The following is a 72,089-nucleotide window of genomic DNA, read 5'->3' on the forward strand; positions in this document are numbered from 1 at the left end:
ATTTTGCGCGTTTGTCGCAATAATCAGGGAGTACGTTAGTTAAGAGTTACGCTCCGCGTTCACAGGCACAGTGTCCTGAAAATGAACCCTAATTTGTGTTCTGTGCAGAAAAAATAATAAAAAACACGTTTTTATTTTCGGGGAAATACGGTATTAAGTCTTCAACCCGATGGTAATTAAATATTAATGATAATTTATTGTTGTTGCAGTATAATTGTGCAATCATAGAGAAAAGTTGATTTCTGAAAGTTAGTTTCTTTCTTCTTTAATATTACTGGCTCTCACTTAAACATCTCGGGTAACAAATACACATTTTTTTTATTATTATTATTTCTGCTATGAATAACACATTTATTTATTTATTTAAACAATTAATTAGGCAGTTAGAAAAGTAGGTAAAATATATAGGATATCAAATTGTTTTGCTCATTTTAACCAACCTTATAAAAAGGTTCTCAATTCAGTCTCTCTCTCTGTCAGACGCACTCGCCAATCCAAAAGTGATGGTCGCCAGTACGTATCTCGCAACTTATGAGCCCCCTTCAGCGCCTTCGGTTTGACAAAGAAAGAGATTACATCAGGATTTCCTCCCACTGTCTTCATTCCACAATTTCATTCATTCTCATCATTACCGTCTCCTTTAGCCTACCCGGAATAACCACGAGACCTAAAACTGAAATATTTTATTTTTGAGAAGAAACGCTACTCTAAACTTAAAAACTACTAACCAAATAAAATCCCTCAGCTTTTAGAAATTTTGCAGCCGTAAAGTATACTAAAAATTGGAACCTGAGTATAACAAGTACTTGAAGTTTTGCATTCTAAATATATCACCATTTCTCCGGCAGTTGATTAACACACACATATATAATTAGCATCTTTTAGATTTTGCTTTTTGTGTAACAAATTAAGAAATTATATATACACTATATATATATATATATATATATATATATATATATATATATATATATATATATATATATATACTGTATATAATATATTGTAATATAGTCCTTTTGTATCGGTTTCGGTAGGAAAGAATTATTATTCCGGGTAGTATATGTATCACTGCTAGGAGAAATCAAACTATAATAGACACAATCGTACTAAACGGTTCATATTTTTATACAATGTATAAATTAATAATAATAAAAAAGGTATTCAAGCAAAATAAAAAACTATCAACTGCATCAGATTGGCAACGAACGACACTTTGACGTTGTAGAAGTTCATTTCACATTTTCTCGAAAACTACACATGAGAATTAATCTTCAAGAATGTTATTATCGATTGCTATAGATATTTTATCTTTGGACAATATCACAGTTACAGAAAAACTAAAGTTGATGATAATTTTGGGCTATATCTCATTAACTATACTGTCATCTTCCTAGTGTCGTAATTTCAGGATCAGTTTCACACCTTAATAGGTGGTGTGATTATAGTACTGCATACATTTTCAACTTGACAGAAAAGAAATCTATTTTTATCGATTTCTCGAAAATTAAACATGATCTACACTCACACATATTTGGTTCGGCTCAATGGAATCTTATCTAATTGTTTTTAATGCAAATAATACTGTTGAATATCCAGTACTTTACTTTGCGATGATTTCTTGAATACGGAATATCAGATTTTCTTTCGCTTTTCAACATTAAAAAGAACAGTCTTACGCTCCCCCGTATTGCCATTATCCAGAAAATATACTTGCTTCGTAGAACCCCGTTGCATCATTAACGTGAATCAGAATCTAAAATTAACATTATATTTCTACAATATAATTAATCAATTAGAATGCAGTAACTGGAAAAAAGTACACTCTAAAGCATCTAATATCTTACATTTACACAAAACTGTAGTATTTTTTGTAATTGGTTCACTAGATAATAATAATAATAATAATAATAATAATAATAATAATAAACCTTTTTCTTTCCTGGATGGAAGTACCTGACTTCTATAGATTTTCACCTCCTGAAACTGAAATCCGTTTGTTTGTATCAGGTCTAGTTGTTGAGAAAGTGTTAAATAAAATTACGGGGCTTATTGTAGTGTGTCGAAAGTGTATATATGGAATATGGAAAATAGCATTGCCTGCAAGATAGAACTACAAATGCATAGAAAAATAAAATAACGTTTGTCATATTATTATTTGATGTCAATTTTCATCCACCAGTAAAGTATACGTAGTACCAATGAAAAAAAAACTGAAAAAGAAAATTTTAAAGAAAAAACAAATTCACATATGGGTATTCATTGTACACTGAAATTAACTATGTGGAATTGCACTGTGTTTCTATGTTCATCGTTCAGTCTTACTCTATGGAACACAATGTTCATTAACACAAGAAGGAAGGTACTCTTACAATGTCGTCCTTCTTTTGAGTTTTGGTGTGTGAAGCAATGTGTCGCGCATAATACTCCAACAGTAGTCTGCAAGCATTGTTTCTCCACCGTTACCTTTCTATCGTTGCTCAAATATGTGAATTGTCTGGCGAAATCTTCTACCGAGCTCATCTGAAACTGCTCCTTGGCTAACAGGAGAAAAATCAAGATGGCTAAGAAGGAAGTGTGCTTTAAGAAACATGTTACATCCCATCGTTTGGTAATTCCTCCATTACTTGTACGTAGTTGTCACTTTTGTGGTTGTCAAGAAAATTACTACATATTTTCCTGATCGTTCACCAACGTACATGGCCCAATGAACATCCCTTCTTTCCAACTTGGCATTAAGTATGTTTCCACACTTCCTCCTCAAATATTGAAATCCTGGATCCAATCCTTTCACGTATATCTTCATCAGCCCTACTTGTGGAAGGATGGTAAGTACACTTTCTGGGGATCCACAAGTGGTTCTCGTTGCACATTTTTTTTCACTTAGAAAGGTGAGGGATGAGTCAGACTCTTTGTCAAACTCAGGGTCTTGCTACGTGCAGTTAAAGATGATTTAGGACTTACGACACCGGGAGTGTATCGTATTCCATGTAAATGTGAGAAGGCCTGTATTGAACAGATTACACGTACAATTGAAATTCGACAAAAAAAATATTCCGATTACATCGAACGATAACAAGCAGAAAAATCAGGATTGGCAGAGCATAGCATCGCTGAGAACACAACTTGTCTTTCTCTGAAACAACTTTGATACAAAGTGTTAGGCTACTGGGAAAGAAAAGTGAAGGAAGCAATAGCAATACTAGAAAAAGGCTGCAACCTCTATAGGGACACTAGGGATACCGGTCTTCAACTCAGCCAAACATGTCTTCCCTTCATAGGAATAATACATACTCAAAATAACCAATCAGGGTTTACCAACCAACCAGCCAATTACAATTGAAGCTATAGATTGACACTGATTGGACGTTGCCATTGACCAATCAAACTCTGCCCCCTTCTTGCCAGCACCTATATAATAAAGGCTACTCTTGGTCTGACATTCTTTAAGACGAGAACAATGTTGTCAGTTCTCGAAACGTTGGACGACGTAGAGTTCACCTGACTGACTGCCCGAGAACAACTATATTCATTACAACACCAGGAAAGCTTCAGTTATTTCACTTTCTCGGCATGTTTTACGTTGATGAATTGCTTAGCATGGATGAAAAAGCCACACGCTACCACTTGTATTGTTCTGAAATGTTCACGTGTCTCCAATCGGCATGTATGTATGATGTTTCAATCTTTCTGCATACTTTAAAATGACTTAAGGCACACTGATAAAAGCAATACAAGCGCATCATATAAACAAGGTTGTAAAGAACCAGCCGTGGTTCTCTATTCTACAGTCATTTGTTTCACAATGTTGTCAACTGCAACTCAATTACAAGAGCAAGTAAAGAAGTATGCTCTTGTATTAAAGACGTAAAGTACTGGTAGCAATGAAAAACACACGTAAGATGTTGATGTTAACTAAAATGATTATAAACACAACATAACATATTCCTGTTACAGTAAACGGCTTGAAATCAAATTTTCGTGATCTTTTTTTAAAAATGATTTTTTTTTCAAGAAATCATGAATTTCTTTAAATTGAGACCTGATCCGTAAAAACTGTATGCATTTGCGAATTCAGCAAGGAAAAATCTTTTCAAAAACACACATCAGTTTACAAGCAAGAGAAACTGTTGTGCAGTGTTCTCAGAAGAAATAAAATTTCAATATTTCCTGTGTAGCGGCCCGTATCGTTACAGAAGTTTTCTTCCTAAAATGCAACCTCTCAGGTGATATCATTTAAAGTTTACACATTTTATGTCAAATATTTATTTGTTTACAATTCTGTTGTCCAAGGAGAACACAACATGGCGGCCAGTTCAGTACCAAGGTTTACCTTCTTATTTCATACAATTATTAGATTTCTTAACTTATATGTCTTGGCGTCTTCGCCTTCAGTTTTATCAATGCCCATATTTTACAATACCTACCTCTATAAATTTCCGCTTTGTGCACACGCCTTACCGTTTAATACAATTTGTGATTTTATAATAAATTTAGTAGTTAATATAGTCGATCTGGTTGCTAAGCTGCGACTTTTGATGATAAATACCTCAATAGAGGTTAATAACGCAATTCTGTTGTTCTGCAGATATTTCGGTACAAATACAGTTTACTGCTTATGGACTCATACATAAATTAAGGAATATATTTATTTTTCTTCACGAAATATACTCTTAGTGCCTTTAAACATTGTTTCTTACAAGAGCTGCATTTCTGAGTGCGGATTCACTTTAGGATGGTTCAACCGTTGTTGATATAAATGCAATGTTTTTCAGTATGCCATACAAATGACAGGTAAAAATCACAAACCAACCTGTGTGTGTGCTATGTGGCTACTAAAATCAAGAAATGTATCTAATCCAGTGGAGTGACGCAAGTGAGCCCAGGCGGGGGCGCGTCCGTACGGAGCAGACACGTTAGGGACTATGGGTATGCACGTAAGTGAAGATAGTGCAAAAAATAACATTACGTATATCGCATATAACAAACACCGACATCATAGACCAGAATGGGTGAAGTAGTGATTCCACAATTTCCGCATAGAAAGCACTGTTAAAGGTACCGATACTTCCGTTACTTCTTTTTTTTGCAAAACCATTTTTTCACAGAAAGTAAAAAAAAATGCATTGTAGTGTTAACACATTGCCTTGACTTCACTTCACTTCGTAATAACTTCCTTATACATAAATGCGTGTATAAAACATTGGACTTCTGTTTATGTATTCCTACGTTATTACAAATATCAGAGGTACAGATGGTGATCAGAAAAATGGAAACACCTGTAGTTGGCAACACGTCAGATGTATGGGTTGGCAGTGGTGTCGTGGCGCCCGCAGCGCCGGACCGCTGGTGGTGGTGTGTTACGTCGGTCTCCATACTACGTCAGGCGCAGTGGAACACCAGTGTCCAGTGGCTGCAGCAGACGGAGGTAGTGTAAAATGGGAGACCTCTCAGATTTTCAAAGAGGGCAAATTGTTGGTGCGCGGTTATGTGGAGTAAGTGTGACGGCAGTGGCTACTGTGTTAGGTGTGTCGCGTGGGACAGTGTCGAAGATGATGACGGCCTACACAACACACGGGAAAACCACATCGGGGAAGCGGAACAGTGGGCGGAAGAAAATCATGAGTGACAGGTCACGCCGGGTATTAAAGCGCATTGTCACGCAGAACCGTCGTGCCACTGCGGAGCAAGTGACGGAGGAACTCAATCAACACCTCCCCCACCCTGTTTCGACAATCACAGTCCGCCGCGAATTACATGACATGAACTTACGGGGTCGTGTTGCACGGGCCAAACCGCTCGTCAGGGACCATAACGCATTCGCACGCCGCAAATGGTGCCGCAACCATGCAACTTGGACCGTTGAGGACTGGAAACGTGTGTTATGGTCGGATGAGTCATCCTTCACCCTATTCCCAACCACGGACCGTGTTTATGTGTGGAGAACGCCCAAAGAAGCTTATGATCTGCAGTGTCTCCGCCCAACTGTGAAACATGGCGGCGGCTCGGTGATGCTGTGGGCCGCCATATCATGGTTTTCATTGGGTTCTGTGGTCACACTTAGCGGACGAATCACTGCCAACGATTATGTCGCAATTTTAGGAGACCACTTGCATCTTATGGTCCGGATGTTGTTCCCGGACGATGACGCCATCTTCCAGGATGATAATGCATCCATTCACACAGCTGGCGTTGTTTCAGCGTGGTTTGAGGAACATCGGGATGAAGTTCAACACCTCCCCTCGCCCGCCCAATCCCAAGAACTCAACATAATTTAACATCTGTGGTCCGTCTTGGAAACACGACTCCGGCGACGATTTCCACCTCCATTCTCTCTCACAGAACTGGCCGTGCCCTGCACGAGGAATGGTGTAAAATTCCACTTTCTACCATTCACGACCTCTATGCTTCCATCCCACGTCGCATCAAGGCTGTTCTGAAGGCGAAAGGTGGCCCGACACCATATTAATCTGGGACGTTGCAATTTCGTTCAGGTGTTTCCATTTTTCTGATCACCATCTGTAGGATTCCCACATATTTTGATCATATTGTTTTTTTTCTTTCTTTCTTTTTTAATACCCACATATTTCTTCTGTAAATTTAAATATCCAAGAAGCAATTATATGTACTGCCACCGATAGTTATAATAATTTATTACTTCTATTTCTTTATGCCGTCATATATATTTTTAATTTACACATATACTGCATTTTAAACTATGTAGTTTTAAACTAACAAAATGGTGGATATTTTGGAATTCTAATTACTTACATTACGAAATTTTGTTCACTCAGTAAATTTTTATGTATGGTTTCCAGTTTTAGAAAATACACATGAACATTGGTGAAAAGAATGTAACAAAATGTTACAAGATATTAAAGTAGTGCGTTCGTAACTATTAGGGAGTATATGTGCCACTGCCAAGAGTGACCGTATCTCTGTTAGAAGACATGATCTGATATTTTAACAGAGTATTATAAATATAGCAACAAATAATCTGTTCCAACAGAGCTATCAGTTATTATTAGCAACGAACGACAGTATTTGCCCCACCTTAATAAGTAGAGTCATTTTCGTTCAATACCAATTTTAGGTTTACAAAATTTTTATTTTCTTGAAAACTACACATGTGCTTCTACACTGACGCATATCTTTTCTACTGAGTGAGATCTATAAATTGGTATATGTCTGATATTTGGATTTTTATTTTCGGTAATAATATTGTAAAATTTACAGCTTTTCGTCAGAATTATTTCATGCATTATCAAGGCAGTAAAAAAAAGAATGATGTAGAGATTAATGACCACATAATCTTGTATCAACCACTGCTTGACAACAACTAACCGAATATACTCGTTACTATGCGATAGGGTTGACAGATTTTTCAGAGAGAATCATTTTTGCGATACGTGATATTCAAAATTTATATATACGGTTTCACACAGTAGAATTAACTTTAACTGGAAACTGCGGCATTTTTAAAAGACTGCAATATGTAGACCATAAAAAATACATTGCACAAATCTTTGTTGCCTTTTAATTTTAATGTAGACTGAGTCTCTTAACAATCCTACATCCTATTTAAACGTTCAAAATTACTCCTTGCCGGACATATTGAAATTATAAGTGTGTCCGGAACTATCACTTATTTATTAAAAAACTGAAGACACAGATTTACGAGGAAAATAAAAACGTAAAATGTGCCATAAAAACTTAAAACTTACGGGAAAAACGTAAGCTCTGGTAACTATTGTGGGTTAATGAGCCGGAGTACAGCAGCTAATAGTCTATACTGATATCTTTACTAGATTCATCAGAAGCGTGGTAGACAGTACTTCGCTTCTTCCAAAATGAATTTTGAAGTTCCTCTTAAGAGATATCTCTGAAGTCAGAATGTAACAGGTCATTTACTTTAAAAAAAATAATATAAAAACTATGATACAAAGGGACATATGAAATACCGAGAAATATGTAATATATACAATTAAAGATTAACTTTATTAACTTTCTCAACACTCGATGTTATAAATACTTCCAATTCAAGATGCTATGTTTTTAAAATATTAAATCATTAGAAAATGATCTTAAATCAGTTTTCTGATTAAACAAACAAAAAAAAAAAAAAAATAACAATAATCACTGTTGAAATTCACCAATTGTTTCTTTTTTAAATTAAAGATATAGTCCTTCCGGAGTTCCTTCTTTCTTCCTATATAGAACGCTTTCTTTAGATTTGCGGAAATCTTCATTTGTTACTTTCATTCTTCTCTCGCGTAGAGCCATTAAGCCAGCCTCCGTACATATTGCCTGTTACAAAGAAAATTATTACTAACATATCTTTTGACACAGAAAAGGATACAAAAAAGAAAGATTATAAATAATATTTTGTTTGTGATATCACATTCTACATATGATCAGATAGGTGTTAATGTGTGTTTTCTTTCTTAAAATAATTACAGTCACTTTTTTTTCCTTGGCTCTTTAGGACAATTCTAGCATCGGCGTGAAGCCTCGACAGATACTCCGGGCCTCACTCCATACCAAGTTTTCGCAATATTTGAGAGCTGCAATGCAATGCAAAAGATGCAACAACTAATTGTAAATGCTATGCCGATTTTCGCAAACTAAAACGCAAATTCTGCGTTGCGTAGACGCAAACCGCTACGAAATGAGGCCCTCTATCTACCTACTTCGTACTCGGAAAGGCTGGAGGGTCAGCTACTTTATTATTATTTTTAAACATTCCTTTAAGACCTTACTTAAGCGACCGCTTTAGCGGGGGGCGGGGGGGAGAGATTTACCGAGATCTTGTTGGAATCAGACATGGTTGGCGCAATGTCATCCCAAGTTTAGAGAAAGATAAAATCTTTGAAGAGCCGGAATATTGTTATTGAGACTACTAGATTTGGGAGCACTCTGATTAGGAGTATTCGGGGAAACAGACCATCATTCTCTTTCTGTTATCTAAGTGATTGAGATATGAAGGTTTGTATAACAAATACAGTTGTCGAAGTTAGTTGTATTTCTACCAACCCATGACCATACAATAATCGGAGGAATGGCGCCACATGATTCTCCATACCAAAAGAGACCAGAGAACAGTGGTTTGCTGCAAATGTATTGATCACAGTCTTCTGACTTTGTAACAGTATCTGAATTGAAGACTACATCCACTACATAAAAGAAAAGCTAAGCATCTCATAAAAGATTCTTTTTTCTCTCTGGGATAATGCGCCAATACACATAAGTCATATAATGAATTTAAGAAGCTACGGCTACGAATACAGGAACACATTCTTTATTTCATATACTTGATTCCATCTGACTTATTGCTTCTCCCCCAAACTGAAAAACTGTACTGAAGGGGTGCAAACGCCATTCTGCTCACATCAAGGCCTAGTTTGTAAAGCATTCTGACTTTTGTTGAATTAAACCACCATACATCATTACATACTTGCCTATTTTCTTGGTGAGGCTAAGAATTTATAAACCCACCGGGATGGAATCAAGTACCAAGACAAAATGAGTGTATCCAATTAAAACCGCACACTCTGATAGATCATCATCAAAATGTTACTTGTAAATACTAACTCTAAACTGTTTCCGACACTACAATACCTTTCAAAATTTGTTACATTTTTAGGAAGAAACCTTGGATTTGTCGTGACTGTAACATAACCCTGACTTGTAAAGTTTGATTGGAAGAGAAATTTCAGTAATACACATTGACACATATCTATGAAGAAATGTGTTTCTCTGAATTCAGTTTTAAAAAAATGAAACAAAAATTAATTCTTCAGTTACGCAGAGGCGGAATCATATATGTATATCCGACAACCCTCAAAGCCTTGTGAATTTTACATACTAATATGTTCATTTGTTATACTGCAAACATAGTAGTTCAGAAGTTAGTTTTGGCTACAAATGATGGGAAAGAGAATCATACCAAATGATGGATGAGGAAAAATACAGAAAAGCAAATTCCTCCCTTTAATATATACATAACATCTCCACTTCTTGTGTGTTCACATTTATCAATTTCCATGTAGAACATACGTTGTGTATTAAAGTACATTGTCTATTACCACAAGTAAATTCTGATTAGTCTGCTTAATTGCCTGAGGTTTAAAAAAAATCCGATATGAGACCGAAGAAGAGTTCGAGATACAGAAGCTTCTTACGGTAACACCTTCTAGTTTCAAAAAAACAAACATGTCTTACATGTAACGCATGCAACTAGGTTTTCCTGAAGAACACTTATCACAGGCTATTTTAAAGAACTATTTCATAATTATATTGGGTACGTGCAAAAGTTCTACCCGCTTTTGATATGCAGATAGAACTGCGAACAACCTAGCCTAATATATAATCTCCACGGCGGTCACTGGCTCGTATCATCGGAAGCCAAGAAAGTTTTTACAGTCTTCACATCATCAAACAATTTTCGCCCGAAACAGTTGACAGTCTATAGAGGACTACGTCAGAATAATACGGCGGATAGGGTATAATCTCCCATCGAATGTCCATTAATTTTTGACGTGTTATGATAGCATCATGTAGCCTGGCGTTATCATGATGAATGATCGCTGCTTGGCGATTGACGAGACCTGATCGTTTGGATCGCAATAATGTTAGAAGTTCGTCGAACTTTTACAGTAGAAGGCAGCATTGCTGATTTGATTAGGCTCCCGAATCTTCAGTGGGTTATTCCCTTGACATTCCACCACATTAATAACACCTTCTTCGATTGAAGCTCTGGTTTGAACATCGACAGTTGCACAATCGAACAGTTTTGCGATGCTTTACGTTCATCGCTATCTTCTACTTATTAAATGTAACAATGCATAACACGATTTTTGTAATAGGAAAGCATGAAAATACAGGTTGCGACTCGCCTCTCTTGTTCATATGGAACCCAATGATCGAAATTTGTGGTAAAAAACAGCGCTTTCAGCTGTATTTCGACCATTGTTCTGTGTGTCTGGAAGATGCCCGCTGATGCTGCTAAGTTGGCTTAGGGATACTTCTTAAGTCTTGTATCCGTTTAGTCAAGATCCTCTTTGAAAACAGTGACATATGCTATCATCAACTGCATCTGGCCCACACATTTACCGAATGTACCGCCAAGCTCTGGTAGCAGTACTATTTTTCGAACTTAGAAAGTAAACAGTATCTGTTGTGTTCCTTATCGGTCTCCATTTCAACCACACAATACTCTGTTCCTTAAGAGCTTCTCATGCATACTTGCTACCTGCTACTGTTGTAAGTTTCCCTCGATTACGTGGCCCCGATTTACGAACTGGCTGAGAGGTCGATACTTCGTTAAACAATAACCTGTCAAAAACGGGTAAATTTTTTTACATATATTCATATAATAACTATATAACAAACTTATTTCCTCTTATAATTTCGGACAAAAATCAAGAAGAAAACCATTACAATATTTCTACTATTGATATGTCTAACCTTAATATCAGCTCCTGACAGATCATCCTTGGACATGATAAGCTCTTGGAGATTAACGTCTTCTGCTAGCGTCATTCGTGATGTGTGGATGTTGAAGATTCGTCTTTTGGTTTTCTCATCCGGTAAAGGGAATTCTATCTTCCTATCTATTCGCCCAGGTCGTATTAAAGCAGGGTCTAGGGTTTCAATTCTATTTGTAGCCATTACAACCTGAAGTAGAAGAATTGGTCACGTTAACATTTTACAAATAATAAAGGAACGTCTCCAAGTAAGAAATAATTTAATTTATATTTTTAACATTCACCTCCGTGTTCCCTAAGGACAGATATTTGTAAACGATAATATGCTATAATTCAAGGTACATGGAGGTGAGTGTTAATAATATAAATAATAATAATATAAATAAGTATTCCTTACTTTCTTTTTAAGTACTTTAATTCAGTCCAATACAACTGTAGTAAATTAAAGATTGTAGTAACATCAAGATATCTAATATTGCTGCAGATGAATGCAGCAGACGACGTTAGTTATTCTAACAAAAAGTTAGGCAACAAACCATTCTAACAAAAAATCATGTAGGAAAAAGCGTTCAAGTGAATCTTCACATGTGCATTATTCTAAGGAACAAACTCATACGTAAGTTAAATGTTACGATCCACGCCTTATCCCATCATTTCCTTACACCAAGGACTTCACGAGTTCAATACAGCCCAGTTGATAATGGCACATGATATTCCAGGTGTTATTATTCATTACTTTATCCTACATACAGACTGCTGGTGTTCAATACGGTAGACAGATTTCTGGAAGATAACATGTCCAGACTGTCAGTAAAAGAATGTCCATTCTCACTTGAAGAATTTTTGTCGTTTACATTTCCACGGTAAGGTACGTTCTTACTACAAGTGGTATTTGTATTGAAATTTAAAAGGTGGCTCTGAAGTGTTGGAACATCCTAATTCGCAAAGTTCCTTGAGATTTTCTGTTCTCAACATTGGAAGTATTCTATCACATATATAATACAGCAACTACTCTGGAGATGTTATAAGTTTCCATATGTTTAAAAATAATTTTTCATTATGACAGAGGAGCACACTGAATGAATGTAAATGTACGAGGTGTCAGGAAAGTAAAGATATGGTGGTGGCGCCACTGACTAACCTTGATCCTTATTTCTAGCAGCGTTCATGCGGCAGTGTTGTGTGAGTTACATGTGTTGAAAATGGCAGGAGCGATAAAGAATTCCTCCAAACGCAAAGTGCGCTGTAATACGGTTCCTGCAGGAGAAAGGTGAATGTCTAGAGGACATTCACCGTCAACATGTGATGAAATGGTGGTGTGCCTTTGCTACAGGTAGGACTAATATGACGAACAAAGTAGCAGGAAGCCGTCTGTGATCTCTAATGACCTTTTTACAGTAATTAAATACCGACTGCGTGCTAATAAGCGCGGTCATATTTTCCGAAGTCAAACTCGATTTATAAAGCCACGACCGTTGCATTAGATATCGAAAATTGTGTGCATCCGGGTGTCGAAAATGTTGACAAACGAGCACAAAACGACATGCAGTAGTCACACAATGATATCCTACCATCCCCCATTAAAAAAAAAAAAAATCCTGCAAGCTTATGACGTCTGTGCTCTGTGACAAACACAGTATCCTGCTGGTGGAATTCCTGTTTTCGAGAGAGACACTTAGTGCTGTAGCATACTTCCAACGTTGCAGCAACTCGCTTTGCAATACAGAACAAAAGGAGGGTCATGCTACTGCAGGGAGTTGGCCTGTTTCATAAATGTTGTCCTCAATCATCCACCACATATCCCGGACCTTGACTTAATAAATTTTCATTTGTCTTTGTAGAAACACCTTGCTGGACACTTCGACGACGACGAGATAAAGGAGGAAGTTACATGGTTCCGCAGACAAATGTGGGAGTTCTGCCATCCAGAAATTTACACAAAGACAATAAGTTCGGATAATGGAGGCAGTTGTGTTGAGGGATAAGGTTTTAGCAGTGACTGAATTATAGCGGTTAAATACCAAAAACTTTTTGTAAATCGTTATTGGCGTCTGTATTTTCCTGACACATCTTATATAATCAACAAAAGGAAGTTTACCAATTCTGCACCCATGTTGCAATCTTCTCACAATCATTGAAAGAACCACAAACAAAATTTTAAAATAGAAAGCTATCTAAGTATTAAATTTCTTCAACATTCCGCATTTTTATTTTCCTTCTGAACTATATGCTACACATATCTACTGTTTCTGTTTGAATATCTCTATTAGCCCACACAATAGCCTAATATTTAAACTATGTAAAAAAACATGCAGAAGACATAATTTAGAATTACTATTGTCAATTTAATTTCACAATATACAAACCATAAAATGGAGCATCAAATTCCGTGTTCAACCACTAAATGCATCTCAACAATTTACCTTTACATCTCCTCTGGAATCAAATCCATCTAGCTGGTTCAAAAGCTCTAACATAGTTCTTTGAATTTCTCTCTCCCCTCCAGAATTTGAGTCATATCGTTTAGTACCAACTGCATCAATTTCATCAATAAATACAATGGATGGAGCATGTTCCTCAGCTACCCGAAATAATTCTCTCACTAATTTTGGACCATCGCCCTGTATGAAGAGAGGAAATTTCATTAGCATACAATATAAATATAATTAGTATTAACAAAAGAAAATTTCTACTTGTTTTTATAAACACATAAAATAAACACATTTGCTATTCTAAACATCTAGAGATTTCCAATCACAGTATCAGGGATATCAAAATCATCAGGAAAACTACATCATAAATTAAAAGGGATGCGTTTGAGTCTTATTATATAAAAACAAAGAAACCGAAGTTAAATTTACATAAACGCAACCTGGACAAGTATTGCAATGTATTATCAATGGTTTCAAAGATATAATTCACATCAAACTTGAACTTACTCTTTAAATCTCATTATGCACATGCCCAGGGGCGTGATACTGGAGCACTTTCCTATTGTATATAGTAGTAAAATCTACATGGATTACATTCTGATAGTTCATGTAATTCTTGTTTCGATACACCATTGTGAATTTTCTATGATATATTTCGGTACACATGAGTCAGAATTGTGTTAGTAGTCGGCAAACTATTTCTTATAATGATACGTTTTTCACGTAAAACTTAAAATAAAATCTTTCAGTTTAACGTCCCACAATTATGCCTTTTAGGCTGAGACGGTTGATTACGGCAAGTAAATGATGATGGAAGAATTGGTGCAATGAATCGTGGAAGGAAACGGGAGTAACCCGAGAAAACCCACGGACATGAATGTTTTAGATACAGTTAGTGACGAAATAATAAATATGTGAATTACGTGATTTCATTGTTCTTCGTACATCGAACGAGTAAAGATGGGACCAAAAGTTGTTCTTGAAATCATGTTAGCGGGATAAATACATCAGTACTGTAAAGTTAGTTATATCAACTAGTAATACTAGTACTTAACTACCATCAGCAGAGCGATTTAAAGACATAAAGGGAATTCAACTATTTTTTCTTGAAATCCCCAAAATGAAAATTTTTACACAATCGCTATCATGGAATGAATACATATACATATAGGCCTGTCAATGAAGAGTCGAATAAGGAAAAAAAAATGGTGGAAAGCTGGAACAAATTTTATTTTCTTCATAAGAGTGTCCGTAACAACATACTAATTTTGCACCCTTCTACCACCCCGGATTTGGCCGCCATATTGGAAAAATGGCGCCCAACGTTAGTTTTTTTTTGTAAATATCTCGCATGGAAAGCATTTTAGAGCAAAACATGTTATTACAAAAAATAATCTACATTAAATTCTCAACACGAAATGTTCTCTTCATTCTTTTTCTCTAAGATGCACCGTTTAGAAGCTATAGGCGTGGCTAATTACGTATTTCTTTTTCAGCATTGCTTTATAGCAGAACGTTAACGAAAATTTTCTGATACTATTTTGTTTTAGTGATCTTTTTTCTTTATATATATATAAAATATAAATTAATATATTTTTCATTCATTGCAGGTGTCACTAAGGGCAAGTAATCAGGTCAACTGGATCATTTATGTTCAAGATGTCGTGAGCTGAAAAATGTTTCATCTGTGAGAGACTTCTCAGTGATGACACGTGCATAGTTAAAACAGGAACTGAAAATATTAGTAAACTGCAGTATTAAAGTGAAAGATGCAAAAGAATGCCAATTTAAGGGACTGAAAAGTGTTATGGTTTATGAGAAGTGTGGAAAAATTTACACAAAAGCAAGAAGTAGCAAAGCGTTGCTATCACGACGTACTTCATAACCTACGCCGATAACCTTTAAGTTAGAAGTACTAAGTTTTAATTTTCAAGAAGCCTCCTGTTTTGTGGACAATGTACACTCATGTCCAAAATTATTGTCGCATGTCTATAAATATGTTGTTGTAGGAATATAATTTGCTAACGAATTCACCTGGTATTTCTTATAATGTTAGTATGTGTATAATCGGCAAAGACAGGTATGTGGCAAATTCCATGTTAAAAGAGCAGTAAATAAGAACAATAAAACGAATATAAAACTTGCTTGTCCATTTAGTAACATTTTGTTTTACTCATTCTAATTTTAGTATTTATAATTCTTTTCCTATGAATTTTCCTTTTCCTTTTACCACAAATATACATTTCCCGATTATACACATAATATCAGTATTAAAAGTACCATGCAAAATCATTATCAAATTATATTTTCAAACGAAGACAGTTATAGATATGCGACAATCATTTTGGACGTGACTACATCATATGAATTTTTAGAGATGGAGAAAAAAAATGTCAGTGAGCGCGTCGAAACGATTGAAGTTAAAAATTCTATTATGAATGCCTATTATTCTATTATAATGTTGTTTCAGATGCTATGGTTCATGTCGTCAACTACCTTGAAGCTAACAAGGAAAAGTGTCAATTTTCATGCAGTGAAATTTTTCAAGATTATGATTATCACTGTCAACTGAAAAAAACAATAAGAACCAACCTGAAAGAAAAGTACTCAGAAGATATTATTATATCAACAAACAAAAGCAGAAAGCCTATAGTTTGCTTCCGTGATGCAGGACATAAAATTCTCACGGATGCATGGCATGTTCGTTAAAAACGTAAGAATATGGACGAAGACAACTTGAGAATCGTAATCTATAGTGCATTTCTCAATGTACCCATTCCAACCTGGAAGACTATCCACTTCTTTCCATTTGCCACATAACCATTTCATCTCTCTTATTGAAACTGAGACGTTAATTGACACTGGATTCATTTTGCCTAGATCTAAAAGCGTTATGCTTGACAGACCTAGTCCAATTCTAGTTTGAAACCTTTGTACAGGAACATGACCACAATGTCCTACAAAGGATACTGACGGGATCTCCTTCAGTCTTGTAGAAAGACTGATTTGAAGTGGAATCATCTGGAGTTGGAGTAACACATTGAATCCCCCCCCCCCCTTTCCCATACTGTGAAAAGTATTGAAATCATACAGAGTACAAACATTGACATCAGTGTTGTCAAACACGAACTGCTTAAGTGAATTCTTCACGGGTTTTGTCTTCAGGATGCAGAAGAGCCGAAACCTGAAAGAGAGCTGCCTCAGAATAAGGTGCACACAGTCCTAACGAAGAGAGAGCATTAAGAAGATGCTTACTGCAATACTTTTATTTAAGATGCACAGCAATCCTATTTGCAATGAGGATAAAAAAGATTTTGGTCAAGCTATTGCAATGACGGCGTGAGAAATTGCTATACTTTTTCTTTCCCTTGTGGTATTCCCTTTCTAGTTTCTCAAAATAATAGTGTCGAGAAGGCATTTAAGGTCTTAGGAATGAATGAATTAACGTCATTTAAAAAATTATGTTAATGGGTAATCAGTTTCATAAACCTAGGATCTGATATCTTCAGCAATTATCTGTCCGGCTGTCATTACGATTCTCAACTTCTCTTCGTCCATATTCTTAAGCTTTTGATGATCATACCATGCATCAGTGAGGATTTTATATCCTGCATTACGGAAGCAAACTACAGGCTTTCCGTCTTCGTTTGTTGATATAATAATATCTTCTGAGTACTTTTCTTTCAGTTTAGGTCTTGTCTTTTTCAGTTGACAGTGATCATCATAATCTTGAAAAATTTCATTGAATGAAAATTGGCCCTCTTCCTTGTTAGCTTCAAGGTAGTTGAAAATATGAACCATAGCATCTGAAACAACATTATCTTTCGGACGACCAGGTTTCAATCCAGAAGAAATCTTGTAGAACTTTTTCATGCATGAGGAATGGTATCTGGCTTCAGCAGCAACTAAATCATGAACATTGTCAATCCTAATACAAACTTCTTTGCCCCAGTCGTCATTTCTTCTGTCAGCTACTTCCATAATAGAATTTTTAACTTCAATTGTTTCGACGCCCTTACTGATATTTTTTTTTCTCCATCTCTCTAAATATTCATATGATATACATTGTCCACAAAACAGGCAGGCTACTTGAAAATTAAAACTTAGTACTTCTAACCTAAAGGTTATCGGCGTAGATAATGAAGTACGTCGTGATAGCAACGCTTTGTTACTTCTTGCTTTTGTGTAAATTTTTCCATGCTTCTCATGAACCGTAACACCTTTCGGTCCCTAAGTTAGTATTCCTTTCCATTTTTCACTTTAATACTGCAGTTTACTAATATTTTCAGTTCGTTTTAACTATACACGTATCATCTTCACTGAGAAGTCTCTCACAGATGAAACATTTTTCAGCTCACGACATTTTAAACATAAATGATCCAATAGACCTGATTACTTGCCCTTAGTGACACCTGCAATGAATGAAAAATATATTAATTTATATTTTATATATATATAAAGAAAAAAGATCACTAAAACAAAATAGTATCAGAAAATTTTCGTTAACGTTCTGCTATAAAGCAATGCTGAAAAAGAAATACGTAATTAGCCACGCCTATAGCTTCTAAACGGTGCATCTTAGAGAAAAAGAATGAAGAGAACATTTCGTGTTGAGAATTTAATGTAGATTATTTTTTGTAATAACATGTTTTGCTCTAAAATGCTTTCCATGCGAGATATTTACAAAAAACTAATTTTGGGCGTCATTTTTCCAATATGGCGGCCAAATCCGGGGTGGTAGAGGGGTGCAAAAATTAGTATGTTGTTACGGACACTCTTATGAAGAAAATAAAATTTGTTCCAGCTTTCCACCATTTTTTTTCCTTATTCGATCATCCCTTATTGACTGGCCTAGTAAGGACATTTTTGTTCTATATGCTAAATAGCAGAAGCTCGCTCGCTGGCTTTATAAATACAAAAAAACAAACTAATTTTCTATAACATAAGAACATTTTATGCACCTCTATTACATTATCATCGTGCTATTTCTTTTCTTTTTTTTTAAAAAAAAATAAGTATGAGATATTTTTACAGCAAAGTACATTTCTAGTAACCCGACATAAATAGTACTTACCAAATACTTTTGAATAAGCTCTGAACCGACAACTCTTAAAAATGTTGCAGATGTTTGGTTGGCCACAGCTTTAGCTAACAGTGTTTTGCCAGTGCCTGGAGGACCATATAGAATTACACCTTTTGGTGGCTTTATGCCCATTTCTTCATAATATTCTGGATGAGTAAGAGGTAACTCTACAGATTCCTTTATTTCCTGGATCTGCGTATCAAGACCTTTAAAAGAAACGCCCATACAATTAGAACACAGAAACGAAAAACTACTTAAAACTACGCAACTGTGCTGATTTAATAGACCACGATTACTACTAAATGCTTTATTATTACTGTTATTAACAATAAACTTTAATAAAGATTCAATAAGTGTGGATTTTTTCATATTACAGCCAGCTACATACATCATACCAACTTTTCTCATGAATACAAGGCAAGAGTACAGTACACATAAATTACGGATCATTAGATAAGAACTCACTTCAACCTACTCCCTGATATCATCACCTTTTATGTTCAGATCTCAAAACAGGACGACAAAACTAATCAATGTTGACAAAATACATTAATATTTTACACGTAATCATTAGTATATTACTGAAATGACGCTGAAACTGATAAAACTACTTCTTCTGATTTTCCTTTACCTCAATATTTCGAATGTATGTGACATGCCAGGTGTATATAAATACAAGCATGAAGGCGTTATTATTAAAAGGAATCTGAGCCACATTTTCAAAGTTTAAAGGGAAAAAAATCGTAAACCGCTAATCCTTAAATGATGAATTATTTTACGAACGTCTTGTTATTATTATCAAGACGTTCAGTGGTGACTATATGCATGTTTTATAAGAATAAAAATGTGATAGGGACTTAAGATTTCTCTTCAAAATACTAACCATGGAAAAAATATGATACAATTTTAAACTATTGTTTCGTATGATACTGAATGTCTTTTAAGTCAAAACACAAGCTCAACATACTTTTCATGAACACAAAGAACTACCTTCAGCATGTCTCAACTATGATTTGGATTTAGTGAACTTGACTTTAGCGTCCCTTTCAGCAGCGATTCTATATGAGACGTGGACCTACAGGCTTAACGTGGAATCCGAACCCGAGTCTCCCGCGTCGGTCTCAACTATGGCCTTCACATCTAATAAGGTGATATTTCTCTGTCTGTCTGTCTTTCTCTCTCTCTCCTCTTCACAAATATGTGCAAACCAGTAAGTTAATAATTGATAAATACGATGTCGTACTGATATAAATCAGTCTCAATGGAGACATTACCACTGTTAATATTCCTACCTCCAATATCTGCGTATGTTTCTTGAGGTGCTTTTTCCAGTTTCATTACAGTAACCATCGGATCTGTATCATCGGAAAGTACTCCCACTACAGCATGAACCTAAAGTAAATAATGCGTCTTTTAAATATGCAATAAACAACATCAAATTTCCTCAAAGCAAAATTACTTTTCTCTCTTGTTAATAGAACGAAGATTATTGTTTATTTAGTAGGCAGCAATCTAACTAACATCCTCCCTGACTAAATTAGCATATTGACCACATATCCCCCAGTTAAAATGCTGGAATTCTTAACACTATAATTTTGATATTAGCTTAATGGAACCACCACTACTACTACCCTTATTATAAAAGACATGCTAGTGTGCCACGGGTAATTCCTAATAGATAAGTCAGGTTAATAAGTTGTCGCTAGGTGCGCTGCGTGCCGGCCTGACGCCAAAATATACCGCTAGCATGCAAGCAATCTCCAATTTTCAAACTAATGTGACAATTTAACTGAAACTTAACAACTACATTCTTACAATTTAATTATTTCCAAATAAGACAAGGGCCGTAACTATATTTCGATTTGAACACTAATATTTGTGTCAAGGCTTGAGAGCAAATAATAATAATAAAATAATAATAATAATAATAATAATAATAATAATAGGCAATAAGGACTGTCTGCACAAGTAAAACTACATTCAACTTAAAATCTTCCCACGCTAATCAGTCCAGGACCCACCTAAGATCTTATGCGCTAAGGTCTAAGACGCACATGCAAAACCTTTTTAAAAAAATTACAGCCAGCAAATATTAAACTAATCGTTTACAAAGAAAATAATTCATGATTGTTGGTAGGAACTGTAAGTTCAAACAGCGTCTTTCTTTAAATATATTTACGTCTAACGCTAACAGGCAAGCCAATAACAGTACTGTTTTCTGGCAATAACACACGAATGTGTCTAACAAATAGGCAACAAACCGAATTATTGGTACAATCTTTATCTCTGAAATACCCAGTTCAACACTCCGCAATGCAAGTACGCTTTGCGTATGTGCTGCGAGGTAGTGAGATTATAAAAGATCCCACTACAAAGTGAAGCGCTGGGTAATGTTAAAATTCAAATACCTATGTCATCTTCGAAAACCCTCTATTTTTACCTTAAATAGATTAGCTGACTAAGATAAAGTGGAATTCAAACCATTACTCGCTTTTTATCCGAGGCGAGCACGTAACCGGGCATTGAACCTAAAACTACTTACATACTCCTCCTTCACTTTGCCAGAAAGGGAAACGCTGTCATTTACAGAACTGTATCTAATTATGAACTCAACTTCTTTCTTTCCAAGTCGTTTGTAAACTTAGCAACATATGTGTACACGATTGTCGAAAGTAATTAGTACACAATTTTCTTTACAAGGTTGTCTATTATTGCTTCTTACAGACCAGTGCCAATACAAAAGAGTGATCTATTTTCTTCTTTTTTAACTGAATTTTCTTCTTTACAATTACCAGCGTAACTGATAACTATCCCACAATACACTTTGTCAACAACTTACAGAAGGAACACATCCATTCGAGTGCTTTTCTTTGACTCAAAACCAAAGTTGATTTTCTGTTTTATCGGAAAATGTACTCAAACTGCTTCATTAATGTAAATATGGGATGATTATTCATTTTAACTGCTGATCTACAATCACGTTTAAACACTTTCGACTCACCCAAGTTATATCCCAAGTATAAGCAGCAATACGTGAACCGTCTTACCTTGTGATTCAATAAAACTGAGCATCCAGGTTCCAATTGATCTTTATCAACGAACGATAAAATGCTGACGTAATGTTCGCTTCCGACAGACGTTGATACTATTGCATGGTTATCATCTATTATTTCTTCTAATGTACCAACAGACATAGGGGTTCCTCTCAAATCATCAACTTTAGATCTTTCTTCCTGCAAGATTAAATATATATACATATACTTTACTATACATTACTATACAATATAGCTTGAGCTCGGCAGTCTATTATACAGAAGTACAAATCAAATTTTTATATGTCGAAATTTCATAATTACATAAGCATGTAGCACTATTTTGTAGTTTATTTTTAATACGATAGTTAAATCATCGCTTAGGACGCGGTTTTACGATCTGCAAAGAATGCGAAATGAGTTATGTAGGAGAAACAAAGAAGAAATTAGAGGAAACGATTAAACAACACAAGGATAACGTCAGATTAAAGAGAGTTAATAACGCTATATATAAGCGTGTGAGGAACATTACATGAAACAGTCTGGGAAGGTGTGGAAGGATTGGAAAAGGAAAAAAGAAGCATTATAAGGAAATGGAAAAAGATGAAATGAGTTTACTACAAGAGAAACTGGTGAATTAGAATAGTGGACTGAATATCTATAGTTTGTGGTGAAAGGTTCTGGATAGAGCAGAAAAGAAAGAAAAGATACATCAAATGGCGCAGGTGTCTGATTTAAAGTTTATTAAAAAAAAAAAAAAAAAAACGTTAAAATTTCATCGATTAAAAGTTTAATTTTTTAAAAAATGTTAAAATTTCATCCTTAAAACATCGAGATGTGTAAAGTTGTTTAAAAAGAGAGGAAGGATTCATTGGTTGCTCGAAATGACCTCTTCTCATTTTCTGATATTATATGATTTTCTGATAATTCATAATATGTCTGATGAAGACAATAATCCATTACCGAAACTGTAACACTATTATTTATTAAGTGATTTGCCTTGGTCAGATTTTAGTTTTAATTAAAGGTAAGTTTTGTGTACCTACCTTTTATGGTAAAGTTTAACATTAATTATACGCAGCACTTATCTGCACACAGTGTACTTAGTGCATTAAAAAAAAAATGGTAATGCTAATAACTATTATATATGATGTCTTTAGAAACACCTATTACAAAACAAACACACCATTTAACCATATTAGTATCTTACATAATTCTAAAACAAATAGAGTATGATATATGACCTATATTAAACACCATGTAACTCTTTAATTATTACGAAGATTACATTTTGGAAGTTTATTAATACGGAATTTACAGGTAAGAAGAGGTATCCTCACATATATTAATTTACCACTTGTAGTAATTAAATTTTCTAACTCATCCAGGTCAAGCCTCCGATGAAAACAACAAGTGAGAAAGTACAATAAAATTTAGAGTACAATAATAATAAAAAAGAGTAAATTACGAAAACAGTTCTGTGAGTTACCATAAGATAATAATGTACAATGAAAACTAATTCTCATGTAGTGTATTACCTCATTCTTTTCTTCCTGTGGTTTCAATCTTTCTTGATTCTGGATAAATTCTTCCTCCATCATTAGAAAATCTTTAATCCTGTCTAGTTTCAGCAACTTCAAACGACATCTTGTATGTGGTGTTACTGAAAAAAACATAATTAGTCACTTTATTAACCATCCATCTCCTTTAGTCTAAAGGACATAACCTTATAACGTTAACTGAAAATTTAACTTCGTTTTAACTTCTTACTGATAATGATGCACAAAAAATTCCTTCTTTAAAGTGTACTAATCTATTGTAGCCTATCATTTGATCCAATACAAGGAATTATTTTCAAATAAATTTTTAAAATTTATTGTAACATCACAAAATATATAATCTATCCCATGTCGCAAGTTTTCACATATTGAAAACTATTTTATGGTAGAAACTAGATAAAAGTTATCTGAATTCGATACAAACGTAATGCATACTTCCTTTAGGATACTCCGATTATCCCAAATGGTTGCAGTTGAAACCAGTCAAGGATGAATTGGTAAAAGGAGGACAAGTTTCATTATTGAAATAACATATTAAGAAAATGATTTTCTTTGATAACTTTCACAAAAATGATTCGAATTTGCGTCAATATAAGGTATACGCAGAGATCTGAAAAAAAATCTAATAAATACTACTCGGTGGAGTGAATGTTTGTGTAAAACTTCAATCTTCTAGGTGCAAAAGTAAGCCTGCCATAAAATAATAAAAATAGTCCTAACCCAAAATTTTTTTTCAGGATCTCTGGTAAAAATTTCCTGAGACATCCTATTTACCTTAGGGCATTGGTTCGTACATCATTCTCTTCAGAATAGAACTGCCTTTTAAACGGTACCATTCGCAGGTCTAGATCATGAATCTAAGGCGTGAAAATCGGGGGAAAGGGATTTTTTGGTAAAAAAATCCCTTTTTTAACCTTTTTGCCCCTCTGGACTCCCCTGTGATAACGCAGAGATCTGATAAATACTACTCGGTGGACTGAATGTGCAAAATTTCAATCTTCTAGGTGCAAAAGTAAGCTCGCCAAAAAATAACATAAATAGACCTAACAAAAAATATTTTTTTTAATGTTATGACGTCATCACGTAACTTACCTAGGACCGGATTGTGGAAAAAGACATTGAGATACGTCTGTTTCGGAGGCGCCTAGCTTTTACCGCTAAAACGATTTTTCACGAAATTTAATTCTCGCATCCAAAGACCTGTATTCACCGAATTTTACGGAAAATGTTAGAACCATTTTGAAGATAAAACTTATAAGAATTAAGTCAAAAATTGACCGTTTTTAAGCATAGGTTTTCTTACACAAAATTCAGAATCTGTCTTCCTTATGTAAATCAATAATAACTGAAGAAGTCTCATATGTACACAAACCCAGTTATTACATATAATCAATCTATACCTTGAGGCAATTTCATAGCTGCATCTGGACCCTTTGTTCTCCTCTTCTTTTTGCCAACTCTAGTAGGAATAGGGGGTTCATACTTCTTTTTCTTCTCTTTATCATCTTTTTTATCTCCACCTGACCCACCACCTGCAGATTGATTCTGTCCCTATTAAAGACATCACAAAAACATCAATTACGTCTTTTTGTACACACACACATATACATACATATATATATATATATATATATATATATATATATATATATATATATATATATATATATATATATATATATATATAGGCATACACCGAAATTAGTAAAATATTAAATATACAGACCTTAGATGTTTTTTTTTTTGACCTTTATCCATAAAAAAATAATAATAAAAGTTTACAACAGATTAAATTGTAAATCGTACCGTACATATGCAATCAAATTAAAAAATAAAATATATTTTTATTATTTAAAGACAGAAATTAACACATTTTAAAACAAAATTATTAAAATGATGAGTAGAAGCACTAATTTTGTTGATTTTGCCTCTACAAGATGTTTATTCGACGGTCGACGGAGTCGGCTACTTAAGTTATGGCCTTGTATATCAGATTAAATCATTCAGAAGGTGTGATAATTCCCCAAAAATCGTTTTATGTCTAAAGCTTGAACTGGCAACAAATAAAGGATAAACGATTACGACAAAAGATTCAACGAGTTTAAATTAATAGTAAAAGAACATGAATTTTAATTTTCTAATACATATAATACGTAATCAACAATTTGTTATATCGTCAATTATTATTTCAATATAAAGGGGGGTAAATTTAGAGAACAAATTTCTGCAAAGAAGTTTACATAGAGTGAATTAATTACACGAAGAAAATAAGAAGCATAGTCTAAGAGAGAGACTTATGTTGTTAGTATCTACAGGTCTCTGACATTGTTAATATTAATATATAGAAAATTGTCGGTTCCTTCACCAAGAAATTGATGTAAACATCTTTTCCTCAACAAATAACCGGTTTAACCAGGAGCGGATTAAGGGCGGAGCCAATGGAGCCCAGGCTCCAGGGCCCCCTAAAAATCCCTCTCTGTTTAGCATTAAAAAATAATAATCAACTTATTATATTATAGGATTCAGATTCATGCTATTTTTTTTTTTTTCGCTCGTTATGTTCGCGGCATCGCTACAGTTAAGTCTTCTTCTACCAGTGTCTTCACGATACTTATTTTGTGAGCGAGTGAGCCATTTTGGGCCTCTATTACAAACCAAATCATTAGCTTGTGGTGACAATTTCTTTGATATATCTCCGCCATTTTAATATCGTTTAATGACATAAAGAGTCCTTTGCAGAGCAAAAATGTAGGAAGAAAACTTTTCTAACAATGTAGCCTTGTACAGCTTTACCTATCTGTACATACTTGTTCTCCTTTTACCCTATTAGTGGTTTTGTAGGGACTGTTGACCATTTGGCTTGTATTTGACCTTTGTGTGGTACACTCAGGGCCGGCTTTAAGCCGATTGGACCGATTGCTTCCAATCGGGCCCCGCGCTAGTGCCACCTACTCTACTGTCCAATTTAATCTACTCTCCAGCGCCGTTTTAACAGCATATTAGGCCCCAAAGCAAACAAATGTGTTTGTTGTCCAAATCTGACTCTATGACTAAATTTTGCTTCTAATACATGTAGGTCTAATTAATACATGCCACTCTGCTCACGGGGCCTCCGGCCAAGTGGCTATGGTACCGTTAAGATGGCCCTGATGCTCTCAGTTGTCAAATACACACAAGAACATATTGCAATACAGGTACATGGACTCCACAAGGAAGGGCATGGCCTCTTCCTAACAAGTAAATGAATAGTTTGTATTAAATTTTCGGGCATAAACTTTTTTTTTTTTTTTTTTTTTTTAATTTAATGCTTCAGTAGTTTTAAAGTCAGGAAAACCGAATATACTAGTGCGAACTGAATAGGTGGCTGCTTATGAAGGTTTGTCTTCTAACTCGAATAATCCAATGGAAAATATGTAATCCATCTTCCATCAGTTCCTTATGGTTTGTGATCGTCTCATCACATTTCATTTTGTCTGCAGTCGATAACGATTTCAAGCTGATTATACCTTTCATAAGTAGCTATCTACGATGTTCTCACTAGCGTACATTAGGTTTTCCTAACTTGAATTTGTTTCAAAAGATACAACTGTTAAGAAATCTTAGAACCAACGATTCACATCAATGTTCATTTCATTATGTGTTACAAATATAAATTATGGAAACAAGACTTCACCATTGTATTTCTCGTAAAATTCTAGCCCAATATATTACATGACCCCTTTCCCAAGGGCGCCGATCCTGGGGAAGCCCGGGCCCCCCAAAGTTCATGTTGGCCCCTATGCATTTTTTTATGAATATGTATTTTTATTGTTATATGTATTTTTTTATGAATGGGCCCCCCAAACTTCCAGAGAAATCGGCGCCGTTGCCCCTTCCTATTTAAAAAAGTCTAGCGAGATACAAAATGGCGGATATGATAAGCATAACCTCAAATAGATGTCTACTTCCTCCCGATGTCGGTTAATGTATTTTTGTTTTTCACTTCTTTACCTGTTTTACAAATAAAATGAAATTTTCACAACTTGAAACACATTATTCTGCATTATTCTGATCAACCAGATTTTGGCCACTGCGGCCGTCTTTATGGACGGAAACAGTTTAAATTTTGCTTAAGCTCGTTTCTTAAGGTTGGTGTAAAGGGACAAGTTTTGTCAATAGATGTCACTACAGTCTTCGTATCTCTCTCATGTATTTTTTACCTTTCACGAAAATTGACAATTTCTCTAACACATTTTAACGTACAGACTTCAAATTTTTGGATAAGGAACTTCATAACCTATCGAAGGCAACAATCCGTGCCGATTTCTTATTTACAATTTTCTTCATTGTTGAAACAGTTATATTGTTAAAGGTTTGGATATCCCTTTCAGCAAACAAGCCATTTCAACAATGAAGAAAATTCTAAATAAAAATTCGGCACGGATTGTTGCCTTTGATAGGTTATGAAGTTCCTTCTCTAAAAATTTAAAATCTCTGGGCTGAAATTTGTAAGAAAAATCTTAAATTTTCGTGAAAAGTAAAAAATACATGGGAGAGATACGAAGACTATAGTGACATCCATCGGCAAAACTTGTCCCTTTAAACTGATCTTAATATTCCACACTTTTCAGCCAAGTTGGGTCAAGAAACTAGATTTCGATATCGATAGGTTTACTTGTAAGAGAAGAAAACTATGAAATACTGGTACAGAACCTTCTTGAAAAATTGCGAGACACAAGGGTGAAATATTTATTTTAAAATTCATTCATTGTCTGCATATTCATTTTAGTCATTTATCTGAAAAAATAGCTGTTATAAGCAATGAACAGGGTAAGCCTTCTCACGAGAACATTTTGCGTTATTGGAAAAACGTTATAAAGAAAAATGGGTATAACCACTAGGCCAGCAGGGAGAGCCAAATTATATACCTATATATTGGTTCTACAAACCTTGGTGCAAGTTAATTGCAAACCTGGGGCCCCGTAAAATGTTCCCAATCGGGCCCCGCACCACCTAAGGCAGGCCCCGGGTACACTACAGTATATGAGCATTTAACTATTTTATTAATAATGAATGTAATTATTGTAAACTTGGAGCACATTAAAATATTACAACATAGTTCTCGGTATTTCGAGAAATCTATGAGGCTGTAGAAGGCAGCAAAGAAAATTTATGCGCTGAAATTCTTTGTAACATAGGGCCCCCTTGAAATAGTCGTCTCAAGAGTCCCAAAAGCCTTAATCCGCCCCTGAGTTTAACAAGAGGCCTCTTTCCAACCTTGAATTAATGCACTAAAAATGCAAAATGTGTTTATACAATGATGCGATCTTCACGTGACTTAACCTGCCAAACAACAAGTGGTACAAACCGTTCTAAATATACAAAGGTGAAGAGTTCACAATTTAGACAAGAAGTATTAAACTATTTCCACTTGTTTTTTCGTACGTATTTTCCTGAACCTACATATGTTAATAACGAATCGAAACATCCATTCTAACTTCTAACATTACAATCCAATTTTTAACTTCAGTCTTGTATAAGTAATTCAATACCACAAATAGTTCAAAAATTAAGATAACGAAAAAAATAATAATAATGGGTTTTAACTTTTTTTAAGTGAGCTCAACCAGAAAAAAAAATGCGTTACTTCGGGCTGGGCCCACTCTGGCAAGCTCTGACAACTGCTGCTTCAAAACTGCCATCCTTCGGTCAAAATGATAGCGCACGACTTAAATATCAATAAGACACGGCGACGAAAACTGTAGTGAAAGATTGCGAAAACAGAAGATTTGTTAGTTCGTCCCAAATTCCAGCCTGACTCAAGAACAGAAAGACTGAAGATTGTAACATATCAAGATTTCATCAACACAGCTAACAATGATTTTAATGAAACTTGTACTACAAGTATGACCCTCCCACTAAACGTCAATCGCCTACATGAGTTGAAAGAAATTCGCTGCGGCCGAAAGATCAACTTGTGAAATCTCATGTGAAGCCGATGCACGTCGGTTTTTTTTTTTTTTTTTTTTTTTTTTTTTTTTCTACTGGGAGTGTGTTATTTACAAGGAATTTGTACCAAAAGGTCAAACTGTGAATTAATAGTACTACGAAAGGCTTCCTCAAAAGATTCAAAGTAACACATTGGCCATGGCCGAATCCAATGTGCAAGGGACCTCTTTACGGCCACTTGCTAGTTTCTCACATATTATTATTATACATATATATATTTCAAGTTAATTTTATACATATAAACATGAATATACAGGGGAAGACAAAAAAAAATCTAAAAACACTTCATACAGGACACGTAAGTTTGGTCCTCCACTGTTGCGGTTGCTGATCGTTTTTTTGTTTTCAATGTGTCACGTGGACCTTCCTCTTCCGTCAGTAGTAACCAGTCCACCTGTGAATGTCGTGATGTGAAAGTGGTGCGGTAAAATGGGCGACCTGACAGACTCCCAAAAAGGCATGATCATTGGTGCCCGTCTTGGAGCTTCAGTGGCAACAGTGGCGAACATTGTAGCGGTATCGAAAGGCACTGTGTCCAATGTCACGAGGGCATACAAAATTCACGGGCAAACGACGTCTGCAAAGCACAACAGTGGTCGAAAGACAATCCTGTCAGATAGAGACCAGAGGGCATTAAAACGGATTGTAGCAGCTAAAAAGACGTATAAATACACAATCCAACACGCAAAGTAAGATTTGTTTATGTCATATAGTGTTCTGTGCTTGTTTATGTGTATCCCATCATCTTGACGCGTCTGCTCCCTACGGACCCCCCTTCCCCTGCATGGGTTCTCTACTGGTCTCTTTTGGTCGGTCAGAAAGCATTCATGGGTATTACTCGAGCAGACGGTTTAGGTCAGAGCTTTGCATTTCTTTTAGCAGAGCATACACTAAATGAGGAGCTCCGTTACTACTTGCATATTGAATTCAGGAGGGCTCAGTATAAATACAGTGTGGACGTATTTCATAAAAACTACAGCGGATAAAACACAAACCAACTTGGGCTAGGTTGCCACTAAAGAGCACGAATGTTTTCTAACGGAGTAAGGGCGCGAGCACAGTAGGGGAGCCCAAGAACTATCGACGGGATGCGTTCGTAGGGAGCACGCGCGTCAGCGATGAGTGGTATACGCATAAACGAGGATAGTAGAAGAGCACACTTACACACGTAATACTTTCACTATCACTCAAAATTCATTTCAACATAGTGTGCACTAACAATAATTACTTATATTTACAGTCTCATTCCTTTAGGAAAAATGTTTCACGTCGTATTTTTCATATGATTTTCTGTTAGATAAAACCAGCTGCTCGAATGAACACCATTCGTGCTTTTACGTGGTAACCTAGCAGAAGTCGGTTAGTGGTTTATTCATAATAGTTTTTTTATGGCATATGTAAACAAAAGCCCCTCGAAAGTGAATCTGCACCGAAGAATGCAACTCCACACCCAAAAAAGGATTGTTTAAGGTAGAGAGAGTAATTTTCTGAAAAAGTATATAGGATGAATTTCTGTATGGATTCGTACAATAAACCTGCACCCTAAATTCATTATGCAACATGTTTTCGTTTCTTTGAACTTGCCGAAACCCCAGAGCTTTACAGAACAAAATTACCTGACTGGCTTTGTCACTGAAAGCGTATAGTGTAGCCAATTAATTTACAGGAATCCGTTCACCATGAACTAACGAGAGTGCCAATCAGGGGTTAACTGTTGTATTGCCGGATCATTTTTAGAAGGGAAGGTTCTTGAACACAGCCCCCCCCCCCCCCCATATAGGTTAGTACCTAGGTTGGTTCCTTTCTGTAGCAAAATTTAATTGAGTTGATTTTAGTTTAGCGTCCCTTTCAGCAGCGAGGCTATGTGAGACGTGGACCTACTGATGAACGTAGAATCCGAACCACATGAACTCCCGCCGGGAATCGAACCCTGTAGCAAAATTTAATATTTAATTCAAATAGTATTGCCGAGCGAGCGTCAGCGAGGAAAGGCAGGTTAGAGCCCCGCAGGGCACGTTGTTTCCGGTCTTTATCACAGCTAAATGGGAAGGGGGACGTGTTCTAGAACCTTGCCGTTGGGAAGGTTCTAGAACACAGGTCTCCCCATATAGGTTAGTAGAAAATTTACCGGGTCAATTGGAGAAATTATTTAAGTTTGTGAGCAAGAATGAGAGAGTCAGGTAAGGGGAATAGTAAAAGTTAAGAAAGTGGTTGTATCTGCTGATTGTTTTTGACGTTGTAAGCGGCACTGTATGTGGAGGCGGATGGACTATTTTGCGGAGGTACACTTGTTTTATTATACGGTTCCATAGACTGTAAAATGCACAGAAAAATTTGGGCAAGTCTTCAATTTGCCCATTTCATATCAAGAACAGAAAACAACAAACCCCTGCAGAGTTTCTACCCCGTTCCTAGGATTGAGTATAGCCCGCTCCCCCCAGTGATTTTGAACGAATCATGGTGATTCTAACGATTTATATTAGTTCATAATGAATCGGAATCGCATGTTATAAAGATTTAAGATGTAAATCTTGTGGTAAGGAACCTTTAGTATAAGTAGTAATGATGGTGGTAGTAGTGGTAGAAATACTAGTAGTGGTAGTTAGTAGCAATAGTAGAGAAACGGGTTAGAAGCCCTGCAGGGGTTGGCTGGGTTCTGTTCTCGACAGAAGAAGAAGTATTAGTAGCAGTAGTGGTAGTAGTAGTAGTAGTGGTGGTGGTGACGCTTCCATTTCTGGTGACAAAGAACTGGGGGAGCTAGCTATACACAAGCCCGTTTCTCCTCCTCCTATTACTATTACTAATACTTATATTATGGATCCGCATAGTAGAACTACACACCTGAAAACGCAACTTAACGTAACGTAATGCAATCCAACCAAATATAACCGAGTGCAGTACATTTTGGTACTTTTTTTCGAACTTCAAATTGGTCCGGCGATACAGCAGTAATGCACTAATCAGAGTAAATATATTGATTAATATAGTGAAAAACATCACGGAAAGATTATGATGACAGCTGAGAACACTAACTTTTAAAAAATGTCAAAGTAACATGTGGTCAGTTAAATCTGCTGCTCGCAACTATAGTTAGATAATATTAAATAAACAAACAAAATATTTAACGCAATTTGAGGCCATAAACATTATTATATTCAATCCTGATTTTGGAACTACTGCAGGCCATATATTTCCTTCACGTTGTTAGATTTCAGTCCAATATGATTTAGACAAGCTATTACCATAAATAAATGAAATTACAGCTGCCTCCGTCCTGAAATCATGGATACCTATTACTTCCAAAAGCACCTATTTATCAATTTACAGTACACCTTATTAAGATACCGGTATCGAAAGTTTCGTCAGAAACATTTACAAAATAACTTATTTTACCTCAAAATGCTACTTACCATTTTATTGTCAAACTTAGAAAACACAAGTCACCTCAGACGTCCACTCACCAGGTTAAAAACAAAACAGCATCGATTATTATCAGCATCAACTCAAACAGTCAACAGAAGTGGCATTTCCATTTAGTGTGCAGCTTCTCGTAAAATTGTAGTACTATCAGGTATTATCTGAAACAATCGAAAATGTAATAAACTTTTGGAGGCAGACATTTTAAAGCAATGTGTAAAACTTGACCATTTGAAGCAACTACGGAAGCATTTATCGTAGATGTGCTGCTAAAAATCTCGTATAATATTCTATAGCATCAAAAGTATACGGTGGTATTATACGGTAGCATCTTGATAAACATCTTGTCGTGGGGCAAATAAATCACTGTAGAAGAGTGCAATTACGGTTCCGAAACTAAAAACAGATATTTCAGTCGCTATTTCTTCTAAAACCCTTTGTCCCATATGCTTATTACGATACAAAGGACTTTTAACTTTGTACAAATAAGGATGCTCCTCATATTTTTCAATCAGCATAATAATAACCAGTCTTGGGAAGTAACGTAAAGCAAGTAACGCGTTACTTTTTAAGTAACGTTTCCTAGTAACGCGTTACATTTTTTCCAAAGTAACTAACGGTAACGCGTTACAAATTTTTAAGTAACGTACCTAGTTTGCGTTACTTTTTCGCGTTACATTTCGGATGAGTAACTACAATATATGTATATTTTTTTTCGGAAACAAATGTTATTTCCTGTAAGTGAATTTCTCAGAATGGAACAATGAGCATGAGCGGTCAGTAACCGACAATTCCTGCACTGTTCGCCTTTTCCCGTTTCGCCTTATGACCTCTAGCAATGAAATTAGCATGTAAAACCTGTTATCACTTTTCATCTTAATGCATGGCGGAACGGGAATCTCGATGTGCATTTTCCCGTTTCGCCTTACGAACTTTACGTTGGTAGGCTTGCAAATACATTCATAGATACAATTTGATTTGTTTATTTACATAACAAAATATAGTGCCACTTGCTGCTTTTGGAAGATGAGGACAGCCTCAGGGAAATCACGTGCACTGATTGCAAGCAACTGGAAGATTTTGTCTTAGATTTTGACAGCTCCAAAATAATACGTTCAGTGAGTGAGTGATATGGTACTGTTAATCTATTTTACTTTGAATGGTGTTGTTTTTATAAAGATGGAGAACGAAAATATTTTATCGTTCGAACATTTGAAAGAATACTTTTTCTTAAAAGCTGAAGATGATGGTGAACAGCAGTGGCGTATTTAGGGTTAGGGCTTCCGGGCTTAAGCCCCGCCCCAAAATCTTACTTATTATAGTAAAGTATATAATATATGTTGCAGAATTTTCACATTTTCAGGCAAAGCCCCACCGAAACAAAATCGTAAGTACGCCACTGCTGAACAGAATTTAAAAGTAAAGTGGTGCCCCATCGGGAAATATTTATCAACAATTAGGGTGCCATAATGAACGACTTTCAGTAAGGGTTTAATATGAATAAACGGTGTTCTGATGAGCAGGCCTAATTTATTGATGTAATGTTGATGGTATGTAATATTAGGGTTCTTTCAGATCAGTTTGCATATCCTAAAGTCCCGTTGGTTATAGAGTTTGGAACAACTAGCTTTAAAAAGCATGTATCGATTTTAGAGTTATTGGCAATTTTGATTCACCCCCAGTTCATGTGTTCTTATTTCGTCAGTTGTAGTGTAATGTTTCTCTATATTCTGTATTTTTAATTTTACATAGCAACATTGTTATTATTATATAATTAGTTTAGCAGAATAATAATAAGCAACCATTTTTCTAACGCATAGGGATGGGCACGAGTCAAGCTAAAACTCGACTCGAATCCAAGTCGAGTTTCGAGTCGAGTCAAAAGTAACATTCTCGAGCCGAGTTCCGAACCAATTCACTGTTTTTGGCGTCGAGTTTCGAGTCTAGTCGAGTTTGATAAGTGGCTCGCTCGTTTTAACTCGTTTTGAAATCATGGGCTGATTACATTGGAAAGCGAAAGCCATGAGAAATGTAAGCTAAGCAGTAATATGGAATAATTTTAGTGTTGCTCACGAGAGGGGACACTGCTCGCATCTCGTCTCGTTTCGATAGCGAGACTACAAGAGATTTTTTTATAACAAGCTCAGCTCGGCTCGGCTCACCTGAGAGGATGGCTCGAGCTGGCTTGGTTGGGATAAGCCATCTGCTCGGTTCGACTCAACTGAGCGAAGGGGTCTAGCCGACTCGGTTGGGTGAGTTGTTGGCTCAGCTCACATCTCGGTTTGAGTCGATAGTGAATCAGCTGTGAGCCGATCTGCTCGAGTCGTTGACAATTCTAAACCCGGGCCGAGCAGTTTTGAAGATATTTGGCCAGTGCCCTATAACTTTTAATAGTGTTTGGCTCGAGCCCGAATACTCAACCTAGACCCTCAACCCAAATTCAGAAGCTCGTGAACAATGTCCTTTACTCCTAGACTTCACGACTACCGAGGTTGACAATCAACTACTTTTTTAGTATTCATATATAAACCGCCTATCTTTCATGTTTATACACAGTGTTGTTGTTATAATAATAATAATAATAATAATAATAATAATAATAATAATAATAATAATAATAATAATAATAATAATAATAATAATAATAGAAGAAGTTGTAGTAGTAGCAGTACCATTGATAATAATTATATTCTCTATGTAAGATACTTGAAGAGAGTACTCGAGACTATACACCAGATTTGACTCGACTCGACTCGAAACCCGACCCGAATTCGAGTCGAGTTGGAGGAAATTTTTCAAGCCGAGTTCTCGGGTCGAGCTCAAAGATGTCTGTTTCTAGTCGAATCGAGTTTCAAAGAAAACTTGCTCGAATTCACTCGGCCCATCCCTACGAGTAACACAGTGTGGCATTTTAGTCAATGTTACATTACATTAAAATGTTCATATAGTTGTCAAGTAAAAATTTGTCCTTGCATTTACATAAATCGATTCAGAACGTGCAATAATAATAATAATAATAATAATAATAATAATAATAATAATAATAATAATAATAATAATAATAATAATAGTAGCAATAGTAATAATAATAATAATAATAATAGCGGTAGTAATAGCAGTACGGAAACCTGAAGTAATAAGATTTTTTCCACATATTCAAAGTTTCGGATCTAAAAGTAACGCGTTACTTTCGAAGTAAAGTAACAGTTACTTTTTTGATGCAAGTAACGCGTTACTAACGCGTTATATTTTAAGAGAAAGTAAAGTAACTTGTAACGCGTTACATTTTTACAAGTAACTTACCTAACACTGATAATAACATCTCTACTGCAACTCAGTTTTCTTTACTACCATTCAATTTCCCACACAAAACAAAGAGCATGGTTATTTGGCACAAAATGTTTCACTTCCTTTTAACACACTACGCTTTCTTTTAACACACAGGATTTCGATGGTACGATTTTTCTTACGATAAATGCATTAGACTAGTTTTAGACGGAAGCATTTATCGTAACTTTTCTTGTAGCAAAAATCGTGCCATCGATATTCTATCGTGTAAAGAAGCAAATGCTAAAAAAAGAAAAAAAGAAAGAAAGAAAAAAGAATGCCATGCCATAGCATATCCTATGGTATTTCTTGTCGATAGAACCTGCTGTATTTCGTAGCATTTTCCCCAGCATTTCTGGTCCGATTGCAGCGCCGTGGTGTGTTAAAAGGAAGCTAGTGTCAAATATTCATGCTCTTTGTTTTGTGTGGGAAATTGAATTGCAGTAAAGAAAAATGAGTTGGAGTATAGATGCTTTTTGCCCACATATTTTTTTTTTTTTTTTTTGTGGTTTTCATTTTTTAATATAACTGGCGGCAAAGAGAATATACCCTATACTCATCCATATAACCATAGAAAGGGAACAAGATGGACCACCCAAATTTACAGTGGAACATATTGAATTTCTATCAAACATTTACTAAATTTTGTTTTTTTGACGATTCCCAAATTTAGAAGATGTGCCGATGTACTCCTCCCAAAATTGTAAAATGGTGCACCAACATACGTATGTCTATAAAGAGGAATGGACTCCCTGACATCCATATAGTCATATAATAAATAAACTTTCATCAAAGGAGATAAATTAGGTCATATATATCCAAATTTTACAATTTTCAATTTTATACCCATAAAAGGGAACGAGATGGGCCACTCAAATTTTAACGATATATATATATTAGGATCCTGGAGAACATTGACCAATTATTGCTTTCTGACAATTCACAAATTTACGGTGTGGTTTTATGTACCCCTAACAAAATTTAAGAGATAAATAGCAATGTACCCTTGTCCTATGAAAGGTAATTCAACCGCGTACACACCCATATAAACATGTAACATAATAAACTTTCATCAAAGAGGATAATTTAGATTTAAAAAAAAAAAAAACGAAATTTGAATTTTTGCCAATTTTGTACTCGTGAAAGGGAACGAGATGGACTCCCAAAACTTACAGAGGTACATACCCTATTTTTATGCTATACCAAATTCTTAATCTTGACAATTTTCAAAGCTTAATGGTGGTCCTAGATACCCCTTCTCAAATTTAGGTGTTGGGACAAGATACCTCAGCTAAAATTTAGAGGGGTGGTCTTATGCACCCCTCGCCGTAGCTCCTGAACCTGGGACCCAGCGCCACAAAATTGTCATCAGATGACCCCATTATTACTAAAAAAAATTCTCGCTGTCTCTATGAATATCTAAATCAACTTCCCATAGTAAGATCACTCGTTCAACGTAGAGACTTTAAATGTTTAGTAGTAGTTTTAGTAAAATGTCGTCATATTCAACGAATGTTGATGACAGTAACAATGAAAGTATTCGACTGAACTGGAGTTGTATGTAATTATATTACGAGAGTTGCAACAAAAATCTGCTAAGGAAACAAAATAAGGAATGAAACATAGACAGCAATAATATTATTTTATTATTTTTTACCTACAGGGTTATTCAAAAAGAAAGAACAGATTTCAAACATTTATTTCTTCGAAACTACAAAAGATAGAAACATGATTCGAACGTTACTTGATTAAGAAAAGTCTACAATTTATTGTTAGTAATTATGGTGTGCATTCAATATGAGTACCATGTGTTACACGACAAATGTCAAAACGGTGGCTCATTTCTTGTCACACACCAATCAGCTGGTCTCTAGTTATCGAATTCACAGCTTCAACAATTCGATGTCGTAGACCTTCAAGAGCGTCAGGCATAGGAGGGATAAAAACACGGTCTTTTACGCAACCCCATAGATAAAAATCACACAGAGTGAGATCTGGAGACCTGGGAGGCCTCCGGCGATAAAGTTGATGTTCTGCTCCTCCTCTTCCAATCCAACGTTCTGGAATGGTGTCATTCAAGTAACGTCGAACGTGGTTAGAGAAATGAGGCGGGGCACCATCTTGCATGAAGATGAAGACATCTAAATCAACTTCAAGTTGGGGAAATAACCAGTTTGATAGGTTAATCCTGTCACAGTTTTCTCCATGAAGAAGAAAGGCCCATAAACTTTGGTTACAGATATCGCACAGAAGACGTTCATCTTTGGTGAATCTCTTTCATGTTGAATACCTGCCGTAGGATTTTCACTTGCCCAAATTCTAACGTTATGGCGTTAACTTTACCAGAAAGATGAAAAGTGGATTCATCGGAAAAAATTAATCGTTGAACAAAATTGTCTTCTTCCATATCATCTAACATGCTAATGCAAAATTCGTACCTTTTGTTGTGATCGTCAGGATGGAATGCTTGCAATAACTCAGTTTGTATGGCTTCATGTGCAGTCGATGTTTTAGAACTCGCCATACCGTTGGTTGAGGAATGTTAAGTTCTTTGCTTGCTCGTGATGTGGATTTCATTGAGCTCCTTTCGTAAAGTGTACGAATACGCTCGACATTCTCGTTCGATGTGCGTGGACGTCCCGTGCTTTTCCCTTTGCAGATACAACCATCTTCTACGAATTTTCGATGCCACTCGTAAATTTGCTTATGATGCGGCGGTTGTTTATTAAATTGATGGCGAAATGCTCGCTGAACTGCAACAACTGCAAGTTTTGCCAATTGTGGCACACAAAAAGACTTCTCCTGTGGTGACGCCGCCATTTCACTACAGACAAACAACAACAAACAACAGCGCCAATGCGGCCGTGATTGGAACTTCTATCCGGGCTGTTTAAATTGTAAACTTTTCTTAATCAAGTAACGTTCGAATCATGTTTCTATCTTCTGTAGTTTGGAAGAAATAAATGTTTGAAATCTGTTCTTTCTGTTTGAATAACCCTGTATTTTATATAGCGGCTACTAACACCTCTATTCGCTAAAGTTTTAAGTAATTATTCTAATTTATATCAAGTTTGCGAATGTTTCCGTTGAAACATCACCTTGTTTCGTCTCTGAACAAGAGAGCTGTCAGATAAAATAAAATTTAATGTATTCAGTTTGCATACTTGGGTTGTTACAGGCACGTAGCCAAGGAAGGTTCCGGGGGTCCGGACCCCCCTCCCCCTTCGAGACCAGTAATGAAAAAAATTAAGGAAGGATGAAACAAAATGAAATGAGAAAAAGAAAGATCAGCGTTAAAAATAAAAACTACAGGAAGCTTTTGGTTATTCTTTCTTATGAGGAGATTTGTATTACTTGCAATACATGGTGGCGAGGTGAGCGATCCTGGAAGAGTCAGGGAATTTGAAATTTCTTGAAAAAATACGGAATTCTAAGAATTTCTGCTACTAGTCAGGGAGATTTTAAGCTTCCGAAAGCATAGTGCCGTTGTGTAGCAGCGTGGACATTTTTTATCATAATTTTTCGTCATCGCATCCTTGCAGTATCAAACATGTTATTTCAAGAACAATTTTCTACTGCTCCTTTAATCTGTCATTTGGAACCGACAGTAGTTGACGGAATAATAAAAACAAAAAAATATGTGGAATGAAAGTTCTGTTAGCATTTGATTCAACAGAGAAAGGAACGCAGATATTGTAAAATAGTTTGCAAGACAGTATTGAGTATTATTTTTTATAATAGTGAATATGTACTTTTTATAATAGTTGATGTCATAATGAAAGGAAAATTGTTGTATTTGAATAAACAGAGGAAGGACGTAAATGTTGTGAAATTTTTTCAATACGTTTTTTTCATTATTTCATCCGAAATTTCTTCATAGTTCTTTATTAAAATACTTACCAACATATCCTCATTTTATAACAAACCAATATATGTTGATAGTAAATTAGTTTTGATTGATCAAGCTCCTGGGCCTTCAGAGTTTCATGTCCCTCCCCCCTTCATGAAATTCAGGGTAAACGAACCAATATATGTTCCAGTAAAATAGTTTAGAATGATCGAGCTCCTGGTGTGATGACCACAGTACCGTATTTCATGTCACGGATCCCCCCCCCCCTTCACAAAATCCTGGCTACATGCCTGGTTGTGAGTATATTACTAAATTAATTCCTTAACCATTTGCGGCTCTTTTATGTTTTGCGTGTTTGTCTGAACTTGTCTGAATTAATTTTCCAAATTATAGCGTTGAGTATATAACGATAGGTAACCAAATAGTGACGTCATTTGGAGAAGGATAGGAGGAATCTCCCCCTCTGAGTTTGAGAAACACATGTTTCTTTTAGTAATTTATCTATACTGATGAAAAAACACAACTCTTACGTCGGCAGACAATTCCCCCCCTCCCCTTCTTGGCATATTCTGGAATGATGTCACTGTTTCCAATGTTAAAACCTGTGTCATATAGTTATAAGTCAGGGATAAAAATCTGGGTTAAAAGTTTCATGACTCAACATCAAATTGCACTGAGAAAAATCTGTTCTCCGGACAGCGGTAAATTGTACAAATATACAGAATCCACTTGCTTACAGTGGCGTAACTACGTTTTATGTCCCCCCCACAAGAGAATACGTTTTATGTCCCCTCGCAAGAGAATACCCAGACCCAGAATACCCGCCTTAAAACATTTTTTATGTGTGAAATGATAGATATAATAAATAACCATACTTCCCTGCAGATCCGCAACCAGGGGCGACTAGGGAGGCCTAGCCCCCCTAAACTTTTCGTGGCCCCTCCAGTCCTTAACACAAAATGCTATTATTAATACAAAAAAAACCAATTTAGTTATTTGTAAGAGAATCTTTAATGACTTGGGTCCCCCTAACATATTCATGGCCCTCCAAACCTCTGTGGCTGGTTGCGGACCTGCTTCGCTGTATCTGTAAATATTGAATTAAATTAATGTATTGAACTACTAGGCTTAAATACTCATAAATGGAAACCACTTTGTTATACTTATAATTTATTCAATAAGCTTCACAATGGAAGATGGATTACCTCTTTGCAGTTAGTGACGTCGGTCTTCATGAAGAGGAGCAGAAAATAATTGAATGGTTTCCTTCTTGCTTTCCTGTCAGCAAAATCCTTTACTAACTCCCGTTTCAGTTTCTTTTTCAGTTTCTTCCGCATTTATTGAGAGCAGTGCTAGATTTCATAATCTATTTTGCCCCATTGTGCTTCTCATATAGCTTTTAATATTATTATTGTTAATTTTAATTTTGGGAACGACCTCTCCGTAGAACTGACAGAGACAGGGAGTGTCAAAAACAACAAATACGCGGTAATAAGTTCTGAAACGCTAGACGCCGATGACATATTTCACAATTAAAAGCGGTGTTACGTCAAACACAAAATTCTGAACACTTAGCTGTGTATTTCAGATTTCAGCTGTTTCACTAAGCAAATTACTTCCATCAGAAACGAAAAACCAATATCACAACTGTAAGTTGTTTGAAGTATCTGTGCCCTTGTCAGAATTTCATCATCAATGAGATGAGTTATATTGGCAGGAAACAAAAAGGAAAATTTGGATACTATATCACGCAAAGATGTAAATTGTAAAACAACAATGTAACTGTGAACCCGCCAAAGGAAAATATATAGCCTATAAAAGCCGACCGGACCAACATTCCCCTTTTTCTTCGCGGTGTGTTTGACCTAGAAGTCAAGCCTCCCAAAGATAGCCGAAAAAAAGGGGAGGGTGGAAGAAATTGCCAACTAATACAAAACTGAAAAGCAAGTTGATTCAACCTATTAGGAGGCTAGAGTAAAGGGTCCCCCCGCATTGCGGGGTTTCGCGCCATAGTAGTTACGCCCCTGCTTGATTACCACAGAAATCAGTACGGAGCATACTTTATTCGTATGCTACATAGGCACTGCCCTTAGCCGTTACATCATGCCGTTGCAGGATGTCTGATATCTAACAGTCTTCCTTGTATTACACACCATATATGTATGTTACCTTCGTCAGCTATATGTCAGATCCTGACCACCTATATTGTTTCATACGGAAAGTACGTACAGATGGAACACTTATACAGAAAGTATTATAAAACATGCGTTTTCAGTTATACGTTCGCTGCACGTTAAGTCCAAAAACCACAGGATTTACAAGTGTAACATACGCCACATACATATTTTTTCTCAGTGTGATATATACAAAATTAAATATCCAGTCCTCCTGACAAACAATCTCAAAGGCTTAACCTTGGCACGATTTTTTTTTTTGGGGGGGGGTATGTATAATATTAAACACGCAAGCGCTACTCACTTAGTCTCTAGTGCAGTGGTGATTTCAGATGAATTTACTTGGGGGAGAGGACTTTCAATCTACGGAAGGTGAAAAGAAATAATGGGGTAACCAACATTGAGTACAATCAGAGATATGGGGGATTTCTTTCGATTTCTTACTGGGTCACCCCTTAAAATTATCACTGATACTCTTCAGTTCCTTACTCTTCAGTTTTGATAGCTCCTACCTTTTTTGAATTTCTCGAAGTTTGTGCACGCAAAACTGGTGTTTGTACACAAAGAAATTTTAAAGTCTTCAAAAATTAATTTGGGGAAACTGTCTAAATGACAACTTCCCTACCTCCACTGTTTGCCGTCTAAATGGTATCAATCATTAGTGCATTGGTCGATGGTCGTGCACGTTTGTAGACCCAAAAATTTCGTCTGTGCACAACAGAAAATGTGAGAAATTGGAGTTCCAGCGCCAGCCTCCACCATGAAGTGCTGAAATATAACTAAATTTTCAATTCTTTTTCCTATTTGGCGAGAGTAGAAAAGGCATATCTTACCATGTAACACCATGATTTGGCTCTTCGTACTGGCAGTCTGGCATACAAGAACTGCGAAGTTTGGAATCAAATTTACTGGATCCATAGCTCTTCTCGGGCTACAACTTAAAACAAAATAATAATAATAATAATAATAATAATAATAATAATAATAATAATAATAATAATAATAATAATAATAATAATAATAATAATAATAATACATTCATCTATATCCATATACAAGAGGACAGACATACCCCATGGAATTTGTCCGAATGAGAAAAATTTGCAGAATTTACTCACCATGATGCTCTGAAAAATACAATATTATTTTTCTTTTCTTATTTGGCAGGAGCAGGTGGAGCATATTCCCCCATGTAATGCAACAGATATTCCATTGGGGCAAATTTTATGGATTATTCCCCCTATCTCCCTTGTATATGTAAATATATAAATTTATTATTATTATTATTATTATTATTATTATTATTATTATTATTATTATTATTATTATTATTATTATTATTATTATTATTACTTTCGGCCTAAGAACCAGTTGGTTCCAATGATATCACTCCTATGCCAGATCCAAGAACCGAACTATGACATTACATAGGGGAATATGCCCCCTGTGCTCCCGCCAAATAGAGAAAGAAAAATTTGAAAATTATTTTTCTTTTCTGTGCGGCATAAAGAGTAAATTTTGTATACTGTGTTCCATTTGATAAATTTTTGGAGATTCCTTCCTGTCCAGTTCCTATATATATATATATATATATAGATGTCTCCCTGTCCATTTTTAATATATGTGAATGGATAAGTTTATTCTTTGGTTTTTAGTTGTAGACTGAAGAGCTATGAATCCTGCAAATTTGGTTTCAATAGTTCCAATCCTAGGCTGGACCCAAGAGCCGAAACCAATTTGGCGCCAATCGGAGAGTTGGAGACCTTAACGCTCAAAAGAGACACACCAAAATATCACATTTCTTCTTGTATACAAACGAGAATTTTTGCGGACACAAATGCACTAACGACTGAGACTATTTTAGAGCAATCGGCGGCGATAGGGGTTCTGGCACCTAAACTACAGCAGATACTCCAATATCTCAGCACTTCCTTTTCTGCACAAATGAAAATGTCACGCGCACAAATGATGCACAAACATTTGAGAGTACTTTAGTGAAATTCGGAAGAGGTGGAGAGCGTCTAAACGGACGTGTTCCTCACTAATGTTTAACTGACACAAAACAATTTGGCTTGTTTCTCTTGTTTCGCAGCAGATGCATGAGATATTCTTGTTCAAGTATTTGTTCAGTCGATAGACTAACACTAAACTACCTTGTCTTAAACAAAAAGAAAAGAAAGAAATACAGAGAAATAAAAATACTAAAATAAAACGCACTTCTGACTGTTAATAATGAAATGAAAGGTATTCCACTGTTATTCTTCCTTACATTATATCATGGGAAGTTCGGGATTTATTCTAGCCCTTAGATACGCCCTTAAAGAATAAGTGTTCGTGGGATTTTTCATAGAACGGGGCAATTTTGTAGTCATTTGTCTTTTTTTTATTATCATGAAAAATATTTGTAGTCTTTTGGCAAAGAGAGGAAGGTAAAGGGCGTAGAATGAAGTCGCCCATGGCTGATTTGTAAATTACCATCCCAGTATTGACGGCATAGTTTTCAGCAGAAAGAAATGCTTTTATATCATCTATCATTGTATTATTTTGCTGGCAGCCTAATATCCTCGTACTTTTACAGCATACAATAAATTAGAAACGTAAAGAAACAAATCACTGATAAAGCGCTTACCTCTGGCGCGTGGGGTTCCTGGTTTGATCCCAGCGCGTGTTAAAGGGAGTTTTGTGGTGGTCAAAGACAGTGTGCTGAGTTTTCTCGGGTTCTCCGGTCTCCTCTCATTTCCTCCATTCCACGATTTCATTCATATCATCACCGTCTCCCTTAGCGCCCGTCTGAGTGCGTGATCATGGGACGTTAAACTTAAAGAAAAAGAAAGAAAGAAAATATTGGAGAATTAAATTTAGAAAATATTGTTAGTGTTCGAAAACTTCATTGAAATTATTGATTCACTTGAATTTCAGGGAGAGGCCACGGACTCCCTTTGTGGACGGTCATGATTCTGAGGTCAATTTCGTTCGCAAGAGGGTTTCGGGCTTTCAGCCTCCGTTAGCAAGACATTATTCAAAACTAGACATTTACCATATTAATATAGGTATACAAACATCTAAAATTATATGAGCTTGATCCGCCCCCTAGACGAATTTATGACTACGCCACTACATACGGTATGTAAGGTAATTGCAGATTCATTTGAATTAAAAAGCAAATTGTGATATCTTGAGCAAAATATGCTTGCAATTGTCAATATCTTGAGACTGTGACATCAAAATGAGAAATTCAATCTGGCAGGCATTCCATGTAAACAAGGATTTCTTACGTTATTTTATTGGAAACAAATCAAAGATGTAGCAACTCAGCTTGTTTGTTGCACGTACTGCAACTATTTTATTTGACCATGAGAACTTTTACCTTGATGAGTTGTGTTATGTGCGTGCTACCGTGAATAACTATCAAGAAATTACAGTGGTTATAATAAACTAATATTTCTTATTTAACATAACGATCCTCTATCTTTTTGTCATCTTTTATATTTTCGTTGACCATATAACTCTTGTCCTATCTCCCTTTCTTTTAGATTGCTTAATGACGTCAGGAAAGGTCAACAGGAAAGTATAAAAAGGTCATCCACTTATGAGATAAACAGTCATTACGTAATTCAGATAATATATATTATGCGTAAAGAGTTTATGAAATAACGTATCATCTTGAGAGAATGAATATCTCTCTATGTTGAATTCGTTGTCTAATTTTCAACGGAACCAACGGAAATAAGATTAAACCTTTCTTTCTTTCTTTCTCTCCATCTTTTCCCATTTACGAGGGGTAGACGTTTCTGATGAGTCATTAAGTCCTGTCCGCTGTCCCGGAATTCTTCCTGTGTTAGACCTTTGTCTCTGAATCCATTCTTAACAATGTCTATCCTTTTCCGCCTTGGTCTCCCTCTACCTCTCTTCCCATCACCTCCGTTGCCAACACTCTTCCGACCACATTGTCATTTGTTGTTCTCATTAGATGGTCATACCACTGTAGTCTTCTTTCTTGGATTTTCTTAGATATCTATGACCTTGGTTGTTCTCCTTACTTTCTTATTCATCACTCTGTCTCTTCTTGTTATCTCACACATCCAGGTAGAATTCTTATTTCGTTAACATTCATTTCTTTTAATGTGGTTTCTTTAATTTCCATGTTTCTGCTGCGTAAAGTATTGCTGTCCTAACCACTGGTTCCTTTACTTTTTACCGTGTTTCTGAGGTCACACTGAACTCTTGTATTCTGTGTTTTATTTCCATGTCTAAATCGCTATTCTTGGCAATAGATGAGTCTACATATTTAAAAATTTTCACTTCATTCAATCTTTCTTTCTGTGGCTTTACTTCCCCATTTGCTTCTCCGTTAAACTCGAGTTTAGTGATGAGCGCAAGAGTCTTGGTCTTGCAGTTTTTGCAAGAGTCCTGCATGCAAGACCAAGACCAAGACCAGGAATCCCGATGCAAGACCAAGACCAAGACCATACCTGCAAGACCAAGACAAAGACCAAGACTCTTGCGCAAGAGTCTTGCACAAGTATTGGTACTACTTGATTTTTTTTTATAGAATATTAAAAAAGGAGACAATCATTACATCTTTTACTTGAATTTTTTGGCTTCAGTAAAAATGCCACTGGAGTGAATGTGTTTCCAGTAGTTTTATGCAATCCGTGTGAGTCGATCTACCCCTGTAGCATATAGCTACAGTATATCGTTTCCTGAATTGGCTGTTCGCGGTTTCTGTAGATATTGCTCGTTTTCAAGCCACACAGGTATCATCTTTCGCCATGTAAGCTATTCTGGTGGACCAACATCGTGTGCGGGGTTTTCTCAGTTTTTTTCGTTTCCTCCTACTTTCTTCATTCCATCATTTCAGTCATTTTTCATCATCACCGTCTCCCTTAGCCTTGGTGCATAACTATGGGACGTTAAACTAGACACTTCATTTCATTTCAAAGCATACTAGTGTTGTTCTTCTTCCAAAACTGAAGAGAAATGTAGTATTGAACATCGGTACACCATAGGTGCTGACTACATGGGCATGGCCTTGGCGTCGAGACTCAGGCATCCGTTGGAAATTTTTAATGTATGCTCTTAAAACTAATATCGAAATAACATTTTCATGACATTGACAAAATCTTAGTGCATCTGACCGCAAGTTTGATTTCATGGGCGGATGCTTATACGTTGAATAATTGTTTATCAATATAACTTTTAGCCTCCTTAGGTATACGGCACATCGAGGATTGAGCGACATAATATTATACTACAACAGTAAATCTATATTATAAAATTGAAAGTGACTATGTTTGTGACTAGTAATATCTTGAACCACCCGCTCGAGATCGATCAAATTTTCAATATAGATCAATCAGGTTTGGGCCTGGAATGTTATTTGACAGTTCACTTTGAAGGAGCAACGTATGGGAGGAGGAGGGGGAGGTATACAAAAATCAAAATAAATAAAAATAAAAATGACTAAGTTTGTGACTTAATAATTCTTGAACCACCAGACCGATCTTAGTCAAATTTTTAACATGTATGAAGTTCGGAACTGGAAAGTTTTTTTTTTTTTTTTTTTTTTTTTAAGTTTCACTTTGATGATAGAATCTAGGGGTGGAGGAGGGGGGGGGGCAGGTATATAAAGTAAATAAAACTTAATAACTCTTGAAACACCCGACCGATCTGGATCAAATTTTCAATATAGATGAAGGTTAGGCCTGCCACGATTTATATCCTTTGAAGGTGCAACATAGGGGATGAGGAGGAGGGAGATAAATGTAAAAAATTAAAGTATAAGTGACTGTCTTTGAGACTTCATCACTCTTGAACCAGCCAATCGATCTTAATGAAATTTTCAACATAGATGAGGTTCGGACTTGGGGCGTTTTCTATCATATCACTTTGACGGTAGAGCTTAGGGAAGGAGGAGGAGAGGGGAAGTGTACAAAAATAAATAAAACTTAATAACTCTTGAACCACCCAACCGATCTCGATCACATTTTCAACATAGATGAGGTTCGGACCTAAGGTGGTTTCTGTCATCACTTTGACGGTGGAGCTTAGGGGACGGAGAGAGGAGAGATATTTAAAACTGATCGAAAATGACCGATATTAGAGTGGAGTCTATAGTTTTGGGGGTCGCTGAGATAAACAGTGACACTTCCGATGTCGTTTAAATCCAAATTCAGACCCGTAGCTTAGCGGTGGAATTGAATATATCTAAAATGATCGAAAAGAATATTAGTGTCGAATTCATAGTTTTTAGGGTCGCTAAAGTGAACAGTGATACTTCCGATCCCGTTTAAATGCAAATTCAGCACCGCAACTTGGGAAGGGGGAAGAAGGAGATATATAAAAATTATCGAAAATGACTATTATTATCAATGTCAAGTTCATGGTTTTCGAGGTCATTGAGATGAACAGTGACACTTCCGATGCCGTGCCTTGCAGCATGGGAAAGGAGGAGATATATTAATTTGTTGAAAATGACCGATATTAGTGCCGAACCCATAGTTTTCGGTTTCTCTAAGATGAACAGTGACGTTTCTGATACTGTTTGTTTAAACCGAAATTCAGCCCCGCAACTTGGGAAGAAGGAGGGGAGAGAAAAATAAAAGCAATCAAAAATGACCGATATCAGAAAGCGCTTTAGAAATATAAAAAGTGACTGATTAACGAAACATATTATTATTTTTTCAATTTAACCCAACGAAGTGGGTAATTGATACTAGTAATCCATATTCACAAGTGAGACTGATTTTGTAAAGTTATTTTAAATAACTTGAAATTTGATGTCGTTATTTTCTATTTCTAATATAGGTCAAAAATATTTATACAAATTGAGTTTGTAGAAAAGACATAGACAGTTGAGTCGTTTTTAGTTTTCACTTAAATTATTCTAAAATATTAAGTTCCGATTATAATAATTATTTTAATTTTTTCTGTCTTTTTTGGTCGATATGCTAAACATATCATCATAATTATCATCAAAACTATTCTGTCATTAGGCGCAGGTTACTTCCTGCAACTGAGAAACCTCGATGTGCGGTGGTCCTTAGCTAGTCACTTCGTCTTAGTCTCGGTTCAGACGTGCAGAAAACTCTGTTGCGGACCCGCGCGAGCCGGAAATACATTGGTTCATATCATTCATGCCATACGTGCAGACTTTCCCGCACGACTCTGCTGCGGGCCCGCAGCGGGCCAAAATTGATTTGCGGGGACTGCTGGCTCGCAGCGAGTCCGCACAGGTGTTGCGGGTCGGAAAACCATTGCTGGCAATGAGGCAAGCCACACGTGCAGACTTTCCCGCGCCCGCAGAAATGGAAAGCGAAGAACTGAATGAAGGACTATTCATTAACGAAATACAAAAATATCACGAGATATGGAATTTAAAGTGCGAAATGTAAAGAGATAGAAATAAAAAAAAAAAAACGGGATGCATGGAATAAGGTGTGTGAAACCTTATGTGAGAAATTTAATGAAAAAACAGAAGAAGAAAAAAACAACATTGGTATGTATTATTATTACTTTTCAATGTAAAAATCTAATATTCATGTAGTGTTTACATTTGATTTTCGTTTAGCGTCCCTTTCCAGCAGAGAGGCTATGAATATTTTTTTGTGATAACAATAGACAACAAATACGCTTGGAGAAAAAGCCTTTATTGTTAATGCAGTTTCTTTGATGAGATTTCTTGTCACTCACTTCGGAATGAACCGACTGTTTATAACGTACGTTGCATTATACTTTAGGTCGAGGCAAGGGCGCCCATCAGGGGGGGCGTCGCCCCCCTAAGAGGAAATTGTACTTGGGAATATCGAAAACCCAATAGAATTTTTACATTAGTTGCAGCAAAAAATGAACCTATATTTGAAAAGTCGCTTATATTTGCCCCCCCCCCTTGAAAACCACAACATGGGCGCTCTTGGGTCGAGGTCACGTATTATATAGCTTCTGTGCTCAAAAGGGACGCTGAAGTCCGAAACAACCATCAGCATAATAGCAGAACAGAAAAGAAAGAAAAAACATAATTTTTCGGCTGACAATTGTTGAGTTGATTTTAGTTTAGCGTCCCTTTCAGCAGCGAGGCTATATGAGACGTGGACCTACTGATTAACGTGAAATCCGAACCACATGAGCTCCCGCCGGGAATCGAACCCGGGTCTCCCACGCCAAAGGCGCGTACGCTAACCGCTTAGCCACGAGGGAGCTTGGCTGACAATTGTTGTCTTTATTTGGTAATGTACTATTTTTTTTAATAGAGTTAACACGAAAATAGTTGAACATCAGGGTACTCATGTGGTTAAAAATCAAAAAAGCGTGCTCGAGATGTAACAAATATTTTTCTTTCTCGTGCAATTGATAATATTGTGCACGTCGTTGCTTTTCTAGAGATAACAACTGAATGTTTTCTTACATAAAGAACAACTTAAACAAAGTTATCTTGCCATGGAACTCTACCCATCTGTTTCTGCTTCAGTTTGCTGCGTTGCCTCCTTTTGATGTGCTACACGTATTAGGGATTTCCTCAAAACCTTCTATCGTTAAATGTCACAATTATAAAAATGTTTCCTTTTTCTTGCTTTAGAAATGGATTATTCGGAAACACTAAATCCATTATTTTTATTTAAGAGTTTACATTAAGAATTTCACACCTCCAATCTAAGCGAGTCCTATACTTTCTCAATATATAACGGGAAATGTCACTATAGGAATGAAATGAAATCCTTGAGTTTTACGTCGCACGATTATACCGGGTAGGCTAAAGGAAAAATGATGATGATAACTGAATGAAATGGTGGAATGAATAAAGTGGGATGAAACGGGAGAACCCCGAGAAAACTCACGCACACGGTGCTTCTCGCACCACAAAGCTCACTTGACGCAAGCTGGGATCGAACCAGAGGTGAACACACTATCACTGAGCCACCGGATCCTACTACTATAGAAATCCCCATCTCCCCTTCAAAAGAAAATTTTCAAAGACGCTGAAACCTGTGCTCCATTATTTTTAATATGAGTTTACATGCCGAATTTTACATCTCTAACTGAAGCGAATCCTCACATTCGGTAATTTGTGAATAAATAAAGGGAAATTTTACTATTATTGAAACGCCCCCTCTTGAGCGGGTTATTCGGGAAGTCTCAAATAAATGTCTCATTTTTAATTTAAAGTCACCAACTATGTCAAAAAATCGAAATTAGTCACGCAATTGTTAAACTACGCCAGTGGCCGCTAATAACGTCTGAAAATGTCTATGAATAGGTCTCCGAATGTTTAACTTTCTGTGCTCTTACAAACGATAATTAGTTAACATAATTAACTTACCTTAATGTAACAGCCAAAGCTCCTCCGTGGCTAAGCGGTTAGCGTACCCCCTTTGGGGTGGGAGGCGCGGGTTCGATTCTCGTCGGGAGCTCATGTGGTTCGGATTCCACGTTAATCAGTAGGTCCACGTCTCATATAGCCTCGCTGCTGACCAGGACGTTAAACTCAAAATCAACTCATTAATGTAACAGCCAACATTTCAATTGGTGGTATCGCAAGTCTCATGAAAGTATCTTCTGCTTTAATTTTATCACTTATTTTCGATAAGAGTTCATCAAATGAAGTGATGCTCATGCGAAAATAATTAAAGGTCTTCTCTTCGTCATTGCGCAAATCAATAAACATGGAAGAAAATCCACCTTTAAGCAGTCGTGAGCTTACGTGCGGATGAACCCAGTATCGTCTCTGTTTCTTCCTTAGGATTTTACTGGCTAAGTATACAAAAACAGCACGTTTTCTTCTTTCAATTTCCATCTTCATTCAACTGCAGCTGAAAATAAAATGAGCTGTTTTCTATGTCTATGTGAAGTGGTTGGGCTGAGACACCCGCACGAGTCTGCTGCGGGCCCGCAGCAGACTTTTCTGCACGTCTGAACTGCTTGATCTTTGACGCCCGCACGAGTCTGCTGAGAGTCTGTTGCGGGCCCGCAACAGACTTTTCTGCACGTCTGAACCGAGCCTTAATGTAACAATTTTCTATTTTAATACCTTCCTTCAACTACAATCTCCTTTGCTCTCTTTCTCTCTTTCCTCTTACCATACTCTCTAGCACGTGCTCCACAGCCAATATCCCAACCAGTTCCTCTTTCTCCTCTTATCAATATCTAAAATTCTTCTTTTTCCTCCTACTGCTAATATTTCCAACACCTTCTCATTCGTTTTCCGTTCAACACAGCCAATTCTCTCCTTTTTTCTCCATGCCCAGGTTTCGAAAGTCTGCAATTTTTTCCATCACTTTTGCGTAATGTCTATGTTTCTGCCCCATTGGAAACAGTAAAACAAAATCTCATTATTTAATTATAAGTTTGTTTAATACAAAGTTTAACTAATCGAGGTTGAAAAGAAAAATCTGACGCCTTTAGAGTGTAAAAATAATTTTGAAGTTCATGGTATTTCAATAATCTGTACCGTTTTGATTTTCTTTCATTCGTCTCAGGGGTAGCCTCCCCAGTTTGGGAACCAGTGGAGTGTTGGATCTGTTAAAATATATAAAAAGATTACGAAACGTCGTGATTTATCTTATAAGAAGCGAAGCGTGGGCATCCAATAAAAAAAATAAAGGTCCTCATTTATGTTGTACATTATTATCATACTTACACGAAGATAAACTATGTTACATTTAGAAACATACATTGTATTTCCGTTACTATTGGAGCATTGTAGAATTTATTATCCCTTATATCCATATAGTAAAATAGTAAAATTTACCTATGAAAAGCATAAGATTTCTTAAAAGCAAGACTTGCAAGACTCTTGCAAGCAAGACCAAGACCAAGACCAAGACTGGGTGTGCAAGTCCAAGACCAAGACCAAGACCAAGACCACCCCGGTCTTGGTTTTGCATTTGCTCATCACTACTCGAGTTATTCCGTTTTCTTTCTATTAATTTTTGGAGACCCCTATCTTCCAAAGACTTCCTCCAAACCTCTCTCTCCTTTCAACTTCTCTTCTGTTTGTATTGCATAGTATATACAATATCATCAGCAAGCATCATATACTACGGAACTTCATCCCTCACGATTTTAAGTATGCTACTCCATCATGAACAACGGAGGAGGAAAGAGTACTTGCAATCAGAGAGGTCTAAACACCACAAATGCATACTCGTTGTGACTGTTCTTTTTTTCTATGTTAGTGAAAGATAAAACAAAAACACCTACAGAGGAAATATGACAATCTTTTCTTTATAGAATTCAATATCGAACTTTAATCTCAATATATAAGTTTGCAATTACAGTGTAATTTGCTCTTTTATCTTTAGTTCTTGATTTACCTTCTACATCTGTTAAAATTTAAAAAGAAAATGTTTCCCCCTTCAATGAAAAGGAATTTGTGACAAAGACAAGACTAATTTTCATATTAAAACTGTGATTACTAACTGAGACAGGCGTTTTCAACTGTTTGAGAATTGAGTTCTTGTATTTGACAACAATCAAGCAATTCATGCTGGAATTTGTTTGACCATTTGCTTTAGCACTGTCTATGTGACCTTAAACTAATGCGACCGAACATGATTTATGAATGTAGTATTCAAATAGAAGGTCAGCTTAGTAAATTTAACTACCATCATCATAAAGTCTATTTCTAACAAGAAATATTTTAAATAATATAGTTATGACAGATTTTGCGATTCCTCGAATTTTGCCCACCCAGTGCAAATGCACGTGTTACACATATGGTAGAACCAGCCCTGTTTAAGGTTGACCCCCGGTGTAATCCAACCCGAATAGAGATTTGATCCCACATTACTTCTTACTTTCGTTGTAGCTCCTGTATATACATCTAGGATTATCCTTACGTATTTCTCTGGCACTCCTTTCTTCCTCACATATTTTCATATTCCTGAAATGGTACTTTGTTGTAGGCTGTTTCCAAATCAATAAAGATCATATGCAATCCTTTTTGTTTTTCCTTATGCTTTTCCATAATTTGTCTTGCTATAAAAATTGCTTCCGTTGTACTCTTTCCTGGCATAAATTCAAATTGTTCTTCTTCTATTGTATTTACAAACATTTTAAATCCACATTATTTATAAGTAAACATTAAAATATACAAAATGTTAATTTTATCATAAATAAAGGAAAAAGTATGTAATTGTTTTTTTTATTTAAAAAACTACCAAAAACTTAGAATTATAAATATACACTAGGGTAAAAGAGCCAACATTAGAATCAGGCTCAACCAGTCATCTGCTTATGTGAGCCCATTTCTAGATCTTTTCCTATAACTCTTTCAAAGTATTATCAGTTATAAAGAATAGTGTTTTAAATTGCAAATGTATTTTCTGGAGTTCCGAAGAGCATCATCTCTGAAATGTATTACCTTCAACATTACATATAGATGATCTATTATATTAGTGGTATGATATTTGTTAGAGATATGCGACCTGGACTGCAGAGTAGAGGTCTGCACGGGCCGGAATTTTTAGCCCGGGCCCGACCCGGCCCGTGAGTTTATAACGTGGGACCCGAAACTTGTCCGAAATATGTTTTAATATTTATCCCGAGCCCGTCCCAAGCTCGTGTGATAATCAAATGAGCCATCAATATGCCCGAAATGCAGAAACTTATTAAACTTATTAGTAAATTTACAAAATTAAGTCCGAAAAGGTCCGAGAAAATAAGCCCGAGACCGAGAAAAGGCCCGAATATTAAAATTTACGGCCCGGGCCTGAAGCGATATATGCTTTGTAGGTCTGGTAAGCGCGCCGAATTGGGCTTAGGCCCGCGAGCTCGGCCCGAGCCCGTGCAGATTTCTACTGCAGAGGTAGTGTGTCTTCTAGAGTTTCAAGATTATCATCCAGGATAAAGCATCAAGTTTCGTTCGCACCAACCTAATACATTACTGTATAAGTTCGCTAGATGAAATCTAGAAAGAATTTCGTCTGGCACAAACCTAGAGGGAGCAAACTATTGATGTAAGTAGCTAATAGCACGATCTCATTGGGGACACCCGCCCAGTGCCATACCGTGGAAAATCAGCCCGGGACGAGAGTATACGACGGCGCCCCCATACACATATCCCAAGTAACTTTTATTCTTTTTTTCCTTTCTTCCCGATTTTTGCGCCCCTTACTTCGGCGCCCGGGACCGTCACCCCGCTCGCCTACCCTTTTGTTCCCTCTAGCGTCGTCACTGCAATCAAGAATATCAAAAATGGTAGAAAATGACCCAGATAGTATCTATAAAATATAAAATAAACTAATACTCGTCCTTATAGTACGGAAATTGGGTGCGCAGCGTGGCCACGGTGCGCAGTTTATGACGTCATAAGAGTTGGCCACCCAAATTTACACACTAGATATTAGTCAGTAATATCGTTTTGCAAATATATCTGGCTTACTTTGTACTCTTTTTATATTCTTCATTGTCTTTAACTTATCCACTAAAATTCAAAATAATATGCGAAGAGCAGTAACAAGATAATATTTTCATATCTAGACTTTGCGATTGTATTTTGTTTGTATATACTTCTAGTTCTAGCACACTAGAAGCACTGTGACCTAATTACATCTGAGTAGAAAATTAACATCGGTTCTAAATAGAACACAACAGTTTTTGTGTTAAATCTCATAATTTTATGATAGAAATTCATGTGGTTTGAATTCCTTGTGAAACTGTTGGTCCACGCCTTCGTGTTGAGAAAGAATGTTAAATTCAACATAAACCAAATCATGCGATTTTATGAATCGTGACAACTTGGACACATTGCATTCGATCATTTCAGTGGAAATTGTTATGTGAGTTTCACATGTACAACACTATTGCAAGATTTGCATCCGTCTGGAAGAATTCCTCTTTCTAAACGACTTGGCACTCTTGAATTTTCACTTTATTCCGAATTACAAAATTCTGGATAAACTTCCTTGCGTATAATTTGAAGAGACTGTGAAAACTTTCCATAATAATAATAATAATAATAATAATAATAATAATAATAATAATAATAATAATAATAATAATAATAATAATAATAATAATAATAATAATAATAATAATAATCCGTGTAACGTGGGTCCCTGTCACCACGGCATGGCGCGTCCTCAGGTTGCGGATCGAGGAGAAGGCCTCTAGATAATAGAGGTTAGCTGCGAATATACTGAATAAGCAGTCGCGGACAGCCGACTAGGAGTGGTCCTCCAGCTTGGGGGTTTGGGTAGGGCTAACAACCTCATCCTGTAAAAAAACAAAAAAAAAAAAAAAAAAAAAAAAGCACTTGTTCAGAAATATTCACAAAAGCCTCGGACAAGGGCTGATAACTTGGCACGACCTCAGCAAAAGAAAATGGACATGAGATTTGGAACATGGAATATTAGGAGTCTTTATAGGGCAGGCGCGTTAAAATCCGTAACGAGTGAGTTAGAGAAATACAGGCTGGACGTAGTAGGAGTTCAGGAAGTTAGGTGGGAAGGAAATGGATCTGAGAATTCCGGAAATTTTACGTTCTTTTACGGGGAAGGAAATAAAAATCACCAGTTAGGAACAGGGTTTTTCGTTCATAAACGTATATTGCCAGCAATTAAACGGGTTGAATTTGTCACTGACAGGCTTTCTTTTATTACTCTTAAGGGACGGTGGTATGATATTATTGTTTTAAATGTACATGCCCCAACTGAAGATAAGGATGACGATATAAAAGACAGTTTTTACGAAGAAGTGGAACAGATATTTGACCAACTCCCGCGATACCATATGAAAATTCTACTAGGGGATTTCAATGCGAAGGTAGGACGAGAGGATATTTTCAAACCGATTATAGGGAACGAAAGTCTGCATAACGAAAGTACTGACAACGGTGTTAGATTCGTGAATTTTGCAACATCCAAAAACTTAATCGTGAAGAGTACAAAATTCCCACATCGCGACGTTCATAAATACACTTGGACCTCACCAGACGGGAAAATTCATAATCAAATTGATCACGTTTTAGTAGATAGAAGAAGGCAATCTAGCATAATTGATGTCCGGTCGTTTAGAGGGGCTGATTGTGACACTGACCACTACCTGGTAGCAGCGATAATACGAGAGAGGTTATCGTTGAATAAAGGTAATATTCATTGTCCGAAAACGGAGAGATTCAATTTAAAGAAATTAGAAGAGAGCCAGGTAAGAGAGAAATACCAGATTGAAGTCTCAAATAGATTCTCGGCTTTAGAAGATTCGGAGTGCACTAGTGTTGAGGATACCTGGATTGAAATTAGAGATAGCATTAAAATTTCAGCAAAAGAAAAATTGGGACACGCGGAAATATGTAGGAACAAACCATGGTTCGACCAGGAATGCATAAAACTAGCAGAGAATAGAAAACAGGCAAAATTACTCTGGCTACAAAATCCGAATGAAATAACTACACAAAATTTCGCAGATATCAGGCGGGAAACTTCCAAAACTTTTAGAACAAAGAAACGCGATTTTCTGAAAGCTAAAATTAAGGAACTTGAAGATAATAGTAAAAATAAAAACATCCGGGACATGTATAAGGGAATCAACGAATTTAAGAAAGGCTATCAACCTCGTGCTTATATATTAAAGAAACCTGACGGTACAGTTCTCACTGACACGGATAGCATCTTAAATAGATGGAAAGATTTCTCTGACGATTTGCTTAACACGCAACCGAAAACTAGTGTGCGTGGAGAAAAGGAGATACAAACCGCAGAACCGTATATTCCAGAACCCAACCGAATAGAAGTAGAAACTGCTATAAAGAAATTAAAGAAACAAAAATTTCCGGGTGTAGATGAAATTCCGGCTGAGTTAATTTTAGCTGGAGGCGAAAAATTGTGGAACAAGATACACAAACTCATTTTCCTTATCTGGAACAAGGAAGAATTGCCACAAGAGTGGAAAGAATCAATCATTGTTCCAATTCACAAGAAAGTCGACAAAACTGACTGTAATAATTATCGAGACATTTCTCTTCTGTCAACATCCTATAAAATCCTTTCAAATATTCTATTAGCAAGACTGACCCCGTACGCAGATGAATTATTGGAGATTATCAGTGCGGATTTAGACGAAATTGATCAACTATCGAACAAATATTTACTATTCGCCAAATACTCGAAAAAAAGTGGGAATACAATACCCCGGTACATAAACTATTTATTGATTTTAGAAAGGCGTACGACTCGGTTAGGAGAGAAACATTATACAACGTTCTTACAGAACTTGGAATACCGAGAAAGCTAATTAGATTAATTAAGATATATTTGAATGAATCCTAAAGTAAAGTCCGGGTAGGAAAATTTTTGTTCACGAGCTTTCACGTCGAAAATGGCCTGAAACAATGAGATGCGTTGTCGCCATTATTATTTAACTTCGTTCTGAAATACGCTATAAGGAAAATCAAAGATAGCAACCAGGGCCTAGAGTTGAACGGTATTCACCAGGTTATAGCATATGCTGATGATGTAAATTTAATAGGGGATGATAGGAGAACAATAGAAAGAAATGCAGAGATCTTATTAAACGCTTGCATGGACACGGGTTTAGAAGTAAATGAAGATAAAACTAAATACATGGAAGTGCGTCGGGACCGGAATACAGCAAATTATGGATGCGTTAAAAAATGAAATAATACTTTTGATAAAGAGGATAGTTTCAAATATCTAGGATCAATATTAACAGAGGAAAATCATATTCACGAAGAAATTAAATGTCGACTAATAGCAGGGAAGTCGTGTTAGTATTCGGTTCAAAATCTCTTGTCGTCGCGAATTCTGTCGAGGAATTTGAAGCTTAAAATATACAAAACGGTAATCATGCCTGTTGTTTTGTATGGCTGCGAAACATGGACACTTACTCTGAGGGAAGAGCATAGACTGAAAGTATTTGAGAACAAGATCCTGAGACGAATATTCGGACCCAAGAGGAACGGGAATGGGGAATGGCGGAAACTTCATAACGAGGAACTACATAATTTATATGGTTTACCCAACATTGTCAGGGTCGTGAAGTCTAGGAGGCTTAGGTGGGCGGGTCATGCAGCTAGAATGGAAAAACGTAGAAACGCTTTCAAAGTCTTGACTGGAAGACCAATCGGAAAACGACCATTAGGAAGACCTAGGCGCAGATGGGAGGACAATTTTAAGATGGATCTCGCAGAGATAGGAATACAAAGTAGAAACTGGATGCAGTTAGCTAAGGATAGAAATCAGTGGAGAGCTTTTGTGAACGCGGCATTGAACCTCCGGGTTCCATAGGCCATAGAGTTAGTTAGTTAGTTAGTTAATAATAATAATAATAATAATAATAATAATAATAATAATAATAATAATAATAATAATAATAATAATAAGAAGAAGAAGAAGAAGAATAAACTATTATATTTATAATAAAATATAAATATTTTGATAAAATGCTCTTTATTAAATGAGCATAAAATTCAATAATATATAGGCCTACATATCAAGATAATTGCTTGTGCACATTTATAATAAAATTCTGATCGAATTACATACATTTATCATGGTTGACTAATTAATGTTTGCAGTACAAATAACTTAGTTCAAACTTTTCCAGTTGCTTCCCGCAATAATGCTGAAGTAATTCAACATACCAACGGCATAGGGCTTCCAAATTGTCAAATGATGTTGCAGCCACAACAGCGCCATAGTTCTTGTGGTGATGAGAATCAATCAAAATAATTTTATCGATTTCTTTTTGGAAAATGAAAAGGACACTTTTATTGTCAGCTACCAAGATAACAAAAAGCTCACATTTTTTAGGTGCTAGAGGATGATCGTACCATTCTGCTAAATTTGTATGAAGTCCGGAGTATAACGAACGAAGTCCTGAAGAATGCATAGTGTTCTTCCATTCATTAATAAACTTCATTCTTGGTTCTATGACTCTCATAGCATCTGGAACGGACATATGCAAGTATTTTAATTCACCACTTTGAAGAAGATTGTCATAAATCTGATTTCCTTCCTCAATACTGTCGGCCAAGGCTGAAGTAATGGTTTCTTGCAGAAGAGTGTCATCATCGCGTTCTAATTTCGTGTCAAGATTCCCAGATTTTTTAATCATTAATAAAGCTATAAGTGTGCAGGCATTGCTGTGAGTCTGTTTGTCTTTAAAATGGGACTGAGAGAAATTTGCCGGAAACCAGAAAATCTTAATTTTGTCTGCACTTTCAACGAATAATTTCGGTTGAGAGTCTGTTTGTTGTGCTGATCTTAAGTGAAAGATAGCCATTGCAGGTTACTGGCTGTATCCTTTCGCCTTCCAACACTTGATTATTACGTCATCTTGTACCACAATTTCTCTCTTTTTGACATATTAAAAAAGAATACATGTTCACTAACCATAAATAAAGATGATACGGTTCATACCTTACAGAAATTCTCTTAAATTTCAACTATTCTGCAAACCAGGTGTACTTGTTGGAAAGTTCGAACATGTGTTCAAACAATATAACATCGTGAACAGTAAAATCCCTAATAGTTTCTGCTTGTTGCTTGGCTACCTAATTAGGTCTATTGTTGTTCTAATCTCTAGTTTCAATTTAGGAACGTAATACCTTTAAAAGATTAAAATCATTATAACAATTTGTCTTTAGCAATAGGCACCAGCTTCCTGTACAAATAAATTCGTAACCGTGCACTACAAATGTAAAAGAATGGTTGGTGTGTAATGTCACTACACTCCTGTTTGGTCGATCGATTTTTGTGTTCTCTCATTAAGTTCCAAAATCAAGGTTTAAATATGAAAAGTATATATAAGGGGCCAAAAGTCAGTTTATAGTCCTGATACAGGAAAGGTTGTTGGGTGTTTACATTACGCATAGAGGTGATGATTGAGGGTGGGGCAAACTCGGAAACAAAAATGTCCACCATAGTCGTCATGTTGGAGCCCTCTAAAACATGACTTTAGGTTGTCATACAATACATGTTTTATTTGCATTTTTTTTTTTTTTTTTTTTAGGAGTGCAATGCAGCTGACTGTTTAGTCCTATCACTAAAAGTTAACTAATATTGATTTGGCTTGTCTTTGCATGTGCTACTGTCTGGATATATATGCTCCTGATGATTGGCGAACGCGAGGGATCCTGATGCATGGAAGTCACAACTAGTGTGTGTTGGCTGCAGAGTTTAATATGTTATATCTAGATATGAAACCCATTTACTACAACGATGAGGCCAAACTCATTTGTAAAATCCAGGAGACTGGATCTGTGGCCGATAAATCTCCAGTAGATGTTAAAAAAAGGCTACAGATGAAGGAAGCACTGTTGCTATTCTAGTGTATTTCAGCAAAAGCCTCCAACGTAGCACACGGCGTTTATCCCAAGAATGGGAGTCGAACGTCCATATCGAGGACACTTCCTGTTAAGAAGTGACACTCATATGAAATCCAGACACATCAGCATATGAGATAGGACGATCCGCACAATAGCATGCAGTGTGCAAAACATTCGGTGGAGGAATTGGTAATCAACTTGCATCTGCGTTACGTGAACGGAGAAGTAAACAAAACAACTACTTCTGGAGTGACAGCAGCCCGCATTGGATTGATACATTAGAGATGGTTGATGACAAAAAGGTTATGGTCTGGTGTGGTACTTCTTGTCACGAAAATGATTGCTTTACTTCTCACCTACGGTACTGTGAACGTGATCAATACCTGTTTATGCTGGATGAGGAGATCCTATTGTCATTTTCCCCACTCAAACTCAACGTTCTTCCAACAGGATGAATCCCCTCCCATGACGAACGTAGTGTCCGAAACTATTGGATCAGTAATTTCCTAGGGAGTAGATCGGGTTTCGGGATCCAATTGATTGGCCACCAAGCTCTCCGAATCTCCCTCTGGAACTACCTTAAGGCCCTAGTTGACTGTCAAGATACGGAGTTTACTGCATTTGGTACAATGAATATTCATGTTGCCGTGCGTCTAGATACATTGCTAACTGTGTATGATGAGTAGAAGAGGCGTATGATATTCGTATACCATTGTTGTCTATATTGGTCATTTTCAGCATGTGTTGTGAGTTGATCAGCAGGAGAAAACAGGCCATAATTAATGAACGGTTAGTGATATAACAAAAAGACCATATATATATATATATATATATATATATATATATATATATATATATATATATATATATATATATATATATATGTTACATGTGTCACATACCAACCTTTCTTCTGAAGAAAATAAAGTGATGTTCGGACGACAGATTCCAAGAAGGCGGCCATGGTGGTCAATTGTTTTCTTGATGCTGCTCCACCCCGAATTGTCATTTATGGATAATATGGACGTGCAACCCTACATCTTTCCTGTATCATGACTCTCACCTGACTTTTGGCTAACCCCGTATTTCTTCTAGTAATAAGTCCATACATTTTAAGAGCGATATTTCCATTGCTTTTAATGAACTTAAAAATCAAGTACAGTAATTTTACGTAAAAGAATTCTTTTTTAAATCATACTAATTACCTATAATTTGTTACTTCAAACCCAGATAGCACGAATACTTGCGGCAAATTTTTGCTTCGTTTAGTGGAGCAAACAATCTGAAAGTTTGCGAAGGCAAAATTTCTTAATATTTATTTAAAGCTTTCAATATGATCTGCAAATTTTCGCTGATTTGTAAAAATAAATTCACCACTGCAATTAACTTGCATCTTTTTTTGAAAATATAGCGTTGAAAGTTTGCCGTCACAAACAGTGTGCAACTCTGTAAAAAACTTACTGAAAGCAAATATGTGATGATATTACCGAGTGCGCGCGCATCGTACCCAGAATTCACTGCGCTACATCAACTGTGACAAAACAAGCGGAAAGTGAGAATCGAGAAGAACCAATACACCAGGTAACTCCAGAATAAACTCACTGGTCTCTTATCAGATGTTTTTATTGACCCAGGCAGCCTGACGTTATTTTGTGAATGTGTGCGAGTAAGTACAGGGATATGATCGTTGAGTAAGTAGATAAATTGCGATATCCTTTGTCTATGCGTTTATCGTTTGTAAGTTTATCTTTGGCAAGTAGCTAAAGATGTTTAATGCTTGCCACTAAGAAAAGACGGATTCACATTATAAAAATTTTGATGTTTCATAAAGTTAGGTTTCACTTTATAAATTTGCAGCAAACATTACCTGACACATTTGAAGCAAACATGATCTTGAGACCGCGAAAACACTTTCTGCAATGTTGCTGCAAACCTTTTAATATCTTCACCAAATTTATCAGCTCATTTTCGGAAATTTTGTCAAAGAAAATTTGCACAACATATTTGCAGCAAAGTCCTGGCAAACTTTCTTGCTGTGCAGTCGCAAACATTTCGTTTGTATTGGCAGATATTTTCATTTTCTGAGGCAACTTTGCTGCAAACTCAGCCAGCGTCAACTTCGTTATTTGCATTGAACTTTCGGCAAATTTTCTCATTTGAAAAGGCAAGTTTTTTGCAAACTTTTTAGTTTGCCTTTGCAAATTTTTAAACATTTTAAAATTTTTTTCTGTGCTATCTGGGAATTGTTATTATTACTAGTTTAAATGCCCGTTCTTCGCAAGGTGAGAATAGGTTTATGAACAAATTTGCGCCCCCTTCCCCATTTAGAATACTCATTTCAATGAAAGTGAAGTTACAAAAACAGATCAGATTTGGCACACATGTTGAACTTCTCTACCCCCATAGGATACATTCCTTAATCAATGTGACATGATAAAAACCTTGAGGCAGGAGCTATTTTAAAAGATTCAAATAGGTAAGCCGTTTTCTGTGATATGATCACAAAGAACAGACGTCTATATCAATATGGCGAAAAAATATATCTCTAAATTCTGTCACCCACTGGTAAGTAATGAGGAGTTTATGTACAGATTTTCATCTTTCTAACTTTAAGAGCTCATGAAATACCGTATTTTTCGCGTTAATTTTGATCCCCGTATCCAGTGATGATTTCAGAATATTTTCCCCGGGGGAATATTAATACACAGGGGGGAGAAAAGTACAAACCATAAATGTTCTACAGCGGTTCCCGCTATAATTCTTACTTGAAGACATTCCCGCAACCAGAGGGGATCTAAGGGGGCCTGGCCCCCCTAAACTTTCCGTGGTCCCCCAGACCTCAATACAAAATACACAATTTAGATATTTGTAAGAGAATTTTTAATGACTTGCCCCCCTAACATATTCATGCCGCTCCCAAAAAATTCTGTGGCTGGTTTTGGGCCTGTTTGAAGAAGGGGCATAAATATTTATCGACCCTGGAAAGCTCGACAAAAATTGTTAAAAACTATTAAAATATTTTATAGTTAAAGTTTATTAATAGAGAGCAAATTTTTAAATTTTAGAAAGTTGCGTTGTCGATATTCCTATATACCTAGGTATTTGAACTAACAATTCGAAGGCACAGAGACATACACAAATAGGTAGACCTATACTGGTAACTTACATTAAGCATAAACGAGGATACGACGTAAGGAAAGTAAGGAAATCTTGATGATATATAAAGAACATACATTATTAAGATCATTCGTACAGCTTATAATTGTGTCTCATGCAAGTAGACAAATCTACATAATACTTAACAAACTTGCATAAATTATAAATATCATAATATATTAATAATGAATAGTACATTATTCTTAAAAACTTCTTAAACTTAACACTATTCTTAAACTTCAAATTTCAATATTTCCATTTTCTTTCTAACTGACAATAACGCAATTAGAGGTAATAAATGGCTATCAATATGAAAAAGTAATATTAAGTGAAAAATCTACAGCATTGAAAATGTTTAATTACACTAAAAAGACAAGTGTCGAGCTAGACTTATTTAACTGATAAAACGTACGAACAAATTATGTAAATGAAAATGATTTATCGTACAGAAAAAAAAGCTTCGTTGAGGTTTCCAATCACAAACTCTATTTTAAATTATTATAACATGTAACAAATTTGAGCAGTCACATTTTTATAATTGTCAGTCGAATGCCTCTAGGTTTCTTCACAGCATACCTGTTGATAACCTCGTGAATAAAGTCTTTTGTAGGCTTAATGTCTCCTTCGATCGATACTTTTAAACATGACTGAAGAGTATCTTGACCGATACGATTTCATAATTTTGTCATGATTCTGTTCATAGCACTGAATGACCTTTCTACAGTAGCAGTAGAAATAGAAACAGGGATACACAGTTTTTAAAATAAAAGCACCAATACCAGCTTTTAAAATAAAAGAAGCAACATCTGTTCAAGAATCTTCAAGTTTTCTGAGTGCAACATGTTTAAAACAACGTACCCTCATGCTTAAAAAAAAATGCGCATATACTGTAACCCACGATTTTTCGCAATTATTCAATTTTCCTTACGTTTATGGGTAAAATTCAGTTATTAGTAAGTGGAGATAATAGAAAGCAATCCAGTTAAAAAGATATTCCCAAAAAAGTATAATAAAATAATAAATATATAAGCAAAAACAAAATTATGTTCGGTTTTGTGCATACTGGCAATAATGCTATAGAGGGATTTTTGCAGTAGCAGAACACGATTACAGAGGGAATTTCGCGAGGGTATCCTAGTATCCAGAAGTTGAATCAAGGAACTAGAAAGTGGTGTAAAATATTGCATTTAATGGTTTAAACCTAGGGTGTAAATTGTCTGTCAAATATAAATTAGCTTCTGTAACCAAGATGTACGGAAATATAGAAACAAAGATTAAAACTGTTGTCTCAAATTTGGAAGTGACATGCTCTATAGCCATGAGCATTTATTTGTTAAGAAAAAGACAGGAAACAAGAGGTAGTTTCTGTGCTCACGTAGGTAGAGTGGCGGACTGGTAGTTTTAATACTGTTTTGACACCAGATCGAATCCCATCCCATTCATCTTTTTTTTTTTACAAAACATTATAGAAAGTGCATAATTTTCATGTTAATAAGAACCGAAACAATATAATAAGGAAACAACTTATTGATAATGTCCTTTAATCGACGTAAATTATTTATTCAGGATTAGAGTACTATTGGTAACAGCTATTGTTTTCAGTTTATGGTATGGTATGCTTATTCCTCCCCCTCTCCGTTTTCGGACAGCAAACAAATTTCAAGTGTGTCCGTAAGTCAGAAACGGTAAAAAAAACATGCGCGACCTGCAGCCTTACAGTTACAGCGAATGAAGTAGAATAGCTCGTTGTCATAAAAAAAAGCTGATGTTAAATGACTGTTCTAGTGTTTGTGTTTGTGTGTGTGTTTCTTTTTATAATATTGACTCTCTCTCTCTCTCTCTCTCTCTATCTATCTATCTCTCTGTGTTTTCTCATATCCACAAGTGCAAGAAATGCAATCATAAGTCTGTGTAAGGAATAAAGAATGCTTTCTTTCAACAAAACTAAATTATACAACTCTATTTGTGAGGAACACGAATGCTTCCAAAAGATGCCATGGATATTAACTATATTCATACCGTTCTTCTGAATTATACAGTAGCGCGAAAAACTGATGATAAAATTATGTAACAGGCATAAGCTTTTTTATAGCCTTAGAACACATTAAACATAAATTAAATTTTGGGGATTACAAATTATCACTTGACGTGTCAGTGTAGGTTCACATTCGAGCGACGAAAGAAGAAAGTGTGGTGATAGTTATAAAAATCGAATACGGAATTTCAATCAATTCAAGTTACATAGCCCCTACATATCGAAAAATGATTTTTCATGTCTGTCCATCTATTCGTGTGTCGGTTCGTCACGCTTTTACATGCACTCAAATAGAGTCCATACTGTTCAACGTAGCTGAACCGAATTCTAGACATAAAGTTTTAATAACATACTATCGTTTCGAATTTTATATCCTTCAACACCTAAAAGTAAGGGTAGTTTACTGAAGGATGAAAACTCAAAATAATTCAATTTTCTCAACAAAAAACAGCTGTGATGATTTTGTTATTTTTTTATAAATATATATTTTATTAACAACTCTCCATCGTAATATGAATCATTTTTCTGAAAAAATACATGTTGTGTAGTTTACTGTGTGGTATGCGTTTTTTGCATAATTTTCTCAACCATATTTTATAAATAAACGTATCATTAATAACCTAACAATATGACAATTTGTTCGTCATGTAAACATTCAGAAGGAATAGTTTACTCTTAGGGTGAGCTTTCCCCCGATGATTTTCCCATTAACGCCTCAGACAATTTTGTTCATATTTCGTAAATAAATGTTTCATTAATAAACTAACATACAGTATAAATCGTATATCCCGATAATATACAGAAGGAGTGGTTTTCTCAAGGGTTGATTTTTTTGTCAATTTTCTCAGTAATAACTGAGACAATTTGACCTAATTTCAGTAAAAATATTTTCTGTAGTAATCTTACAATATGGTATAACACGCTTGTTTCGAAAAGAAAAATCCAAAAGAGTTTACTTTGAGAGTGAAACTCTTCCCGACGATTTGCTTCAAAGTTACTCGAGCTACTAGGTCCAGATTTTATAAATAATTTGCAATATGGCATAAATCGTTTATAATCAAAATTACAGGTAAAATAGTTTACCTTTGTGGGTATGTTTTTCCTGATGACCTTCCCAAAAACAACTCAGGAGATGTTTGTTGTTCATATTTCATAAATAAATGTTACATAAATAACCTAGCTATATGGTATAATTTCCTCATCCTGAAAATCTAGAAGTGGTATATTACTTTTGATAGTAATTTTTACCCTACGATTTTCTCAAGAACGGCTCAGGCGATTGTGTTCGTATTTCATAAATAAATGATTTATGAAAACACTAACAATATAGCATAGCTCGTTTGTCCTGAAAAGATTCACAAGGGATAATTTGTTCTTGGGGATGACTTTCTTCATGATTTTCTCAGAAATTACTCAGACGCTTTTGCTTATAGTTCAATACAATTATATCCTTAATAATTCTAATATATGGCTTAAGTTATTTCTAACGGAAATATAACCAATGGGTACTTTACTTTTGGGCCTAAAGTTTCTTTTAGCAAAGTTTTCCAAAACACATTATTTTATTCGCAATTCCCAAATAAATGTTTCAATAATAGCTGCAGCCTAACACGAGTCAGTGTAAGAAATTCGAGCGAGAAAGTTCAGTGCGTTTGCACCGTATCCTTTCATAAATATAATTTTAACTGTTACACGTAATCATAATTGTCCAATTTGTTGTGGTCAAATGGTTTAAGTGCATTGGTTCTGGATTTGATTTCCAGTGAAAACTAATGTATTTGAAGTGATTGAGATACCAAAAATGTTGTAATCGCTGGGAGACATGTTAAGAGAATACAGAGGGTGAGAGAGAGTTTGATATTGCAAATCATGAATAGTCTGTACCTTCGTTTGAGGGCGACTATTGAAGTCTGTAGGCCTACATAGCCTTGCATTGAAATGAACGTTAGAACGCAATATCTGCTTAATATTCCTAGAGGCTTGCTGACAGGTGTGCAATGTATTTGACGGGGTACGATATTGTAACGATCCTAGCAAACACCTGAGCCTTCCCCATTGTACACTGTAAGTTAAATTCGTTTTTAAATAAAACTATATTTGTTTAAATTTAAAACTGTTGACCGTTATCACCTGTGCATCACTTACAGCAATCCACCAGTAATTCTTTGTTTTTGCCCATAAATGTCTTTGTTCATGAGCTCCTCCGTGGCTAAGCGTTTAGCGTACCCGCCTTTCTCGTGGGAGACCCAGGTTCGATTCCCGGCTAGGGTTCACGTGGTTCGGAGTCCACGTTAATCAGTAGGTCAACGTCTCATATAGCTTCGTTGCTGAAGGAAGCGTTAAACTCAAACTCAATGTCTTTGTTCATAAATTTCTTTGTGTATGGTTTTGCATATACGTGGCGTGGACATTAAATTTTGATTTCTACGACACATGTATTTAATTACATACACACTTATAGGACGAACATAAGAAACTTGGAATATCTATATTGTTTGTGTACGGAAAATCATCACGCGGCGCTGTACGGGAGAGCCATGTGTTTGGAATTGCGTACACATGGCAGTCAACATGTTAAGAAATGTATAATAATAAGAATTAATAATAATAATAATAATAATAATAATAATAATAATAATAATAATAATAATAATAATAATAATAATAATAAATAGAAAACTATACAATCGCATACATAATTTATAAACATAAGTTAGCGTGTATTAAAGCATATAATTCCAACGGAATTAAGTTGTTTCTCTCCCTGAACGCAACAGCCCTTATTATCCCAAGGCGTAGAAGAAAACTTGTGGCACTCACGACTTTGGGCGGTGTGTGGTCAGAACATCGGATCCCTTTGTTCTTAGTCCTAGCTTTCTAGACCGGATGCAGTTATTCCCGGTAGAATATACAAGCAAATAGACTTTTCTATTACTATTGAAGTAAATAATTATACTCATTCCCTCAATGTGATACTTGTGGCTGCTTAACTGTATACAGACAGATGATCCATGGAAGAATCGTTGATAATAATAATAATAATAATAATAATAATAATAATAATAATAATAATAATAATAATAATAATAATAATAATAATAAATAACAGAAACTCGACAAATATTCCTGCAAATAATAGGAAAAAGTTTGCGTCACACTGTTCACTTTGTTGGACACAACAGTATGCCGCGTTATACTGATTGTGACACACTGGAATATAGGGTATGGCTTTTTAATTTTTCCTAACTATTTCAACTGCTTCAATTGAAATGGACCTATAATAATAAGAGAATGAATTTAGTCTTCTTGCCCTTCGGTATAGAAAAAGGTTCGTGAGAATTTCATAAAAATAATATACTCAGAATTTTATATAGTAGTTTGTTTTATTCGAAATTACATACTTTCTGCAACTGTTTTTGATTGAAATTATTTGAAATGAAATCTAAGTTTTACGTCCCAAGTTTATGCCAGCTATGCTAAAGAAGACAGTGATGATGAGAAATGAATGAAATGGTCGAATGAAGAAAGTGAGAGAAAACGGGAGAACTCCGAAAAAAACCCCGCACACGGTGTTTGTCCAGCACAAGGTTCACTTAGCGTGAGCTGGGATCGAATCAAGGATCCATGCACCAGAGGTGAACACTCTACCACTGAAACACTGCAGCCTCTGAAATTATTTAAAGAAGAAAGGGGCTACTTTATGAAAACTTGATGACGAACATATTTGTTTTAAAAAATATCAGCTTTTCGTAAAATATTGCTTATAGACAGGGGCGGATTAAGGCTTTTGGGGCCCCAGAGACGACTATTTTAAGGTGGTGCTATATTACGAATAGTTCCACCGCATAAATTTTCTTTGTTGCCTTCCACAGCCTCATAGGCTTATCGAACCCCCGAGAACTATGCTGTAATATTTTAATGTGCTCCAAGTTTACAATAATTAGTTTAGTTACATTCATTATTAACAGTTAAATAATTATATTCATTATTAACAGTTAAATGCTGCTGATGGAAAGACTTAAATCTAGTGATACCGCGAGCGTAACGAGCAGAAAAAAATTAGCATAGGTCTGAAGCCTATAATATAATAAGTTTATTGCTATACTTTAGTATTAAACAGAGGGATTTTAAGGAGCCCCTGAGCTTGAGGGTTCCGGAGCCTGGGTTCCATTGGCTCCGCCCTTAATCCGCTCCTGTTTATAGATTATAAATTTAAGGGGCCGGGCTAAAAATTCCGGCCCGTGAAGACCTCTAGCCCCTGTGTGTATGCTATTTTTGGAAATACAGTGAAGTTTCGCTTATCCGACATGAAACAGGCAGGCGGAACGCCGGATAATATGAATGTGTTAAGAAAAGACCTATTAAAAGTCAAATTATGATATAATTTTACATATTACGAATCTAGTAATCATGTTTTGTAAGAAATAAATATAATGCATTGAATCAGGGACGTATACAACGTGAGGTCCTGGAAGCTGTCCCCTTTCAAAACTCAAGCACTTTTTAATAACCTGCTTTCTTCCTTTTGAGGTTCTTTTATATCAGATTAGTTTGAGTCAGTGTCCAAACCTGTGGGCAATGTGTTGTTGGTATAATTCTAAGAACATACCGTAATGCCATTGATATCATGTGGAATTAAAGACCACTGTTAAATGGGATTACAATTTCCTTTCCGTTCTGTTTATAACGTCACTGTGTGAGAAGGATATACTACCTCATTGCCATTTGCTATTTTTTTATGTGATATACGTAGCAGACAGTTTTCCTTGCACGTCTTTAGAAAATATTTTTTGATTTCGTTTGTGCTACAATGCAGTTTGTTTAAAGTAAACCGGTTCATAAATGAAAAGTAAGAAAAAGTTTAAGAGAAACACAGAACTGTTGCATTATTATTATTATTGATATTTTAAAACATTAGAATAACGTGCTTACGAGGATTCGTGTTGGGGCCCCTCCGAAAAGAAAACCTGGATACGTGCCTGCACTGAATGATAGACGTATGAATCATGGTGTAGACGGGCATACTAGGCGATAGAGTATAGAACATCAAACACAGACTAAGATCACCACTTGCAGTTCTTCTTGCCGATTGATGCTACTTTTTACTGGCAATGATATGTCGGATAATACGGTATGTGGAATGAAAGGTCATATAAGCGAAACCATGGCGTATTGGTGTTTCATGAACCTAAACCTATAAATATTTGTGCAGAAAACATCTTTCACTCACTAGCTAAATTTAAGGGTATGATCGCACATCTTGCCTTA

At 35.9% G+C, this 72,089-nt stretch overlaps 2 protein-coding genes across 2 annotated transcripts; both read right to left on the reverse strand.

Annotated features, from left to right (window-relative positions):
• Positions 1-7,979: 7,979 nt before the first annotated feature.
• On the reverse strand, positions 7,980-33,140 carry Rpt2 (26S proteasome regulatory subunit Rpt2). The gene is made up of 9 exons (XM_081730886.1): positions 32,991-33,140; positions 24,993-25,143; positions 23,572-23,696; positions 22,049-22,234; positions 20,294-20,393; positions 18,993-19,207; positions 13,910-14,107; positions 11,467-11,676; positions 7,980-8,307 (listed from the first exon to the last, which is right to left on the reverse strand). Exons 1-9 carry the CDS (start codon positions 32,991-32,993, stop codon positions 8,173-8,175), a joined length of 1,323 nt encoding a protein of 440 aa, XP_081587012.1. The 5' UTR covers positions 32,994-33,140; the 3' UTR covers positions 7,980-8,172.
• A 26,593-nt stretch (positions 33,141-59,733) lies between these two features.
• On the reverse strand, positions 59,734-60,823 carry LOC145663641 (uncharacterized). The gene has a single exon (XM_081729741.1). The coding sequence runs from the start codon at positions 60,583-60,585 to the stop codon at positions 59,866-59,868; it is 720 nt and encodes a 239-aa protein (XP_081585867.1). The 5' UTR covers positions 60,586-60,823; the 3' UTR covers positions 59,734-59,865.
• Between the last annotated feature and the right edge of the window lie 11,266 nt (positions 60,824-72,089).

This window comes from Thermobia domestica, chromosome 11, assembly GCF_964235325.1.
Source record: "Thermobia domestica chromosome 11, izTheDome1.hap1.1, whole genome shotgun sequence".
In the NCBI taxonomy this organism is placed as follows: Eukaryota; Metazoa; Arthropoda; class Insecta; order Zygentoma; family Lepismatidae; genus Thermobia; species Thermobia domestica.

Excerpts from the sequence above, each read along its gene's own strand:
- LOC145663641 (XM_081729741.1), bottom strand. The coding sequence starts at position 60,585 with ATGGCTATCTTTCACTTAAGATCAGCACAACAAACAGACTCTCAACCG.
- Rpt2 (XM_081730886.1), bottom strand. Across the intron at positions 14,108-18,992 it reads AGCTTATTCAAAAGTATTTG|GGCGATGGTCCAAAATTAGT; the intron begins GTAAGTACTATT and ends CTCTTCATACAG. Across the intron at positions 11,677-13,909 it reads ATTCCAGAGGAGATGTAAAG|GTTGTAATGGCTACAAATAG; the intron begins GTAAATTGTTGA and ends CTTCTACTTCAG.